The following is a 72,089-nucleotide window of genomic DNA, read 5'->3' on the forward strand; positions in this document are numbered from 1 at the left end:
GTTCTTTAGCTTGCTCCGGTTGATGTGGTGGATTACATTAATTGATTTGCATATATTGAACCAACTTTGCATCCCTGGGATGAATCCAGTTTGATCATGGTGTATGATTTTTTTTGATGAACTGTTGAAGTTGATAGGCTAGAATTTTGTTGAGAATTTTTGCATCAATGTTCATCAGAAAATCGGTCTGTAGTTCTCTTTCCTTTATGACTCCCTACCTGGTTTTGGGATGAGGGTTATACTGGATTCATAGAATGTGTTTGGTAGTGAATTTTCTCTTTCAATTTCATTGAAGAGTTTGTTGGTGAGAATGTAAACTGGTTCAGCCACTCTGGAAGGCGGTATGGAGATTCCTCAGAAGGCTAAACATAGAGCTCCCCTAAGACCCAGCAGCCCCACTTTGGGGGATCTACCCAAAAGACCACAAACAAGAACACACTAAAGCCACCAGCACAACAATGTTCATTGCAGTTCAATTTGTTATAGTTAAAATAGGGAACCAAACCAGATGCCCCTCAGTAGAAGAATGGATCAGGAAAATATGGTACATATACACAATGGAATTTTATGCCTCTATCAGAAAGAATGACATTGCCCCATTCGTAAGGAAATGGAATGACTTGGAAAAAATTATACTAAGTGAAGTGAGCCGGACCCAAAGAAACATGGATGTTACGGTCTCCCTCATAGGGAATAATTAGCAAAGGTTTAGGCTAGTCACAGCAGAGGATCACAAGAGCCTAATAGCTATGCCCCTATGAATTCATAAGATAATGGTAAATGAAATGAACTCCATATTATGGAAATGACTGTTATTTCACTGTTGTAATTACTTTCAACTGCCATGTGAAACCGTAGCTTCTATTGTTGATGATCCTCTGTATGCCCTTCCTGTGATTGTACCCGCACTATCACTGTGTTTCATCTGAGTACACTGGATACTGTACATACTGGTATTAGAACGAGGGAAGTGAAAGGGAAATATCAAAATTGAGAGACAAAGGATAAAAAGACAAATGATTCCAAAAGCATTACTTACAAAACAATTTGGTGTAAACCAACTGAACAACTCATGGGGCAGGGAGGGAAAGAGGGAAGGGAGAGGGGAAAATGAAGGAGGAAGTAACAAACAGTACAAGAAATGTATCCAAGGCCTAACGTGTGAAACTGTAACCTGTCTGTACATCACTTTGACAATAAATAAGAAAAAAAAAAGAAATGCATGAAAAAAAAGACTTTTCCTCAGTGGACTTGTCAGCTCAGCACCTATCTTCTCGTAACTCTTTCCCCATCCTTACTTCTGCTCTAGCCCCACATGCCATGCTTTGTCCATACAAAGCCTCTCCCTTCATTTTCTGAATATTTTTATACTTATCTTTGTGAACATCTTTGAATTGTCTTACTTTTTGACATACCCACCCAAGCCCCAAGTGGAACATCCCTTTTAGTATTAAGGGGTATTTTGCTATTTTTGTTGGTGTTCCTGTTTGTTACCTAACCACTTATTATGTAAAAAGCAATCTCTGAACACGTATTGGTTAGATAACCACATGAGTGAATATTTATACTGGCTTTCTGTGATTTCCATTACCTTGTGGTGTGACATTAATTTACTGTGGACCACAAGGTGGCACCCACAGACACATGTATTACCTCACATGCTGTGTTGAGAAAATGCACTGGAAATTACTGCTGATAATGTGTGTGTGTGTGTTTGCATGTGTGTAACTCACAACTTTGTAGTACACAACTCATCCTAAAATATGGAACGTAAGAGGAATTATATCAATAACATATTTAAAAAAATAATGGTAATCAAATCAAATTCCAGATGCAAACAATTGCTGAATAACCATTCCAAAGTTTGAATTTTTACATATTTCACTTTTTGATAGTTAAGTGACACTTGGAATATATATTATTTTATAAATCACTTTATTGTCTGTTTTACTATAGGAAATTTAACTTTTAAAATGTTAACACATCTATTTTCATTCCCTATTTTCTCAAAGAATATACATACCTCTTAATGTGAGTATTCCTAACCAATAATCCTTGATTCTTTATTAATGCAACATGGAATAGGTAAGTTATTTTGAAACCCATCACTATAACTCTGACATTCTTACATTTGATGTAATGTCTTCAGGTGAAGGCTTAATGTAAATATGCTAAATGTATATACATACATATATATATATGTTCATTTATATGTGAATTAAGGAATTCCTTGGAAAAAAGAGAGCATATTGAGTTGCTTTACAAAGGTAATGCCGTTGAGACTCAGAATTCTCAGAGGGACTACGGCCATGTTTAACATAGTTAATCCTTCTAAGCATTCTACCTTTCAGGAAAGCAATTAGGGGTCATAATGGAATAGGGTAATTAACTTAATGCTCTCCACTGTATGAAAATCGTGACTGTGATTACGAAGGGGAAACCAGGGGCTGGAAGCTGCCGCAGGGAGTCATATACATGCCACAGAAAGTAGAACTGAGGTTTTAGAATTGTGCAGTGTGTGGCAAAGCAACAGACAGCACAGGCTAGACAACTCTGCCCCCAGGCAGAGTACTTAAGAGTTCAAATCCCAAAGTTACTCCAGCTTTGTGCAGTCTAGTTTGTTTTTTTTCTAGAAATGAGAGCATTATGAAGGAGGCGATGATTTACAAGTGCAGAAGTCTTCTGTACCTGAAATGTTTGCTAATCTATGAGGATTCATTCACTGAGGCCTAAGCCATTACTCTCTGTGCTAGTGTGTGTGTGTGTGTGTGTGTGTGTGTGTGTATAATTTATTAATTCATGATTATCAATGTGAGAAACAAAAGAAAACCCACTGGAAATGATCAGAAATGTAGTATACTAATGTAGTATACAGTTCTCTCTGGGTTGATACTACTTCAATTACGTATTCAATGATGTTCTCTTTCTCAAAGGTGGCAACGATAATGTTAGTCTTGGCACAAAATGCAGAATGTGCCATATCCTTCCATCAAAGCAAAAATGAGTAGAATACACCCCCTGCTGGGGCCTCTATGATGAATGCATTTTCTATTTATCTGTGTTTTGCCAGATCCTGACTAAATTGTAATTCAGTATTAGAAAAAATGCATTTTAATTTCTGAGGTAGAATTAAATAAATGATTTAATAGCAAGGGTTCCCATGGTGTAAGCTTTTCTTCAAAAATATCAACAAGAACAAGTTCTATCTGGCTTTGCACCACATCCAGAGGTGGAGGGAGTGGAGATCAGTGACTCAACCTTACTTACAGCTTTGGAGATGTGTCCACGTATTCTACAATCTGCTTATGCTCTCTTATTTTTTCTGATTTCAGGTTTAATATTTCTGAAGTTCACATGACATTTTTATTTCATCACTTTGTTATAAATAAGTAGCTGTACTAATGCTACCAATGACCAAAGCAGTTTATGAATTCCATGTGTCTTGAACAATGTCACCCCTTTGACTCAACTGAGTGAGGAAATATTTTTAAATGTAAAATTTTAAGCAAAAACAAGTCTGCACATATTGCTTTATGTTGTCCACATTAAAAATCAACACTGTCATTGAATACATATTCTGGATAGTGGAAATAAAATCAATCATAACTCTGATATACATAATAAAGAAAGAACCTCACTGTTTCTCTCTATTGAACTCATTTATTTGACTCCCACTTCAGTAATTTCAGTAACTCAGTCCCTGCTGTGTAAAATATAGGCTCACATTGTCTTCATCTTGTTCTTTTGCCTCTAACTATAACCATTGGTTATAGAATAGCCAGAGTAGCAAGAAAATATCATTGCATTTATCTCCATTCACTCAGTTTAAAGGTGAGTGCATGAATGAGTCCCTTATCTGGTCTGGATATTGGTCAGAACATGTTTGTTTACTCACAAAATAATTGGCTATTAATCAGGGTTGCACAGCGGTACCAAGAGAACACATATCTACATCTGCAGATTCATTTGCCTAGATTGCCAGCTAGGAAATCAGGAAATCTAGAGTTGGGATTCAGTGAGTCTTAAGAACTGACAATAGGATGTGGTGGGTGGAAAGGGGCCCTGGAATAAATCCTAGGTTCTGAAGCCCAGAGAACCAGGACCCCTAAGAGCTCAAGTAGGGAACAGTGCATAATAGCTTAGAGAAAGAATTCATCTTTGACCACCTTGTTGCTCTACCCCGCCCTCAGTGTACTGGATTGATGAAGGTGGATTGCATGACACGGACCCATGGTTTGCGTAGCCCACCCCACAAATATCTAAAACCAACATCATTTTACCAATGATGTGGGGATCCCTTAACCCAGTTAAGTTGTCAGACCCCCCCCCCCCCCGGCCAACACGACCATGTGCATTATGGTTCCCTTATTTAATATGGTCGAGTCCAAGAAGTTTCACAATATTGGGAGTTCAAGGGGAGCTGGGAAGGCAACTCAGTCACCTTTACTCCAATTATTTGCATTATGTTTTCACACTCTGGGACCCCACAACAATGTGCCATTTGGCTGGGATACTCTCCAATTCCCAGTTCCCTTTCCTCAATATTTTTCTTACTCTATTTGTCTTAACTACACATAATCTTTATCACAAAGGACAACAGGGAAATTTGGCATGAACTTCTGTACTTTTGCCTGAATTTCTTTGTTCTTTAGCACATAAAACATTTAAACTGTGTATCTGAAACTTCTTTGAAGATTAGCTTCTTGGGAATGGCCTAATTATGGCAACATATTACATTATTACATTTCAGTATTCACCCAGCATTTACAAAGTACAGAAAATACATAAGAAATTTAAGCTGATGTTTTATATTTATGCATGGTATTTTATTTCTATCCATAATCTTCAAAAAAAGTCCAAAAATTCTGTTTTGGTAAGCCAGTTCTTTATTTATATTCATAATACGGCAATTCATATTTCCTTTTGTCGTTCTTTGTATTAGTCAATACTCTCTAATCAATGATTGTGATGTTCACATATATCAGGCAATATAGAAAAAATTACAACTTTATATTTCTGTTTTGAATATTTTATTATTTTAAGTAGTTGTACAAAGGAGTTTCCATTCACCAAATCAGTTTATGGCCACAGTCAATTTCACTATGTCCAACACTCTCATCCACCCATGCCAAACCGTTCTTTCTCTTACTTATGTTGATTTTAGGTTATGTACTTACTTATTTACCATTTAACAATACAGTTTTCATGTACAATACATCTTGATCAGTGTCATCATGTCAACATGTTCACACCCCCACATACGTCAATCCATCCTTTCTCTTGTATCTTTTTTTTTTTTTTTTTGCCAGTCCTGGGGCTTGGACTCAGGGCCTGAGCACTGTCCCTGGCTTCTTTTTGCTCAAGGCTAGCACTCTGCCACTTGAGCCACAGTGCCACTTCTGGCCATTTTCTGTATATGTGGTGCTGGGGAATCGAACCCAGGGCCTCATGTATATGAGGCAGGCACTCTTGCCACTAGGCCATATCCCCAGCCCACTTTCTCTTGTATCTTGAAGTTCTATGATGTATACAATGAATTCTTGTTTGCATTCACCCACTTGACCCCACTTCTTTTTCTTCCCCTCTTTCCTTGGCCTGACCCCCTCCTCTTGCAAGTACTCATTCACTGGTATTTTTTTTGTTGGGCTTTGAGTTAGTATTTTTTTAACTATACACTTATGTTTGCCATGGAGTCTATTACACTCCAGTTAATTCACTTGTAATCCCTTGATTATCATCCAGTGTGTTTACTTATAGATTTATGGGCACATTCTAACTAACACAAATAAGAGAGACCATACAACTTATGTTTCTCTGTATCTGGCTTGTTTTTCTTAATATATTTTTCCAGGACATTGCATTTTCTTTTGAATGGTACCATATCTTTCTTTCTGATTGGTGAGTTGAATTACATAATATTATGTATATACATCTATCTATCTATGTATGTATCTATATTTATCACATTTTCTCAATCCATTCATCCATTGAGCTGTTTCCATATCTCAGCTATGGAAAATAATGCTGCAATGAACATGGTTGAGAGAGCAGCTTTAGTAGGGATTTGTTTGTGATCTATTAGATAGATGCTCAGGAGTGGAATTGCTGGGCCATAGGGGAGTTTGAGCTTTAGGTTTTTGAGGAATCTCTACACTGCTTTCCAGAGTGGTTAAACAAGTTTAAATTCCCACCAGAATACTTTTATATTTCAAAGCATACAAAGTTCACTTAATGTAATGTGCAAATGCTGAAACTCAATTAAAATTTCACAAATAACTTTTAAAATTGTGTTAGCAATACATTTCAATACATATTATTTGATATCATCCATCTGAATACAGCATTACTCATTTTTACATATTGTGGTAAGTATGTGAATCTTTTTCTCTCATCTTCTCTTTTACCCCGGGTGAAGGAAACATGTTTCTGTGAAACCACTAGATTTCACCTGGCTCTCAATTGTAATGGTGGCTATGATTTTGAAATTTGGAGTCCTCAGTGTGAGCTACTGTGTGTTTATACATCAAGAAGTGATGTGCTTCCTATGGTAGAAAATCAGGAGTCCAGTTGCCAGATTGGCACACTTCAGGATATATATTGGACATATTACCAGGGTGTCTATTGAAAATATTATCTGCCTTATGTTATAGGGCACAAATTAATATCAAATAACTCAAGAAATTAGGTCTTTGTGTAAGTCTGCACAGTTAACATAAGTAACATGTGTTACTAAACTTCATGCGAATAGGTTATTTATATTTTGCCTCTTGGAACTCAGTCCTGGGTCTCTGAGTCCCAAAGATCATTGCTTAACAAAAACAGCTTCTTATTTCTAGGTGAGGGTTGACAAGGTCAGGGAAAGAGGAGTCAGTAAACAGTAGAGGCTGGATTCACATGTGGGAGTTAGTGGGTTTGTTCTATACTTTTGCCTTAACTTTCTTTCTCATGATATTCATGATTCAAAAAAATTCAAAAACAAGACAGAATTATTTTTTCTGTGTTCCCTTTGTCAAAGTATTATCACATTGCAAAAGAAACAAAAATTCAATGTAATTGTAAAATAAATATACTGAGTTTGTGTGTTATTGCACAATACCACAGTTAATACTTGTGTGGTGATATTTATTTAAAAATCACTAGTAGATCTTCATTATGACTTGTAAAGCTATGCCACTAGCATAAGATGTTGAGCTTTATCATTTGCTTAATACTTAGAATGAGTAAAACCAAGTCTCAAAATAGCAAGTATTTCATAATTCACATGTGTTCCTTGGAATATTCTGGTTATTGTGTAGAAAAAAGTAAATCTGATAAATATGGAAAGATTAAACTGTGCAACAGGATAACAGTGCATATTATTTTAATTGTGTGTCGCAATGATAAATCATTATGAATAAATGAATATCCCCCAAATTAATATCACTTCCTGACAAACTTTGAAACATTTTCAAATAAGTAGGTCAAATTCTCTCAATGTAAATTTTATATTTCAAATACTGCTATGTGGAAATTTTCAGGAGATATAAAAGTAGATAATTAGCCTTGCAAAGGAAGTTTCTAGACTAACACAGAGGTCACATGGGATAAGATTGTTCCAAAAAGTCAAGTGTTGTTTGAGCTGGACAATTGCCTGGAATGTACTGGAGTCAAAGACAGGCTCAGATTTGAAGAAGATACGTAATGAAAATATAATTTTAGAGAAACATATGGCAATGTCGCCTCAAACAAATATGATGGGGAAAATAGGAAAAAGATAAGGAAGTAGCTTTTCTTTTTGTTTTCTCAGAGATTCTAGGAATACCCTGCTTTATATTTGAATGTTTATGTTTTATATAAAATTAGAACTGGGGCTGTTACATACTAGATATTAATATATTTGAAAATGTTTCTTGGGGGGTTATTATTAGGTCTTATTTTGAAAATCTCTACTATTTACCTCTAACATAAGGTAGAAACAGTTTTTACTTTCTCCTATTGTTGAACTATGAGCAAAACTGACTGTACTTATGAATGTCTTTTAAAATGTATATGTCTCTAAAGCATTACTACAAAAATTGATTATTACTTAATTTCATGAGGAAGTTTCTTTAAACAAATGCCATAGAATTTAGACTTTCCAACAGAATATTTTATACTTCATACATAACTTGAACAAATATTTTTTTTCCTCTGATAAGAACAGAAAATTAACCTGGGAGGGTCAAGGTTTGAAGAAAATAAGTAAAAACACTCTAATTGGTCCCTCAAAAGAATTCACTATTGTTTATCTTCTTACTCAGTTTAATTCTAATACTTGAATTCCTAGAGGAGTCTATAAACTTTCCCACATAAAATCAATACTATAATTCTTTATTTCAGTGCCAATAATAGGTAAAAATGTCAGATATTTGTTAAACAATATATATATGTAGGTATATAATGATTTCAATTCATTTTATGATGGTTATGACTACTATGCTATTATCCTATCCTAATATTCATAATATCCACAGTGAACTTTTCAAGGTGTCAAGAGAAAAGACTTTAAATGACTTGCCAAATGTTATGCAGTAAAATCTGCTGACAACTAAAAAATAATTAAAAATAAGCTTTATAATCCACCTATACTCTTTAGTATACAGATTCGGTAACATTATGGAAATGTTCAACATTACTACGTGTGAATATTGTACTCCATGTCTACTTTCTTTTAAACAATAAAACATTCCATTCATTTGTACCATTATACAGCCATGTAAACATTTTTTTCAGATCCACCCTTACTGACAGATAAGTTAAATAAATCAGCACTATGGAAAACAATAAAATATGTCATATTTTTATTTCAAAAATAATAAGCACAAATAAATGTGTGTAAACTGTTCTATGCTTTGAGAATACTTTATTAAAATTTCATAATTTATAATTGTGTTTATTTTGTTCAATGCTTTTTTGGTAACCTAGAATTGTAAATTATTATTAGAACTCTATGGAATATAAATTCATTTGCAATCAGTGTCTAGTTTATTATTGGTTCCAATTTGAAGGAATACTCCTGAACATGTTGACTTTTAAAAAGTTTTTCATTCTTATTTTTATTGATTTTTTGATGCAATTTAGAAACATTGGTCCAAGACAATCTCCACATATTCTCGTTATTTTCACCTATTAATACACACAATCCTGTTGTCATTTTTAGCTAAGGTTTTGACCAGCCTGGCTCTGGTGGACCATGCTTGTAAACTCAGCTCTTCAATGAGCTGAGCTCTGAGGTTCCACATTCGAAGCCAACCAGGACAGGATAGTCTACCAGACTCTGATCTCCACGGAACTGCTCACATCGCCAGATGTGACCCTATGATGAAAATGGAAGAGGGCTAGCCTGGAGCACAAATGCTGAGGGACAAGGCACAGGCCAGGCAAAAGACAGAAACAAAACAACAGCAATTTTTCCCTTTCCACGCTATGTAGGTCTATATCCACTGCCATAGTGGCTTCTGATTCTTTGAGGAGGGAAGGCAGCAAGCAAGGAGAGAAGGGAACCAGTAGAGGCCCCAGGTCAATTGACATTCCAAAGCCACTGTCCTCAGTGGGCGTGGCTCCTTTGCATGGCTTTCTATCCTCAGAGCACACCATGCCTGCAATGGCGTATCAGGAACACTTGGCAAGGCTTGCAGTCTCAGCTGCTCTTTGGCTGTGGGATATATTCTTGGGATGTCTGATGTGACCTTCCTCTCAGCTTTTTCCCTCCCTGCAACATTTCGACAGCAGCCATCTGTTAGCCATGAGAAAGACACAGCTTTGACTGGACAAAGGCCAGGAACTGCATTTCCCCAGCCATGGCCCTCCTCTTCCTTCTTCCTCCAGAGGAAACCATCCACCCATCCATCCACTAAGAACTGTACATCTAAAATAAATAGCAAGGATTCTCATAAAACCCAAGGTTAAACCTATGACTGAGATATTGAAGCCTCTCCTTTCCCAAGGAAATACAATTTTGAAAGATGAAGGGATAGACTGCTCTTTTTAAAATTTCATAAAAGGCTACAAAGTGCTTTTCTCCCTTCATCTCCCTAGACCTCTTTCCTCCCAGATTTGCTTCTTCATACTGCTGTATAGGATATACAAGAAGCTGGTGGTTTTAGGTTGCAGCTTTTTTTTTTTTAATCAGATTTGTGTGCTTTACATTGCATTTGTTACTAAATTTTCCTTTTCAGTGTGAAAGGTATTACTGATTATATTTTCAAATTTCTCACACTTCATTGTAACTTATTCATGAGATTTCCTACAGTGAGCATTCAACTTTTGTTTTGACTGAATAACATAACTTTACCTCTACTCACTCAGGTATATTAGCAATGAGTCCAAATAAGCTAACATGTCACATTCCTATAATTCCTAGATGAATCATGAAAAAGAAATTCTTTACCAAATAACTACCTTGTATTAATCTATTTTCAAATACATTAATTCCACATTATTATTCCCTGTTAATATGCAGTGAAAATCAAAAAGTCATCTCTACTTGTCCAAATTAAATAGATTTGGGCTCATTATCATAGTCAAGTCAGAATTATTAATTTTTATGTAAATGACTTGAGTCCTATATAATGGAACAAGATTAATGACCACATGAGATTTACATTATAAGAGAAACATAACAAGGGATACATGTTATGCTAGTTTTATTACATTGAGTATATTGCATTATGTATGGTATCCCAAGAGATTAAGGGGAGTAAGACATAAATCAAGGACAGGAGTGTGATGAGTGGCAGGAGAAGTCTTTGTTAGAAAAGAAGTTTCAGGCCCTAACAGCTGAAAACAGTGAGAGAATAAATATAGGAGGGTTAGAGAGGAGATTGTTTCAGAATAATAACATGGAGAATTATGTATGCCATATACAACTTACGTTATATATTTTACATACCTTATTGATTACTCTCCGCAGCAATAAGGCAAAACAGTAACACCAGACCTCATCTTATTTAATTAATTAGCTAATTGCTTTATTTATCTTATTTATTTTAGTATTAGATCAAATCCCCAGTCATGTGCATGCTAGGCAAATACTTCATCATTGAGCGACCGCCCTAGCATCTGGACTTCATGGTCCAGGTTACAAAGGGAGGATATTTATGCAGAGCATTTATACTTTATTTTATATTCAAATTATACAGTTTTCACTGGCGTATACTCAAGCTTTTTCTCAAGAGATCAAATAAGATTAAGATATGTGTTAGCGCTTTACATCCAAACAGTCAAGGGTTTTACTTCCTTTATCATGTAATGAGAAAAGTAACTGTTGTACCTAATTTAATATTCAATAGTTATGAAGACATTGAAGATCACTCATCTTCTATGCTCTTATAAAGAAAAAAACACATTTTGAGATTCCTACCAATATTTATTGATATGAATATCAAATCCGTGTACTTGAACACGATATTTAAGATAAATTATAATTCCAGCTTTAACCCAGACTCTTGTCATTTATCACTGTGAGTAGAAATAGAAATGTCCACCACATGTTCACGCTTCCTACCCTTCAAAGATCGACTATTTGGGTGAGAAAATGTGGTCACGGGCTTTGCGACTTTATGTCGATTTGAAAAACCTATTTGGGGCTGCATACGAAAATAACCCCCCCCCCCCAAAAAAAACAAGCTAAGCACATTGGACTCCCTTTTCTTGCATAGAACAGTAATACGCAAAACAGCACAAAGTTATAATATAGCTCTTTTATTCTTAGATAGTCATTACTTGTACAAATTCGTTGGTTTGAAAGAGGGGCCTTTGGTACGGATTTTTGAATATCCAGTAGAATGAATGGGACCTGCTTGTTTATTCATAGTAAAATGTATTTAGATATAGATAGATTAGATATAGATATAGATATAGATAGATAGATACTTAGATATATCTATATAGATACTTATCTATCTATATAGATATCTGTATCTATCTATATATCTAATATCTATCTATATATAGATAGATATCTATCTATATATATATCTCATCTATCTATATCTATAGATCGATAGATAGATAGATAGATAGATAGATAGATAGATAGATAGATAGATAGATAGATCAAGTACCCTTCAGAGGGCCGAGCTCAGTGCCTTTCCCCGTGATCGATGCCCACCCTCGGGGAGGTGTCCTGGGTGCTGATCGCGGGAGTCCGCGGGGGTGGTGGGGTGGGGTGGTGGGGGAGTCAGGACCTTGGAGAGGGCCCGGCGGTGGGGGGTGGGGGGCGGTGCGCACCCCGCACGAGGCGCCTCCCTCGGGGCGGGGCGGCGGGCGTGGCAGCCCTAGGTGCGGGGCGGGGCGGCGGGGGCGAACATGCAGGCTAACCTTTGAAAGCGCGGCCCCAGCTGGTTCAGGTAGTCAAAGCTCTGCTCCTCCTCCTCCTCCTCCTCCTGCTCCGGATCCCGCGCGGCGGCGGAGCCCAGGGAGCTGAGCGAGCCGGCCGGGGAGCCCGTGCCCTCGAAGGCGAAGGTCTGCAGCGCGTCGAAGGGCGGCGCGCAGGGGTCGGCGTCGGCCTCGCGCAGCTTGTCCCGCATGAAGGTCCGGAAGAGCTCGCTGTCGGGGCCCACCTGCAGCGACGCCCGGCACGCGCTCCTCCGCAGCGGCGCCGCCGCCCGCGCCCCGCGCCGGGCCCGGCGCTCCGGCGGCCGCGCGCTGCGCCGCAGCTCCGCCAGGTCGAAGGCCTCCGTGTCCTCCTCGCCGCCCCCCTCGTCGTCGTACTGGAAGATGGTCTCCCCGAAATCGTGCTCTTTCTCGGGAAACGGGTCCTGCTTCCTGCGCTGTCTCAGCGCCAACAGCAACGGAATCACCCCTAGGGGAGAGGGCGCCTGTGAGGATGGCAAGAACTGGGGAGAGGCCGCTTCCCAGCCTGGCACGGGGTGCCACACGCCCGGGACACGCGCCCGGGCCCCAGGACACACGCCCGGGACACACGCCCGGGACAGTCCCTTAACTCCAGGAGGACACCATGACAAGCGTAGAAGGGTGCAGGGAAATCTCAGGATCCTCGGTCAAACAATGTTGGGGCGAAACCACCCACTGTACACACAGAGTGCGGCTGATCACCTTTAAATCCAAGATCTGATTAATTCTTTTTCATCCTCAGATCCTGGAAGGGAACTAGGTAGAATAATGGAATGTTTTCCCCCTTTGGTTACATGTGGCAATCGTGGTGCTCAGTGATCCATAGGAACGCAAGTTCAGAAAGAAATCATATAATGTTCCTCGTTGAAGCCCAAGCCTTTGGTGTAAATATTTTCGAGGTTTGTGTATCGTTGTCTGTAAATCTAATAGGAAAATTTCAAACAAAAAACTTTACATGTATTCGTTGATTTGACGCTTGTGACACCCGTGCGTCGTCCTTTCCTATTAGAGGTGTGAAAAATGGGGCACGAAGAGGTTTTAATCACAGCCTCAAAAAGACACGGGTGGGGAAGTGAAAGCTCTTATTCAACCTCACAAAATTAATTCAGAGTTGGTCTTCTGTGATATCACATCAATTTCAGAAATGTCAAGGTGTCAGCTACTTGAATCGTAATACTGATTTGTGTAGAATCAATATTTATTACTTCAGACAATTTTTAGAACATGTACAGATGGAACAATTTCAGCACATTTTAATTAAGAAAATAATTGTGTGTGTGTGTGAGTGAGAGAGAGAGAGAGAGAGTGTTCCATGTGCATAATAGATAGCCCACTCCTTACTCAACCTTAGATCTTATGGAGCTGTTAAGTATTTTACAATAAGATATGAAACAAATGTGAAGTAATAATAAGATTAAAAAAAGAACCATGGAGGAAAATGTTTCCTTAAAACTACAGAAGGTGCAAGCAAACGCAAGTAGATAAATTGGGGTGTCATTACAACTGGAAGCACAGAAAGAAAAACTCATAGGAAGGTAATATCAACAATTTCAAGCGAGAGATTGGACACACTAGGCAAACTTGGCTAACTACGAATACATATACTACTCTAAGGAGAAATTAGAATTAAGAACAGGCAAACAGTAGGTAAAGAAATTGTGTCAATAGGAAGAAAAATACAGTGAATATCACTGGTGGACATAGATGAAAACTTCTGTTCAGATGGACAGTGGTGTGACTAGACACAGTGAGGAGGAGGATCAATGGTGAGGAACAAATTCTGGATTCTTTCTGCACAGCAAGGTGACTGTAGTCAAGAATAATGTATTCTATATGGAGAAATGGCTAAAAGAACTTCACATAACTTCATCTCAAAGAAATGATAAGTAATCAAAGGAATACATGTTTAGGCTTCTGACTTGATCAGCCCACATGAGTCTTTCATATTTTTTTCACAATGCAACTGGTCAACAGTGTTCATAAGCAGTCTAAGAGATACAATTCAAAGATCATTGATTTCAGTTTGAAAGAATTATGTATCAATTCAGTTTCTTTCTCTGATCCACTTGGCTAAATATTATACTACGTTTAGAAGAACAAACAACTCTAGACAACCAAGATCATTGCTAGAATAGGATTATCTCTTTTACGTATTCAGTATCTTAGTTTCCAGATTCAGCATTACTTACCAAACATTACCACAGCACAGAGCAAAATAGCTATGATTACTTCCGTCCTGAATCCCAGGGCAAATGGAAGTCCCTTCTCAGCACAGTCCTGGGCACTTCCACTGGCATGACAGTCGCAGACAGTGATGGTCAGGGTATTTGTACTTGTAAGTGATGGAATTCCATTGTCCGCAATTAAGATCGGCAAATAGAAAACTGGGTCTTCTTGAAGGCCAAATCCAGGTCTATTCGTCAAAATTACAGCTGTATTATCTAAAACAAAAAATACATATTCCTAATGTTTTCAGCAATGTAAAATATTTTTATATCCTAGGCACTAAATGTAATAATGAAGAGAAATGAACATCTAAGTTTAAACAAAGTATTTCTTACTAAAATCAAATAAAAATAAAAATATAACATCTACCTCCAAATCGTTCTTGCTTTGGCATGATACAAATCCTTTTTTTTTTTTTTTTTTTTTTTTGCTTAGAGGAATTATTTGAATCAGTTCCAACTTGTCTTTGATAAATATAGGCATTGCATTTGTAGCACACATGAAATAAGTTTTGTCATAAATATTACTATTTACAAGAAATACTAATACTGAACTTATGTTTTCAGTTTTACCTGGATAATAGCACCTAGTGATGCTTTTTTTCTAATACCTAAAAATCATTATTTCCACAGACACTGGAAATACAAATGATTTTAATTATGAATATAATAAAACACAATCTCAAATACTGCTAATTTAAAATATGTAATTTTAATAGTAGAAATGATGCTACCAGGATATTTCAGTGGACTTTAGCTATTCATTTTCTTTCATTATTACGTATTCATTTTATGTTTAAAATGTGGAAAATTTTTAAAGATTTGTCTTTCTCTTTCATTCATGTAGAGATCTACCCAGAATATTGAGAGAATGTACATACTCCAAGGCATGTGAAATGATTCTTCTCTAAATCACAAAAATAATAAAAAATGACCTAGTTTGTGTAAGTTTTATGTGTCCCAGAATTGAATTTCATCTTGGTTTTTATCAGATTAACCATAATTACCCTCCACTTCAAATGTTATGAAGCCATCAGACAAATTTCAAAAGATAGTAACACTAACATGCTAAGAAACTCAAGCTTTTGAAACACAGATGTGCTTATAAGTTTCCTAAAAGCATCTTTCAAAAAACCAATGATATTGAAGTCCATAAAGTCCAACTAAATATAATAACTAGGTAGATTTAAGAGAAATAAGAAGCAACTCAAATTGATCATCTGTTTCATTAAATTATTCTTACTCAAACACTAATTCAAACTTATTTTTCTTTACATTTCAGTGTAACTACTTTGTCCTCATAATTTAGTCAATATTGATGTAAAATAGATAATCCATAACACAAAGTTTATAAATATATATATATAGTATTGATTTTTAAAATTTTTATCATATGAACAGATATTACCTTCACAGGTGAGATTAGAATTAAATGAAGAGAAATATGTGTCCATACACTGTCACAAATGATCTTGAGATCAGAGCTTAATATCAATTGTAAAGAATATGATCAGGAGTTAGGTAACTTATATTTGAGTAATTAATAGAGTATTGATTACAAAGAAAATTAAAATCATATTATATCCAAAAATATCTTCCTGAAACAAATCAGAGTGGCTTTTTATAGTGAAGCCACTGCTGTAAGAGATAATAGAAATTATAACTCAGCACACAACATTTGTCCAATGTTACATTCTTCAACTGATAAAACTAGTTTGGGTTTTTTTGCAAAATAAAAAGATTAGACAAACTAATTTCATATATTTATGGAAACTAATGAAGACTCCAAATATATACAAAACAATTAAACAAATCTTATTATAAGACACAGATTTAAGAAGAACTTAGAGGAGATGCTAAAGGAGCTAAGGAGACAGAGCTACCAAAGCTAGTCAGTCGGTAAAACAGCTAAGAGCCACTGAATACGTCAAAAATGTCTTCTAATTCATGGAAATGAAGGAATGGAGCTGATTTCTCTGGCAATTTGGAATACATTTTCCATTGTAGTCAATCTTTTCATGCACTCAATGATATCATGTTGCATAAATAATATAGAACACAATATCACAAATTAACTAGAAATCAAACTCAATTTACAAAGAATACATTGAGAAAAACAGGAGTGAATGACATTACCTTGATTATCTATAAGTGTAAAACTTGAGTTATTTGTGTCTTCTGTAGATAGATTAAAGTAAAAATGGTGATCTTCTAGAGATTCATCTCTATCCACTGCACTGAGTGTCTGAATAATCTAGAAAAATAAAACAGTTATAAATTTATTAAATAAGTTAATATAAATTAAATGAACAGGTTTGTTTATTGTTTTTCACTTTGATTAAAATCTTGGATTAAAATTTAACAAAAATCATTGAGGACATTGTGGAGGATGTCAAATTAATAGAAACATTAAAATATTTTCTAAGGACAAAGTTATGTATATCTATTCTGTCAATAGAGAGTTATAAGACTACATACCAAAAGGGCTCTTGTACATTAATCACAAAGAAAAGTTTATTATGCACTCTCAAAACACTGTTATTATATATCAAAACTTGCTCCAACCCTTCCATCCTTAATTTTTCTTCCTCATCTGAATTTCAGTCATTTTGATTTGCTGAACTTACATATTTCTCCCATGTGCTTAGAGAAAATCTGTGCCAGAGTTATTGGCTTTCTAAAGTATTTCCTAAAGTAATGAGTTTTTTAATTGATTTTTTTCAGAAATAATGCATTAAAAGCTTTAGTGGGCAATGTGTATGATTTCCTTTGACTCATAAAGATTATAGGAAAACTCTTGCACATCAAATCTGTTTTATTAGGCATTTCAGATCACAAAAAGCAAAGCAATGCATTCAATGCAGATATGAATGAATTAGTTTTCAATTAGTTATTTTATTTTAAGACATGAATGTGTCAGTCAAATAGTTCGGCACTGTCAGAAGAGGAAGATATACTTGTCAAGATCACATAGTGAGATTGTAATTAATTCTGGAAATTAAGAAAAATTGACTGTGGAAATTGGTGTTTTGAGTTTGCTAGAATTAAAGTGCCTTTAACAATGGGGTGCAGTAAGATTCTCCTTAGTTTCAAGATGACAGATCCAATTTGATAAAAGTTACAGTTCACAGAACATACATCTCTCCGCATGCACGAAGAACACTATGAAATTATCTCAATCTGTAATTTATTTCTGTGCATTTTATACATTTCCTCGTAGCACATTTCTAATTAAGTCATAATCATTCTGTTCGCTAAGTAATATGGGGAAAATGTAGTTTCCTTTCACTTATGCTTAAAATAATAAATGTAGACATAATGATGTATCAGGGTAGAGCTTTTAGATTAGATCACCATGTGGTTTTATATAGACTTAGTTGGGGGGTGGGGCTTAGAAGACTGATAGCTTGAATTCTAACTTTGCCAATTTACAAATTCTTTAATGTCAAAAGTTGGAGACTTAACTTTTAGGATGCATTTTTAGAATGACATCACTGAACTTGTCAAAGAGCATCATGTGTAATTAGTACATATGCACTAGGAGAGTTCTATGACAACAACCTTCTGTGGAGATTTGCATAGGATAAGGTCACATATTTATGGGAATTGAATCAATTGGATCCGTATTTGATGAGATACTATTAAACATATATATATATATATATATATATATATATATATATATATATATATATATATGTTGTAGCTTTTCAGACAAAGAGGCTCTTTATAAAACAAAAGAGGCCCTCTATCCAAATGCATGAAGACTTGAGAAAACTACACAGACATTAAATGTGTGTGTGTGTGTGTATTCACATAAATTAAGATTGTTGTCAGCATCATCTAAGCAAATCAGTCACACAGGGCTTCATCAACTCCTCCTCAGAGAAAACGAAAATTACAACCCCTTATATTTGCTTCATCAACTGATTTCCCACTAAGGCAAACCTTGCTGATTTCCACAGCTTCCAGAAATAGAAAAACACAGGCGTAAAAGAACTGGTCAGTCCAACCATCACATGTCTGCCTGTCACATGTCCGTCCATCCATCACATTGTCCCCCTGTCCGTCTGTGAAATGTCCATCCGTCACATGTGCCCCCATCATATGTCCATCCGTCTGTCACATATCCATCTGTTCGGCACATGTCTGTCCGTCACATGTCGGTCAAATTCTGGTACCTGGAGGTCACATTTCCATCACACATCCATGTCTCTCACATGCCCGTTGATTGTCAAACACGTGAGTCACATGTCAGTCACATGTCGGGCGTAGGTTGGTCACAGGCCTGTCACATGCCTGTCACATGCTAGTCATGTGTCAGTCACATGTCAATCGCATGTCTGAAGCATGTCAACCGGATGTCAGTGACATGGCAATCACATGTCTATCTCATGTCAGTCACATGTCTGTCTCATGCCAGTCACATGTTGGTCACATATGAATCCCTTCTCGATCACATGACGGTCACATGTCAATCACCTGTCAGTCGCTTCTCAATCAAATGTCAGTCGCATGTCAGTCACATGACAAACACATGTCCTTTGCATGTTGGTCGCATGTTGGTTGCATGTGGGTCACTTGTCTTTCACATGGCAGTCACATGTCTCACCTGTCAGTCACATGTTAGTCACATGACAATCTCATGTCGGTCACACATGTGTCTCATGTCTGTCACATGTTGGTCACATGTCAGTCGCATGCCAGCCACATGTCAATCACATGTTGGTCACATGGCCTTTCCATTTTGGTCACATGCATGTTGTGTGTCAGTCACATGTCCATCGCATGTCAGTCACATGTTGTTCGCATGTCGGTCATGTGTCCATCGCATGTTGGTTATGTGTTGGTCACATGTCAGTCACATGTTGGTCGCATGTCAATAGCATGTTGGTTGCATGTCAGTCACATGTTGGTCACATGTCAGTCACATGTCTCTTGAATATCTGTCCCCTGTATGTCGCATGTCCGTTTCTCCTCCCATCACATGTTCATGTGACGGGCAGAAGGAGCGACAGATTCCCAGCCCCCCCATGGTGGGGGGGTGGAATTCCAGTCCCAAATTGGATTCTTCTTTTGACTGAATGGCCGAAACTCTTGGGTCCCTCATTTGAATAAGGGGCGGTGTCTTGGATCCTTCATTTGAATAAAAGGGAGTGTCTTGGGTCCTCACTTGAATAAAGGGGAGTGTCTTGGGTCTCTCATTTGAATAAAGGGCAGTGTCTTGGGTCCCTCATATGAATAAAGGGAGTGTCTTGGGTCCCTCTTTTGAGTAAAGGGCAGTGTCATGACTGGTGCAGAAAGAAAATATAAAAAGCAAACATATACAGAGACATATGCATGATACACAAACCCAGTGACCAGGGTATGGTATCCACAGGGGAGTAGTACAATGTGAAACTCCTTTGAACAACTAACTTACAGCTTAAGAAAATGCAGACCAGGAAGCCGAAACATGTTTTGTAGGAGGGAGCTGTGACTCAAGAAAGGGCAGGGGAATGGAGAGAAAAAAAGATGGATGAATACGGTCATTATAGCCAGTGACTACGTGTCGACATGGAATCTTTCAAAAGTAACTAGCTGAACGAGTAGATAAGGTGGAAGGGATAACATTGATCAAGACACATATTTATTAATTGATATTTTGAATTGAAACCACTTTGTACAACTGCTTAAATAAAAAAAAAACAAGAAAAGTTAATTCTATGCAAATACTGGTTATACTGTATTGCTTATGGAATAACAACTTGGAAGATAAAACCTCTACATGATTTTTTTAAAAAAGTAAAAAAAAAAACAAAAACCCAATTAGTCAGATGAGCTTATTGAAACAGTTTTAAGTTAAATCCAAACATGCACACTTTATCTCTGTGATAACAAAAGTCATTTGGGCACCATTGATTAAGGACCTTCAGCTTTTCTCAGAATGTAAAAACGAGAATGATTTTGTCTGTGTTGTCAAATACAATTACAAGTGAATCTGTTTGTTGATTTGGTTATATTTCAGTGGTATTTATGCATAGTTACTTAACTAAACATACTGATGTCCTAAATTTGTGGGAGAAAAAGTTAGCTATTTATTTTTAGGCTAATATTGCAGAGAGTTCTGAAGGAAAATCAAATTAATATGCAATGCACGATTCACAGCATGGCATAATAAAATAAATAGACGTACATACAATCAATGTTTCGTAAGTAAAATATGACCAAATATTGGCAGTTTCAGAAGTTTCCCATTTTATAGAGCTATCAACAATATTCAATTATGAAGGTAACAGTGGGAAGAAATGTGATCATTTTCAAGTATTAATCATTTTGTAGTCTATATTTTGATAATTAAAAGGGGGCACAAATAGGCTCACTTTTTTTTTTTCTAGTACTAGGAGTTAAACTCAGAGCCAGAGCACTGTCCTGAGCTTCTTCTCAATGTTAGCTTTCGACCACAGCACAACTTCTGTTTTTTTCTATTTCCGAGGTACTGGGGAATCGAATCCAGGGCTCCTTGCAGGCTATGCAAGTGCTAAGCCACATTCCCAGTCCTTGGGACTGCCTATAAAATGTCATGGTTTTTAAGGGCTATTGTCTCAAGTAAATTACATTGAGTGAAGTTGTCTTCTCATTACCTCACATAGTTTTATCCAGATGAAATTTTTAGAAGGTGGGAAAGAAAGGAAAAATAGAAGTGTTACTGTTGATTTATACACGAAGGATTCATGTTCTGTACTTTCAGGTTATTGTATAACTTGAAAAGACTGATGAGTGATAAACATTTCCTGTTATTGCAACAATCTTTTCAGAAATTTTGTTTGGCATTGTTTCTTATGTTATATTCCCATATTGCATATACTTGAATTAAATTTATGGACACTTACCCTTGTGGTTTTCAGAATACTAACCCATCCCTACAATGTTCTAAAATTAACATTAGAAAACAGATGTTAACTATTATCTTCTCTGAAAAACAAGTTGCCTCTTAAGATATGTGGGTTAGTGCAACAAAATAAAAAGAAACAGGAGAAAACATTTAATGAATAAATTAAATGAATAAAATAATTTGAATACTCTATTCAATGTACTCATAGGATGAAGAAAGCCAAACCATCAAATGTACAAGGATATACTGAACTCTCACTGGAAATCTATGAATATGCTTTCAAGCATATTCAGTAATTCAATATGACCCACAAAATAATAGAAAAAAACCCTTTATATTTTTGTCAACATGATGATCACTTGGGCTATGAAGACAATATTTACTTGGAAATTGAAAGATTTGTCTTCTTACTTACAAAATAAGCTATCACAGTTAAGCAACCCCCAACATCTCAAAATAAATCCAGCATTATAGTTTACCAACTATTTTTGCTGCCAATAATTGTTGGTAAACTACAGATTATACTGACTATATCTTTCATAAAATATTTTGTGCAGTGTCACATGATTGTAAGACTTACCTACCTCTGTTGAAATGCATAGAACACCTGATAGGATATCCAAAATATTGTTTCTCGTTCTTTTCAATTATTTTAAAATCTTACAGTTGGTCCTCAAGTATGCAGAAATTTATATTAAGAAAATTAAAAAGTGGCTCATCAACAATCCTCACAACAAAATTCAAAGAAGTCTAACCAGTTAAAATTATTTTATTTTAAGCATTTGTCAAATCAAGTTATAAAATCTGGGTGTTTTTGATTTGATGTGAATGTTAGAGAGAATCGATAAATGTTGCTTTTCCAGGATGATTTATTGAATGTTATAGAATCTAATTACCTCAAATTGTGTTACTTCAAGACTCATTAAGTTGGTTGCTCTATTAAATTAGAAGCCAATTTGAAAAGCTACTTCTATTTTCCTGTCTTTAAGATGCTCTATTGGGTAAATGGCATTCAAAAACACCATTTGATTGGGTTATTATTCCTAAATTAAATAAAATCTATCAATCTAAATTGTATTTTATGCACATTTTACCTATTTGTTAAAATCTATATACACAAAGTGTCAAATATGCTTTCTATAATACACTAAAAGCACATTAAAAGTGTCTGTCTCCTGTGAATACTAGTAATAAGTATTCTAATATACAGTAATATGTTCCTAATTGTTTATGACAAGGGTATGTTCTGAGTAATGCATCATTAGGTGACTTTGCCTTTGTGGGAGCATGGTAGAATTCATTCATGTACAGCTAGATTCTAAAACATTTAGTTCTTAAAGACACCAGGTCATGATTCTTAAATGTAGTGACTTGATTATTGAAATGAGTCCACTCAGTATAACAAGTAAATTGTGCAATATAAATACTCTTGCATGAAACATGTACAATCAGCATTATATACTGTTGTGTATTATAATTCATAATATATGTTACCATAAGGTATTGCTTAGACCTTGGTGAATTGATTTCTTACCTGTCCAGAGTCTGCATTTTTACACACATAAGTCTCGTAGTACTGAGAAAATTCAGGAGCGTGATCATTAATATTGAGAACTTGTATATACACAGGGATTGAAGAAATCTGTTGTTCATTTTCTGCAAAAAATAAATATACAGAATGAAGAAAATAGTTAATTCTCTAGTAAAGATTTTGCATAAGTTACATTAGAGGCTACTGGAAATATCATGAGACAGCTTTTGCTGTTCAGTTCTAATTTTACTCCATTGTGGTCAGAGAGGATATAGTATGCTTTCCAGTTTTCTTAAATCTACTGTCACTGGCTTCATACCATGCAGTGTGTTCTAATTTGGAGAATGTTCCATGCAGTGCCAAGAAGAATGTACTTGCTACTTGATGTAAATGTAACACCCGCCATAGATCACCTTGACAATGAAATTAAATTTTAAAAAGTAACTACATTAATAGTCACACAATGTATCAAGTTTCAGCGTGAGATAAACAAAACCTCTTCAGAGAAGAAACACAGAAGCATGGATCATGCTTGTCAACATTATTGGTTGGTTGGAAGAAAGCCTTACAACATCAGCTGATTTAATTCCTACATTAAGAACACTAGTTGAAATATCTTTGCTTTAAAATTTAAGGATAACCGTGGAAAGAAGTGAAGACTGAAGTGTGGTTAATTCAGAAAACGATTTGTCAAAACAGATACCATTGTTATTCATAATTATCGAGAGAGAAAACATAGTACAAGACAAAGACAGTATTTTGTTTCTCATTAATTATATTAGTTTATTAAACTTATTGGTTTTGAAATCATTCTTCATTGTTGATTCCTCCTATCTTCATGTAGAGGTTTGGAGAGAAGGTTGCAGAGGCTTCAAACTTACCTTATACAAAATAGAAGCCACAACTTCCTCAAATTTTAATGTCAGCTTTAAAATCTGTCCTTATTAGAATTATGAAAAAATACACTGAGATGTAAATAGAAGATACTCAATGAAATAAACTCATCAAGAGTAATTTCTCAAAACTCATTCTAAGTCTCCAGTTACCTTACAAACTAGATATTTTATAAGTGATAAGTGAAATCGTAATTGAGGATATTGGCTATTTTTACTAGTGAATTTCAAGGAATCATAGTTTTTTTTTGTCATTGTTTGGCTTTTTTCTTTAGTCTGCACGCCATTATAATATAGCAAGTCTCTAGTGAGCGTCCATGGAATCCTTCAATACACTGATACAGTTCTGGTGTCCGAATGGTTCATGGACACAGTTGTAGAGAATAAGTGGTGTCATTTTCTTTTCCTTCTTACACTGGATGCTACTAATCAGTTGGAGGCTGTGAGCATAGTTTTTGAGAAGATAGCTTCTTGGTTTGTGTTATGGTATGCTAGAGATTAAGTACTTGACTATCACGTTTAAAGAGAAAATATAAACACACAATTATGTTATCCAAAGATTATGCAGTTAGATGTAAGCATACACAGTTATTTGATCCATCATTTCTGTGGATGGTAGGTATATGACAACTTAATAATAGTATTCTTCGGATTAAGAGCTACATATAATTAGTGGGATAAGTTATAATTATACTGCCTGCCTAAACTCAGTGGCATTCATTCATTCAACTATGTTCCAATTTCACTAAAAAAAAAAAAAGATTATTTGGATCTAATTGTAAAACTGCACATTTTAAAAACTCTAATAACTAGTAATTCACATTTTTTGGTTTGTCTAATTTAAGAAAGAAAATGCTACATTCTTACTTTTAATATATGAGCTTGATGTGTAGTCATTTCTATAAACTCAATAAATTTTAATATTTCAATACCTAAAATTTCAATAGCTGGAATACATATCTTGCAGAAAATCAATGAGGGCCAGTCTTTGCTTAACCTAACATGAATTCTTTCTCACAGTAGCTTTGTAAAGATGGGCATCGCAAACTACTTCATCTCAGAAATATTCAGTGATGAAGACTGCCTCTTAGAGTAAACATCTTTGTGTTTTCTAACTCTAATACACGGGACATTTCTTTGTTTCCAAGAAGCCTTTTCTCCATTGTCACATTTCTCTTTACTTTTTGCTGTCTAGCCAGAAAAATTGGCACTCCTCCTATTATGTTTCCACAGAGCTATTCATTACACTGCAAACGCATGTGAGCTGCCTTCCACTCCATGGTGCGACCCGCAAACTGGCCAGTAAAGTGAGGGAGAGCACAGATACCGGAAGAAAGCCCCAGGAAAACCCAGAACAAGCAAGCCTGTTGGAATTCCATGCAGACGTCATTACAAGAATGGGTTACTGAAATTTTTCATATTCAGTTTTAATACTTCACGGTGACATGTTAAATCCCAGAAGAAAACAATAGGAATCATTGTGCACAGGTTTTATTTTGTGTTGTATCTATTAATTTTATTATAATTAATATGATTGATTGGATAACTGACTCATAATTGTAAGTGCAATATCCAAATGAAAAATTTGTTTGTTTGTTTTTTAATGGTATTTCACCGCTTCAAAATAAAAGTATATGCCTATGAAAGAAAAAAAAGGTCCTCTTTAAAATTCAGCTTTTAAAACAGATTAATTTGAATATGAATTGCCCTTATATTGATATCTACAGCCAGTTTATATACCAATCATATACTTAATATTCTATAGAATAATAACTTCAAAATATAGCTTTTTAAATTTTTTAAAAGTCAATTTGGCCCATCGTCTTTTTTTTTTTTTTTTTTTTTTTGGCCAGTCCTGGGCCTTGAACTCAGGGCCTGAGCACTGTCCCTGGCTTCTTTTTGCTCAAGGCTAGCACTCTGCCACTTGAGCCACAGCGCCACTTCTGGCCATTTTTTTCTGTATATGTGGTGCTGGGGAATCGAACCCAGGGCCTCATGTATACAAGGCAAGCACTCTTGCCACTAGGCCATATCCCCAGCTTCCCATCGTCTTTGCTTTCACAAGCTGAAACTATTTCATTTGTGGACATCTAAAGAGGATTGCAAAAGAGGGTCAAAGCAAACAAGGAATTAACGGGAAGAGAGAACGTTCTTACCAGAATGGCTATTGCACAAACAGAAACATGTCACCTACATAGCTCATGGCTATTTAAAGTAACATTTCTTCAAAATCCTTGGTTATCTGTCTACAAAACGGTACATTCTCTGGGCCCTCCGACTGATTCTGTACTAAACCTTAGTGATGAGTTGGCCTTTAAGTTCTGGCACAGTTCTTACTATGTTATTTTTCAAGATAGGTCAAAATGGTAGTACAGGTTTTCCCTGATTGCCTGGGTCCTGCGTTAGACCCTTTAGCTACTGTGGAAGAAGTTACTGCCCTGAGCCCACCATTCTTCCAGGATGCACGGGAAATCTGTGTAGAGAGAGACCACAGGGAGAGAATCTCAATGGAGAGAGATGCCAAGCTATTCCAAGCTCTCCCAGTTTGCTCTTCTGTATCCCGCTGCTATCTGATTATAATTACAGGAGAGATCCTAAGCCAGAGCACCTCTTGGAGCTCTAAAAGATTACAAAATGATTGGCTGGTTTTTCCTATGAAGAACTTGTCTTGGTTTAGACAGTAATACTAGCTACTGCATCATTCTTTCCTCTTCTCCATTTTCTCTTCATAACCTCGGGAATGCTGTTAGGAATGACTTATTTGCTATTAAGCTACAAAAACATGTTGTCATATGGCCATACCTTCCCATATCTTTTCTAATGGTTGATTTCTTCCTCCTCCTCCTCCTCCTCCTCATTCTTCTTCTTCCTCCTCCTCCCCCTCCTCTCCCTCCCCCTCCTCTTCCCCCTCCCCTTCCCCCTCCCTCTCTTCCTCCTCCCTCCTCTTCTTGAGCCAGTCAATCCTGGAGCTTGAACTCAGGGCTTGTGTTCAGACACTGAATTTTTTTTGTGGTCCAGGCTAGAACTGTACCAACTGACCAACAGCTCCATTCAGGCTTTTTGGTGATTAAGTGGAGAAAAGAGTCTCACAAATTTTCCTGTAGAGGTGACTTCTAATTACAATCCTCAATAACTCATTTCATCTTTACTGTTTAAATTTAATTATAATTTTATCCACCAAATAGATTAAGGCATGGACATTCCAAGTCTGACTTCTAGAACAACCACTTGTTAACTCTAGAATCTAATCTGAACATGATTCAGTCATGGATTTCATTTCTTATTTTATCCTTTAGCCATTAATTCCGAAGTAGTAATAAATCAACACATGAAATTATTTCAGGACTTTTCCTAGTTGTAAATCTGAGGAACAATGTATTTTAAATAATTATTGAAATTGGTTCCCATCTATAAGGTTCTTAGGTAATTTGTAACTCTTGGAAAGTTCACACGTCCTTGCTGCCCTTTTATTTTATTTTATTTTTTTCATTTATTTTTATTATTACTGTTTTTGCAGAGTTGCTATACAGAGGGGGTTATAGTTACATGAATCAGGTAATGAGCACAAATCTTTTTGAGCTATGTCTCCTTCGCTCCCTCCCAGGTTTCCTTCATTTTCTACTCACAAGATGTACATTTCTTTATTCATAATGTCTAGTGAATACCACGGTGGTATTTGTTCAGCCCTGTTCCACCATCTCTGTGCTCCCCTCCTGCTACCAGATACAAACTAACAAACAGTGCAGAAGGAATTGAAAACAAAAACAGTAACATGAGCAACTGAAAAATATCTCTTGTTCCTTTTCTTAGAGTTCATTACGTAAAACATTATAGAATCAACACAGAAGTCCCTCTGTGGACGAATAGATAAAATAATTATTCGCATCCACCAGAAAGAATGATATTGTATCTTACAGAAGGAGGCGGGAAAGATAGGAAAAATTATATTAAGGGAAGTAAGCCAGAGCCAAAGAAACACAGGCTGCAATGGTTTTATTCATCTGTGGTAACTAGAAAGTGCCTATAAATGTACACGGAAACACAGTGTCCATTTCCTGAACATGTACTTACCTGTTTCCATGGCTGTGACACTCAGGTTGAACCAAGCCACATCCTCTCTGTCCAGCGGCTCCGTGGTGATTATGGTGCCACCATCATCAGTAAGGAACATTTCACTTTCGGTAATAGAATATCTGTCCCCAAAGGAAAGGATTCTTTAGTGTTATCCTGTTTTCAATGTAACAGTAAAAGAATCCATATTATACATTTGTACTACATAGTTAAAAGAAACATTTCATGTGTATAAGATCTAACTTAATAGGGACAATAAAAATCAGTCTAGATTTTAAAGTGTCTACCATCCTCATGTCCGTGAAAAACATTAAGTTGATAAATTACTTGGTTAAAAATAAGTGGCAAAGACCATTTGCAAAGAGAAGTGTGAATAAGTCATGGGAAAAAAAGTAATTCTTAGTAAGCCAATTATATTTTAAATCAAAGAAACCTATCCTGCCCTTCCCTGCCTCTGCTCTTTTCTCCTAGACCTCACGCCTTGCTAGCTAAACAGTGAATTCTATCACATTTTCTTAATTGTTGATATACAGAAAATGTCTATTTTTCATTGTTTACACCAGACAACTTGATGATAAAAATAAATTCTCTACTTAGGAAATTAACCCTTAACTCTTTCAAGACTGATGTAATATTTTAGACACTAGAAATATTTCAGATCAACTCTCTTTTCCTTTGAAATTATACATATTGATTACATATATAATGCAGCAGGCCTGGCAGGAATTCAAGTCATGTAATTTAAGTAATGCATCAAGTCAGGAAAATGATCTCCAATCTACAATGAAAGAAGCCTTTGAAGTACTCAGCATGTTTCATCAGCTTGCAAAAAATTAATAATAAAAATTGAAGAAGACTAGTAACTAGGGTTCACTGATGACTTCTCATTTGCACACACACTCCTGAAAACTTTCATGAGACTTCAGTGGGATTTGCCCTAATTATATGGCAAAAATGAGAATATTATCATCTTAAATTGACAGGCTTCAAAATATTATACTAATTTCCAGCTTCATGTTCAAGAGAATATTAAACTAAAACTTAGAGACTGAAGTCTTAGAGGATTTTATTTTAAATAGATTCCATTTCAAACATTAAATAGTATTTTATTGAAATATTCACTACCAACTGTATATTCCACCGAATAATCTGGTTAGCAAATATAAAACTATTTTAACAGATGCTAATATGATATTAAACATCTAATCATTTCCCTATAAAACACCATTTTCCTAAAAAAAAATCAAAAAGCTTGGTAAGAACTTTTAGTGTCTCAGTGTAATAAGGATCTCTTAGGAATTAAGAAGACACATGGCTAAAATAAATATGTCCACTGGAAAATTAAAATGGAAATTAAAACAAGCATGGCCCTCTAGAAAAGATGGATAAGCTACCAATTATATGTGATATATATTATTTATTTTTATTCCTCATTGAAAAGCAATATTTGATTATTTACAGTTTTATTTCATTTATTTATATGATCAACTTTTTCTGACCGTGGTATAAATTATGAATATCTAGTATGTATATGCATACATAAATATAATATCTATAAGTAACCGGATGGAATTACATACAATTTTTACATGTATCAATATGTGTATGTACATGGATTAACATATACATTATATGTATACATGTTCACACATACATGCCTACATACATGTACAAGAGAAAATATTAATATTTCAAAAATTTTTAATAGAATGTAGACATCAGAATTGGTTAGTAGTAAGAAATTATTTTAAAGTTTTATAATATAATCGTCCAATTCAAACTAGTCATTGTTGCTTTTTTCACTCGTTCAGTTAAGCACACAGTTAGGGAAGGCTGAAGGTGTCACTCAACAGGAAGAACCCTTTGTGTGAGGGAGCCAGTCAAATCAGAACGCAAGGCAAGGAAGGAGCTCCATCCCTGGCGATGGCAAATAGAACAAAGCAAAACAAAGACTAAGAAGTGTACTCACGGCCTCATGTATGAAACTGTAACCCTCTCTACATCACTCTGACAACAAATTAATTAATTAAAACGAGAGCAACTGATACCGGAATCAATTTAGTCTTACAAAACTGCCATGAAAATCCTAAAGGATTACCTTAAGCCTCAAATCTGGGTTTTTCTACTAAAATGTTATATACAAACATAGCTTTATTGCTCTTCTAAAAATAAATCATTGGTTTGTCCAATTCTATGAGCTCAGCTATAACGGTAATTGCATTTTGCCAGTTTTCCCTCTTACATTCCCTCTCCTTCCCATGACCCGCTGTGGGACTGCAAATGGCGCTTTGCTCCCATGTCTGATGGGTCCCCTTCATACATTCTTTCTATCTTTCTCTTTCATGTCTCAGATGCAACAGAAAAGCTTTGGAGCATCATGTTATAAAATGTTTCTTAAATAAGTGAAGATTCTGTGTTACTGGCAAGACTAACCCAGCAGTGTATGGCCTTTGACTTTGAATTGATTGACAAGGAAGAAATAGAGGGGTGCAATTCTTTTATAACCCAACTTTATCTTTCATTTTTAGTGCAAAAGAGGCACCACGGCTACACCACATATTTAGTCCTTTTGCTTTACATTTATTTTCCATCCAGTCATCCTTTCAATGTTCTTTGTCAATAGAATTCCAAGGAATAGTTTTTCTGCATAGTTACATGGAGCTTTTGGGTCATATGGACTTTGTTAACTCACGTTCACGGATTTACCTAATAGGAGATTTCCTTTGATCTGGGTCTGTGGCTGATACTTCTCCAACAAATGATCCCTGTGGGTTTTCTTCCAGAACTTCAAACACATAGTACGGGAGAGGGAACACAGGTGGCTCATCTTCGTCTTCCACTTGGATTGCGATGAACGTGGTGGAGGCTTCAGTATGGAGGTGGAGGAGATGATCATCAACGTGAGGGTTTCGAACCCGGACTCTGATTCCATAATGGTTCTGCCGTTCAAAATCCACCTTCTACAAAGAAATTGTGCACAGGAGAAATGGCTTAAGGGACTAGAAGGATTAGTGACAATTGTCGTTTATCTTTCAGCTAGAAAATATAAAAAAGAAAGAAAAGAAAAACAGCTCTTGGTATAATTCAAAAAGCTTTAAAGGAACAAACTCCTTTATCTCTAATCTAATTTTCTCCCTATGGCACAAATCATGTCCTAATTTCAATTACTTAATTGAAGCATAAAAAATTCTAACAAACTACACAAAATTTTTGCAAGGTATTTATGATATGATTTTGTATTGTTCTGCGAAGCAAATACATTTAATATGCTTACTTTTTTCAATATCACTACTCCTTCCTGGGTCTCATTATTGGTGATGATGTCGAATGTTTGTGAATTATCGTCCTCGATGCTGTAATGCATTTGTGCATTCTCTCCTATGTCATCATCATAGGCAATAATTTTTCCAATGGAAGTCCCAGTGGGTGCATTTTCAGAGACAGTGAGTCGGTACAAACCTTCAAAAACAAAATGGCTTTTGTCCATAGTCAAGATAAACAACTCCCAATTACAGCATTATTATTTATGAGCTGCAAGAAGATTAACATCCATTCTTCTAGTCCCTTGCTCTGAATGTGATGTGCTTTTTTTCTTTTCTTTTAGAAAGCATGTTCATGTTTTTGTCTTCTGTGTACTTGCACTCAAAGGTGTGTGCATACTTTCTCCTTTTACTTTGGAGTCTAAACATTTCCCTCACACACTTCCTGAACACCTACTGTTCTTTCTCCAGCGTGTCTTAAGAATGGTAGGTATTCAGGAAGTATGTGAGAACAGGGGAAAATGGGTTGGGCTGGCTTTTCTTAGGAGGAGGACAGCGTAGATGAAGATGAAGTCCTGGGTAGGAGTGATTCTGGATGGCTTGGGAACACTGGTTCAATTAGTTTACACTTAAGGTCTCACCTTTCGTGTAAGATTGGAAGGTATGAGATGAAAAGATCTGACCGGGGGTTGGGAATATGGCCTAGTGGCAAGAGCACTTGCCTCCTACTCATGAAGCTCTGGGTTCGATTCCCCAGCACCACATATATGGAAAACGGCCTGAAGGGGCGCTGTGGCTCAGGTGGCAGAGTGCTAGCCTTGAGTGGGAAGAAGCCAGGGACAGTGCTCAGGCCCTGAGTCCAAGGCCCAGGGCTGGCCAAAAAAAAAAGAGAAAAGATCTGACAGGTATTATAACAAGGTCACTAACTGTGAGCTGATACATAAATATTAAGATGACAGTGATAGGCAAGATGGTAGAAATAGAGGCCAGACAAAGCAGCCAGACCTTCTGAGGGTTGAGTTTTTAGTATATATAAGGAATGAAAAAAACAAACAAACAAAAAAAGAATGCTCACATTGTTTTTACAAAATTATTTTTTCCATGATCATCACATGATGAGTGTGTATGGGTGTTTATGCAAAGGAATCTTTTTTCCTGTAAGAATGGAGGTAAAATTACTATCTTAAAATCATCATTTGGGGTATACAGAATGTTCCCACGAAGACATCCCCATCATTATCCACCAAATTGCAGGATGAAATTTTCCTTGATGAGAGGAAGAAATAAAACTGTGGATAGAATTCAAGCTGCTAGGCTATTCATTCAGAGATGAAGCATTTATCAAGTTCCAATATAAAAGAATGATTCCTTAAAAAAGATATATCAACATCAGAAGATAGCTTTGGCTGCTTCGGGAATGTGGGGTAGGCAAGAACCAGCCTGCAAATACCAAAAGGTGTGGATGTGCGAGCTATTAGCCAAAGAGGCTGTTCTTTCCTTTCTTTACAGAACAACTGAAATCTACCAAGCGTAAAAGAACATGAACATTGAATCACTCCTACAAGTTACAGAAGGAATACAGTCCTAAAGAGAAATGGGGAGAAACCAATAACAAGCATTTTAAGCTATGATAAAGCAATCCATTACCATAGGAATAGTAGTAGCAGTAGTATAGTAGTAGTATTATTGTTCCTTCATTTTGAATTTACTTTTCATGTGGATGAAAATTATTACCCCTTACAATTACCCCTTATCTTATTCTATTTATTCTAATTCTTGTACTGAAGCAGTGCCTTATTAATGTTATCATTAAAAATGTGAGCGTATTCAAACTACTTCTATTCACATTATAATGGGACTACAGATTGCCTGTACTTACTTTCTTTAAATATTGGTTTATTGTCATTAATATCTGAAAGTTTTATTAATACACTTGTAGTTGCTGACAGGGCTCCAGGCTGACCAAGCATGTCTTTGGCTTGAATAATCACCCAGTACTCATCTTGTAGTTCTCTATCCATTTTAGAGGATATTCTTATAACTCCTGTAAATATGCAGTAAAATTCCAATCATTTCACCATTAACCACAGAGTTCTCCTAGTTAACTCTTAAGCATAATTTTACATAAGCATTCCTTTGTTATACCCTGCAATGTGTCACACATGCCTGGAAGTTAACAACAACAACAACAATAACATTAATGTGAAGCTCAGCTTTGCACAGAGTGGTCTAGGGTGGTCTTTATAGTAAGAATACTGATGGACCCTAAAGAAAATATAATTTAAACTTGCACCCAGTTAGTCTATGAGCTTTACTTCTTTCCCATTTTAAGAATTTCTCTACTTTCCCTATAACTTGGACGATGATCAACACAGTCCCCCCTCAACACTGGATTCTGGCTTTAATGTTGTCTTCTTGAATGAGCAATCTAAATTGGCCCTCACTTATTTCTCATATTTAAACAACATTGCTCTGCTGTAAAATCACTCATGTGTTTATTGATATCTATGGGTTTAAAGTTTTCCTTTAACTACCAACATCTAAAAGCCCATGTTTATGGATTGTTTTATTGTTTGTATTTTAAATGTTGCAATGATGTGCCTCTAAAAATTCAGTAAGTTCAATATTACCTGGCATTTAGTCTGTCATTCTCAACTAGGACTGTGTAAAGGAATTAAAACACAATGTTTCAAGACACTACTGCATGTAATCAAAACAGTGTTTCCTCAATCATAAATATATACATTGTCATTGAGGGAAGTAGGAAAATAACCACTCAAGTTATATTCATCAGAATTTGCTTCTATCATGAATTCTTGATTTAAAAGAGCTGAAGTACTTCATATTTTATTGAATAATGAATAAATAATTATTGGTGATCCGACAAAGATGCTTTAATTCTTTATGTGCCTTAAATTAAGTAGTACAGAAATGATACTTTCTTCTCAATAACAACCAGAATATTTTATTTAATTGGCCCTTCCGATATTCTTTATGAATTAATATAAATTGTTGTTTAACTTCTAAAGATTATAACTTCCTTAGAAAAAGACATATAGGCTTAATCTACATTTTGAACACAAAAAATTAAAAAATCACATACACACATATATAACCTACATATATACATAATATATAGTGCACTATATATGTAAAATAATATATGTATGTATATATAGTTGAGGACATATTCAAATAGTCAGTGTGAATTGTTGAATCCATGGCTAAAGGCTATAAAGAATCAAACTGATATGAATAAAAATAGTAAAATACTGGACTTTCTATAAGAGATTGTCTCCTACATATGCATAATTCAGTCTTACATCTAATTGATTATTTTGCAGGTTATCTCCCTGTTGGTTTTTCTTCCTAGATGAAAGTTGACACCAAGGGCTTTTCCTATGCTTAAAGTTCTTTTGTATGTAATATTTTGCCATTTTCTCCATACTTTTAAATTCACTTGTCAGACTTTTAGTCAAACACATTAGTAAGAATTCTGACATCTGTTTTATACCACCCACATGCCCTTCGTGATTTGAACGTGGAAAATCCAATGTCCTAATTTTAGAAAAGCTGTTTAAAGACTACAGGTAATTAAATATTTAGGAATAACTTCTCATTTATTTGTTGAAGCACCACATGTTGGATTTCACTTTGTTTTATTCAAAGATACCTGTGGTTGGCTCAGTGGAAAAGTAGGCTTGCCCCTGAAGCAGGCTATACAAGAGGCGCGCGTTGTTGCCAGAGGCTGGATCGTCGGCATCGCTTGCGGTCACTCGGATGATGAACGTTCCTGAGTAGCAAATACACATTTCAGGAAATTAAAACTTTGACTTATCCAAAAACGATTTCAGCTCACAAAGCACTCCTTACTGGACACAATGACCTGTCGCAGTCACTGAGATTACTTCTGTTTGTGAAATACGAAAGTGTGGATAACATTTGACGATATTATCTTGAGAGACATTTATACAAGTGGAGATTTAAATTATTAATTATACATTTCTAGTTAGCTCCTTAGTCTTTAAAGCTCTCTGCTACACAGATTTTGCAAAGTAAGTTTAATACCAACAGCATACAAAAGCCTCATTAAAGAGACACAGACAGGATCTGTACACTTGTGTCAAGTTATTTATTGCAAGACATCGTTTAGTTTCTTTCTATATTGCCATTATGATAAGATTTTTTTCTTATGATGTAGATGAAAAATTACAATGAAACATAAATGGTGAATGGACTGATGTTTTAGAGAAGGCTGAATGATTCTCATTCGTGTGCTAAATTCAACAATGGTAACAAAACTTTTTTTGTCTCACCTCTTATGAAATATTTTATTCCCTCTGATCATGGAAAGCATCCAAACATATGACCTTAAGAAATGATAGGTTTAAAAATATCTACTTATTTAGATACCAGACCAGTGAGATGGCAGTCAGCTGCAGTGTGGACATTGTATAATTAAAGTTTGCATTTAGCACTGAGCACTGAAATATACCACTATATACTCCCGTTTATTGTTTGAGTGGTGAAAGTCAAGGTGGCTCATTTCTTTTAGAATGTAATATTTTCGTGATTTTAAATTCATTAGTGTGACAGATCATGAGATTTCCTGAGAGTGAAGTTGAAAATTGTCTAATAAGAAGGCTACCTAAACCTGCAGTTTTACTCTCTCTAAATAAATTTGTTGAGATGTTGATTTGTACACATTTAAACACAATAGGTTAAATAATATTATACACACCCTAAATCTGTGATGTTGGCAAAGTACAAGATATGTATAAATTGTGTTAGATGACTATGTGATTGTACTTCTAGTGGAAATAAGTCGCATGAGTTCCTCAAAGCTTCAACGTGAAACTGGATTTTATTAGCATTAAGACTGCTGCTCAGGTGGGAAGTACTGAATTAACCCATGGTTACTGCATTTACATTTGAAATAAAATTACCATACAACTAGACTCTCCAAGTAAATCTCAGGAAACAGACATTTTCTAACTTGGCATCTTAATTCTGAAAGCTATTTTCTCAATTTCTTGCTGATTACAACCACCTGACAACTAGGCCAATGGTATTTTTTTTTTATGTTGTCATTTACACATCTCCTTTTAAAAATATGTGATGGTACAATTTAAGTTAAACCAATTTTACCTCATATATGAGAACAACCAATACATTCAGAAAACCTAAGAAGAGAAATTTATTCAAGGTTCTTCATCTTCCATTCATATGTCCAAGATATAAGAATATTAGAAACTAATTTCTATGTTACCTTACTTTTTATACTACCTCATTCGTTTTAAGTAGTTGTTCAAATGGGTTGCCATTAAACAAAGCAAACTGTCTTGATCAGTGTCTCACCTTTGAGCCTTCTCCTCTGAGTGGTTAAGGTGAATGTCTAGCAACAATTTAAAAAAAAAAAAGAATTTCAAGAAAAACCTTTTCAATTTCCTGAGAAATAATTGAAGCTATTTAAATATGTGTACATTTAATGCCTTTGCTCATTCTACTCTGACACTTGGGTATTAAATTGGTGACAAATGTTATTAAAGCACAACTTCTGTCTTTTTCAATAACAGTGAAATAAGAGCTCTGAATGTTTCCCTCATAGTTATAAAATTCAATATATTCGACTTCATTTGTATTCAAATATGAAATATCTCCTTAAATTACTAATAAAAAAGTCTCACTCAGCAAAATCACATTTAAAACATTCTCAGGTTGATGCTAAGTAAAATGGTTAACATAAACCCTAAGAAAATGTTAGGCACTTGTGAATGTTGAAATGAGGTGTGTTTGCTAATGTGGGAAAGTTTATGAATCGAGTGAAGGGAGATAATCACAATCTTCTCTCCTTATTTTCCGTAGGCAGAAAAATCCAAAACTAGATTTGAAAAGCCAGGTTTAAAATTTTTACCTTATGTCCATAATAAATAAGTGATGTCAACACCAATTATTACCCACAAGTTAATTATACATAGTTACTTAATATTGTTGTTTCACACACAAATTGGCCTGAATTGTTAAAGTACAACTCAATTTTACCAGGGAATTGTCTGAGCTGTAGAAAACACATTGTCTGTGTCTGAATTTCAGGATTACTTGGAGATAAGTGAGCAGCGCTCATGCCAACTGATTCCCTGCAGAACTGTGGCTTTTTTTTTTTACTGACAGAACCAAATGAAAGAGGTTGAATTAATTTTTAGACAATGAATTCATTTTATTTTAAACGTCCTCTGGGTTATTCTAGCAGGATAATATAACAGGTAATACATATGGGTAATAATATAGCTAATATAATAGGCAAAATTATTATTAGGAAAGAGAGGATTATCTCATTGATGGAGTATTATATTACTAAAATGCATAAGATGACTGCAGATTTTAATTGAGAAAAATTGAGAATTACAAGAGCGTATTCAGCAAAGCACTGCAGTCCCTTCGATTCAGGAGTAACTCAGCCCACACATCACTAGCAACTCTTTCCCAACCTGTCTAATCCCTTCTGCAATGATTTCAACTCTTTGCTCCCTGATTTGTTCAGGCTCTTTCCAAGCACTCTGTGTCTCCTGGCCTAATGCCTCATGGAGTTTTGCGTGAGGGACGTAAAATAACTTTGATACCAGAGAAGCAAACAGGAACACAATATTTTATCCGCATTTCACTTGAGAGTTCACGTTTGGAAGCAAACACACTTCAAACATAAAGGCAGTCAGCAATCCGTAAATTATATGTAAACTGATAATACAAAATTGTATACAGGGACTAAATTATCACATTGAGACTCATAAATAATCATAAATAGTGTATCAAAAGTAATTAAGTAAAGACCCTCTAAAATGAAGCTGGTTGCTGTAGGCTACTTGCTTTGCACTTTACCTCTCTAAATGAGCCCTGTTTCCTTAAGCAATTAATGACCATCACAACCACTTAGACTTATCATTGTATTCCATATCTTATCCATTATTATCATATTTTACAGGTAGCTATTTCTCCTTCATTCATTTAATTTAACACTAAATACTAGAATGTGATTGTCATTTGTCTTTTACAACTACATTCTGATATTCAATGAAAAAACACTTAGTACATACTATGACTAAAGTATGTTTGCTGCTACAGGGAAGAAATTGAGAAGAGTAGAGATGAAAATGGAGGAACACAGAATATCCAGAAGGAAGGGGGAAGTATGAAGTGTTAGGCTAGGAGATTAGCAGGAAGAGGAATAGTACAGAACTATTTCCTAGCACAGCTAATGAAACTTGACATTTTAAAACATTTTCATATCTAATGACGATCAGGTTGCATAGCTAAATTTGTTTACTGTCTAGATAAAATGTAAACTTCTAAACAACAGTGGCATCTTAAAATTCCTACCTTAATGTTAGAAAGTGAAAAAAAAACAGGCAAACACAGAATTCCATATGAATTTTTAGAAATTATTGGATAACAAGTCAAATATCAAGTTAACATAGTCTTAAAGTGTGTTGGCATAATTTGAGATGATATTGGTATGTAATATTCTAAGATTAAGCATTCTGTAACTAAAGTTTCCTATCCATTGTACTGTCTTTTTTTAAAAAAAAAAAAAAAGAAAACGGGAGGAGGACTTTTGCAAAACTATGTCTCTTACTGCAAATACATTTCTGATTTTCAGGCTAGTCAATTCTTACATAATACAAAATGACTCTCATTTATATGTATGACATTTAAATGATTAATGACAACAACATGGGTGTCAAAAAGAAACTTGAAATAAATGCAGCTATACAAAAGTTTTAATGCTTGTTTGGTTTGGGAGTTTTATCTTCCTTCCTTCCTTCTTTTCTTCCTCTCATTCCTTCCTTCCTCATCCCTCTTTCCCTCCCTCCCTCCCCTCCTCTCTCTTTTCTTTCTTATGTAGGTAATGAACCTTGACCTCAGGGCCTTTTGCTCTTGCTCATATTTTTAACTCATGCCTGGTTATCAATTACTTGAGCCACCCCTTCAATCCAACATTTTTTTTTCTCATTAATTGGAGATAGAATCCTGCGAACTCATCTGGCCTGAGCTGACTTCTAACCTGGATCTTTCGATCTCAGCTTCATGAACAGCAAGGATTACAAGTGTGAGCCCCTGTACCCAGTCTATTCTGTGGTTTTGATGCACACAACAGCTCTGAAATTATGGACTGCATTCCTCCGTTTTTATCTGAAGATTTTGTAGAATTGTATCAGTTGTCCAAATGAAAAAACTGAAGCTTTGATTTGCTTCCAAGTCTGAGATAACATTTAATTCATCTGATTTTATTACATCATCCAGTTTTGCAAATGCTTTACTTAAACAGATTTGCAAGTGTTCCTGTAGAAACATCTTAACCACTGTAATATGCTCTCAACATTTCAAAGAAGTTGTGAAAGCTAAGATATCTGTGACGTAAATTAATATGCAATACCTTCTGGAGACATCTCAGGTACACTGGCCTCATAAGGTTCATCTAGGAATTTTGGTTCATTGTCATTGATATCCAACACTCTGATGACAAATTCAGACTCGGGTTCCGCAGCCCTTCCAGTAGTGGTGTCTATTACCTGGGCTCTCAGCGTGTAGAGGGACTGTTCCTCCCTATCAAGCTTCTGCTTGGCATATATGTCACCTGTTCTTTCATCAATGACAAAAATACTTCCAGCTCCAGCCCCCGAAAGCTTGTACTGGAAAGAGTTATTTCCATTGTCTAAGTCAGACCTTAGCTGCAAATGCAAAGAGAGATGATTGAGTTTCCAGATTTGTCGAAAAGGCAAGAGAAGTAGTAATTATTTTTGTTTTCATGTGCCTTCACCATTCCCCTTGTTCATAAGCTCAGTACATGGTTGTTTTAATTGAAGTAAAATGTTTATTTCAGAATTAACATTATCATCAAGTGGGATACAGTGTTAAATTTCAATAGGAAAAAATTGCATAAGTTTTATTATTCTGTACCGAACCGGTAATTCTAATGAAATCATAGAATAATTGAAAAAGGAACTATCATTCCTTTGTGATACATAGTTGTAATCATGTACAATGTATTTCATTGGAATGTGTTTGATGACTACACACTTAAAAACTGTAACCACATTCTCCAATAATTGTATTAGTTTGGGTCCTAGATTAAAACAGAAACAAAAAGCTATTTGTGAGCCCCACTAAAAAATCTCTTTATAAACCTTAAAAAAACTTCATATATTTAAACAGTGGTGTTATGTATCTTGGCTGAAAATACACAGGAAACACATACATTTAGGAAGAAAGTCAAGGAACATGATGAGCAAATAATTATCTCAAAAACCATTAGATTTTTATTCTACGCCTGTAATGTGTAAATTGCATTATTTACATTTTAAAATTAATCACCATATTAGGAGATATGGCTTATTATATATAAAATGAAAGAATAAAAAAATAACAATGTTCCCCAAAGTACATATTTCTGTACAGATTTTTGGCTTGATCACAGGCCTATCTAATCCAATATTATGTCTATTTTATTATCAATACCAAGGTTTGCTTTTTAGCTAGAACATGCATACTTTTTAGTTCTAATCCACTCCACTTAATTCTCAATTATATATGGGTTCATTTTATTCAGTATTCATATGATTCAGGAATTATTTAAAAAGTTAAATTTGTACGTAAAATTGCCAGTGTTGTTTCAAATTTGATTTCACATGAAGTAATGCTGTCTCTATACTTAGCTACGATTTATTTGAGTTAGTGTCTGATTTTTGATTCTGGTTCATTTGTCCTTCAAATTCAGAGCTTCTCTGAAAATTCAAAGTTAATTGTGAAGTACGGTCTCAAACTACATCTTACCATTTCTGATGACACAATGTGTGTCATTATTCTAGATTAAGTAACAATTTTCTCTGTGACTGTGGAGGAAATCTGAACATTCCTGAAACTACTAAGAATATTTCCAATGGGAAATTGAATGTTAAGGCTATATTATGAAAGAAACTGAGAAAACTAATATTTACAATTACTTTATCCATATATCCATATACATAATTTAAATTTATTGTAAATGTGATGTACAAGGTTACAGTTATATAAGCCAGAAAATGTGTGCATTTCTTTTTGAACAATGTTCCCGCTCCCTCATTTTCTCCCAGATTTTTTTTCCCTCCAGATCTTTCTCCCCCTGAGGTGGAAAGTTCATTTCTGACATAATATCTAGTGAATATCACTGTTGAATTGGCTCAATTTGATAAGCCTTAATTATTATGTGAAGGCATTTTCTATGTATGATGCTATGAAACTGATTAATTTAAATCTGCATCCTAGTCACTACGGCAGGTGAACAATGAATGATTCACAGGTTCAAGTAATATCACCCAGGTAATATTTGAAAATGTATTCAATAATAGAATGAAATGTTAAATTTAGTAATAATTTAGTCTATTTATGATACAATTTCAAAAGACCGATGAGCTGGATATTTTAATAGCAGAATAATGTGAGAAAAGAAAAACAAAATGTTTACTTTTACTTCTGCTTCAGAATTGTTAAAGTTTAACAACTTTTGATCTCCTACCCTCTGGTATATATTGTGAAATTTACCATACGTATATTCAAAAATATTTTCACCACACAGCAGCATATCCATCTGTCATTCAGTGACAATGTGATATTTACTTTATTGTACATATCAGTTTTATTCATTTTTGACAAAGACCATATGATAGTTATCTGGGTTCTATCAGCTAAGCTTTTATCCTTTATAGTTAATTATAAGCATGTAAACATCCTTTACATGTGTTTTTAAGCAGTTATTTGAATATCATATAAGTCACATGAGCTGGTTTATAGGGTAAATATCTCGAAGCCATTTTTTCAATGTTTTGTATAATAGTAGAGCAGACACTCATTTATGTCACCATGCTTTTGATTTGCCTCCACACAAGGTAGATACTAAAAGTAGTGATATTACTTATAGGAGAAAATTACAGACACACACACACACACACACACACACACACACACACACTTTTTAAAATCTGTTTGCCTAAGATGCTAAGATAATCTTCAGGTAAATGGGCTTGTGCATTTAGGGGCTGGTGGATTTGGTGAATGTCTAAATTAACGGAAACTCTCCAGAATCAAGAAGAAAACTAATGTACTCTCATATTGCTTTACTCTTTGGGCCCAATTAAATTTTAACACCAGCTAAATCTATTTCAGTACATTCATCTAAACAAAAACTTCACAGAAAAGTACCTGGTATTGTAATTACCTATGTCTGGCAAATCCACAAGCCAGAAATAGGAGATGTTTGGTCTGATTAAGAAAAATGATAGAATTAAACAATGAAATTATTTATTTCTTGTACTTCAACTTCACTTATCAGCACATGTATATCGAAAAGAATTGCAAGATATGGAAACAAGAGACCTCTGTCTCTATTTTAATTTTTTGAGGATTCTCTCCTTTTCTTTATGTATGCTGTAGTCAAGTGTTTGTTCTCAGGAAGCTTGGGAGAAGTGTACAGAATTCAAAGGAAACGGTAAAAAAAGTTCAGCTCTGGACATTGATGAAAGTGAACTGTACAACTGGAGGGGATTAGAGGGAGGGATTGAGAGAGAATAAAGGAATGGGAGACATGGTGGAAGGAAATGTATTCATTACATGACTCAGGTAATTTTAATCCCTCTTTAGATCACCTATGAAACTGTAACCTCTCTGTACATCACTTTGACAATAAATAAGAAAAAATACAATAAATATAAAAAAGAGAGAAACATACTTAAAACAGGAAACAAACCCTACTGAAAAAAAGGAGTGAGTAGGGTTGTAAAAAGACAGAGTATTAATTGGATGAGGATTAACTATTTGCTAATTAGCATAACAATATAAAATTAGGCTCCTTTGAACTTTCACCTTAATAGCATGATCAATATATAAATGAGGACAAGGAAAGTCACTATTTCCATACAGGAGTCTATAATAATTTTGAAACACAAAAATTTTTAAGTTGTTTTCAAAATCACAAATAGTTGGAGGCTATTTCACTAATAAGTACAGAACTATCAAACTCTTCTACTAACAGATTTAGGTGACAACATTATAACTATATAACCTTCGGGGAGAATAAATACCCGTCCAATGTGAAGAGTTGTGTTCATTTCTTCTGGTACAAAAAATTGACTCCACATCCAGCCCCGCTTCACTCTCAAATGAGATTCCATTCCTTCCACCTTCTCAGTCCTCGTGGTCTCCCATGCTGTAAGACAAGAGCACAGGAGAGAAAACCCCAGCATGGAAGGCGGCCATGCAGAGCTCTTCATCCTCTCGTTTCTGGATGTCAGCTGGTCCTCTTCAAGGAGAGGGGGTGTTGAACCAATAAATCTATGTTCCCTTAGGCTCTTGTAAGTGCTCTTGATAATCCTAAAGCACAGGAAACAAAAGAAAAATGAATTATGCAATAACTTTTTCTCACATCATTGCCAAAGACAAGTTACAACTTTTGCAACTGCAATAAATGGAATCGAATATGCATTTAATTTATGTTCCAATTAAGTTAGTTGATTACATTTTGTAGCTCCACAATAATTTCATGGGAATAATTGTAAATATCTACTTTGACACCATTTGCCTTAAACCACAATCATAAATTTTTCTGAAGTTTTCCAAGTTACTCAGTGTCCTAGATTGACAGCTGACATTGAAGGAGGTTTTTTTTTTTTAGTGTTTTAAATTATTTTTTAATGTGCTTATATTCTCTCACCAATTCCTTGCAAACTCAAACCAACTGTTTAAAATACTCATCAGAAGAGGTAAAACAATCATTATTTCCCTTCTTCACTGCAACAGAAATAAGCTTGCAATGGCAATTTCTCAATTTATGCTATCTTGTATAGTTAATTACATACACAATTTAAAAAAAAAAGAATCAGCTTAAAACCTGAGAGACTTAGTAATTCACTTGATTGGTGCTATAAAATACTCTGATTACATGCCTGTGCAAGATATTTACGCTTTCATAGTTTGCAAAGATGAGACAGCAGTACCTCTTGTCTCAGCCAACCAACAGGGATGTTTGTGCCTGAAAAATACAAAGCAATAGTACCAGGTCAAATGCTCGTCCTCTGTAAGGTTGGTCTGAAGAATACCCATTGGTGTTAATAGTATTCAAACTAAAATCTCAGCCTCCAGACATTAAAGTGGAGACGCTTGTACTGCGCCAAGGAATGGAAATGACTACTTAAAATGGGTGAGGGTGGGGGCCGAGGGGAGGGTCATAAATGGATGAAGAGACAAAGGCGGAGGAGGGGAAGAATGCTGTCCAAAATTCAATGTGTGCCCTACAAAATGGTGAACAGCAAGGGAAGCGGTGAGGTGGGAAGGAGAGATGAGAAGGCTACACAGGTGGCATTGATCAGGATGCACTGTACTCATAAATTGTTTTACTGCAGAGCAACAACTCCTTTATACAAGTACTTGAAGATAATTAATATATTTTACAAAAAAAGAGAGAGAGAGAGAATAGAAGAAACTGCGAACCTCCCTTTAACTCAGACTCATCTCAACCACTTGGTCCATCGCACCTGGAAACACCCTCCGCCCCCTGGCGTGGAGCAGCACAAGTTATCTCCTACCACATCGGCTTAGTTTCCATAAGACCAAAATTGGGTTCATTTCTTTGTCTCACAGGATGCAAAGCAAATTGCTGAGACCTAAAAGAATGTTTAATATAACACAGTCATCAGGAAGACATTAGCTGCCCAGAGGGTTTTTTTTTTCTTTTTTCCACAAGATCTTGTTTTGAATATTCTCCACGTCTTTGGATAATTCCTGGGAGGATTTTTGCAGGCTTTCGCCCTTGTTAAGAAAGGTTGTTAAAAACACCTAATTAAGAAAGAACACAGAGTTTCTGGTTGGCCTCTTTAGTCTCCTCAAGCCGAGGTATTTTTGATTACTAGTTACCTTAAGGAAGGTCAAGAAGAATTCAGCCTGAGGTGATAATTCAGGAAGATACTCAGAATTAGGTCGAATATTTGAAGTTCATAAAATGGCAAGTGTTTAGATATCATTAAAAACATGTATTTTCATAGCTAGCAAATATTCTGCCTTGCTACATGTACAATTTGCTGTAAAATTACAAAAAAAAACCCACCTTATCAACCAGAGAGGGAATGAAAATATATTTTGATAGTTCAGTGAATACTTTTATTTCTGCTAACCTCTGTAATTAGTGAGGTATTTGTGTGTTTGATGTTTTTAAGGCACTGTTTTGCTGCATATTCCATGATGATTCAGAACTCACTTGATTGAAATGGCCAGACAATCTCAGGACACTAAAATGACATTTTCTATGTTTAAGAAATGAGAAAAGTATTGAACAAACAAGCATAGACATTTGTAAAAAACAGATTGAAACTATTTAAACCAGACTTCTAGAGAAGTGCAGGTGTTTGTGGATAGAAATGAATTGTGTTTGCTTAAAACATGATTCACTGTCTAGAGAAAAACCTAATAAAATGTGAGACACAAAATTTTTAAAAATACTTAAAGCATAAGCGAGGGATGGAAACATTTTAAAATGTTGTAAAAAGTATACTTCATTAGTAAGCTTCATCTAGCTTCAAAAGTAAGCTTCAATGAGTTGTGTCATAACTTCAGAGATCCATAGGTAGCTAGATAGCTAGATGGATAGATAGATAGATGGATAGAGAATTATCTATCTATATCTCAGATTTTAGAAGTGGAAAAAATTAGAAAACCACAAAGCCAAACATTTCCAGCCCATAAGTGAAAAATAAAATCAAGGGACATCAGGGCCAGTTTAGTGAAAAAACATCAAAGAGGAAGTCTTAAATACACTCAAAGAATTGAGAGGTTTCAGAGAATAACAGGGGAAAGAAGGGATCAGGTTGCTTCTCACACATAATGGAAACTACAAGTCCTTATAGCTTTACTTTCTCAAGTAGCAAAAGTGAGAGAAAAATACAAAGGAACAATGCTAATCAGTATTTTTTTCAACTGATTAGGATAACTTTTGTAAAGAATTGAGTTGGGATTGGCAAGAATTGAGCTGAATTGGCAAGTATTGGAAAAGCTACACTAAAGGAGGTCTGAAATGCAAGAATTTGGTCTGCTCTAACACCCACACAAATCTCACTGACACATCTGGGTTGCTTTGGTCCAATGAGTAGCACAGTATTCAAGAAAAAGGGAATCATGTCATTGTGGGAGTACTCCGACATTTCTATGAATTGTGTGTGTGTGTGTGTGTGTGTGTACAGGGTGTGAAGGGCTTGTTCAAATGGAGAATGTACAGTTTTCCATTTCTCTCATAATGAGGAGGCTTCAGAAGAAGGACTTACAAAATACAACTGTCAAGAATCCCAACAGAGATCTGTCCATCAGTGTCCTGAATCTAAGAATGTAATTTTGGGAGCATGGTCAGATAGAAGGACCTGTGTCCTCTCTTGCAATTCCCTTCAGAGATAGTTTGCACAGAACTTTGCACCAACTCTGGTGTAGACGGGGCAACATTTCTCAGTTCTGCCAGATAAAGTGTTCAGAATTGCTTACAGCAGCCGCAGAGCCAGAGGAAGGCAGAAGAAGCCATGCTGTGGCCTTGCACAGAGGCAGGTGAACTCTCTGAATGAGAGCTATTCTCTACAAGATCTTAACAGCAGCAAACCTAGTTGGAAGGATTCATAAGATCCAGCAAGAACAGGGGTACAGCATGGAGATCTGAATGAATATAATTACCCATGTGTAAGTGTTTTAAAAAAAAGATTAAGGGAAAATTGTGTAATCAAAACAAGCAAGCTGGACGCCAGTGGCTCTCGCTTTAACCCTTGCTACTCAGGAGGCTGAGATCTGAGGATCCAAGTTGGAAGTCAGCCTGGGGAGGAAAGTCTGTGAGAGGCTTATCTTTATTTAACCAACAAAAAGCCAGGAGTGCAAATAACCTTCAAGTGGTAAAACACACACTCTGGGTGAAAAATGCTCAAGGAGACTACTCGGATCCTGAGTTCAAGTCCTAAGATTGGCACACACACGCACACACACACACATATATACACACTGACCTATATATTGGTTTTACATGCCAAGATTGGTGAATAATTCAATGAAAAAGAATAGTGCATGTACAGACGTATGCAGAAGAATTTAGTTGATATTGGAGGTACTGAGAATTAAACTCCTTGTGCTATCCTTTGTCTCTAGGACAATGTGCTAATAATTATGATAGCCCATTAATTTGATATTTCTTAAAGATTTCTTTTTACTAAATCATTATTTAAAAACAAACTTTGGGTCATGCGTACTGAAGCATATAGAAAATAATATGATGGGTGAGCTATGTTTTAAAATATTTCACAAAACCATGGGAACATAGACAAAAAACATTGTGACAAAATTTGATAACAATTGTTGAAGTTGAATCAAAATTATCTGGGAAGATTTGTTATTTCTCTTTTAAATTTTAAAATGTTTAATAAAATAATAAAAGTTAAATACTATCACCATATAATTCTACGTTGTATCAAGACAGACATGAATGCTCTCCTATTTTAAACTTCAAGTATACAAACATATCTACAAGGAAAATGAACAAAGGGATGGTATTATTTATAACTACCATGAATTATGACAGCTTTGTTTACTGTTTTATACTAAAAAAAATAATTCTATTGTGGCCATGTGTCTTAGGGGATGTAAAAGCTTCAAATACTGATCGAACTCTGGTTGAGGACTGGTGGCAGCTGTCAGCAATATTGGCTGTGACACACTTCAGGCAAGACCAAGCCACTAAGGAAAGATGCTGACACTTATGGGAGACGGTTTCATTGTAACTTGCAGTGGTATTATCTGCCCTGCATTTGCTATCCTGAGTATAGTTTCCCAGTCAAGTGGAATTTAGTTATCAAAACCTGAAGAATATTTTAATATGGACATCAAATATGCTAATTCTCTATCTCCGTGTGGTTCTACTCATTGCAGTGTGGCTAATTTGTATGCACACTAGTGTTCACGGATTAAGTTGTAGAGTATTGTGCATTACAAAGTACCTAGTGAACAAAAAATAAAAAAGTAGTAAAATTGTGGTTAATATAACAAATATATTCATACTTACATAACTGTTATCAAAAGAAGCAGCAATTGTTCTATGTTCCCGATCATATGGATTTAGTAATGGGGAAAATTTTTCATTTCAATCACTATACCATACACTAAAGGATTGCACTCAGCAATTTGGAGCTACTTATCCAATACCAATATTTAGTTTGAGTAAAAATAGGACTATAGCCCCATTCCTGGCTTTACTGAATGAGAAAAGAAATGCATAGATTTCAGCCATCGTGACATCTGCGAATGACATTGCGCCCATTTTATTTCCATCGGATAAAGATCTATAAAGAGCTTTATTCGTTTTAACTTATGAGCCATCTTGAAAGCAGACGTAGTAAAATGTTTTGCATTATCTTCTTTCAGGACATCTTTCCCCCTGGTTCTTAAGCCTCGAGTCAGGTGAAAAGAAAGAATCAGTCAGAATGATGTATTCGCTGACTCTATGGGGGAAGATAAAAGTTAAAGCTGAGAAAAGTGGATGGGCTAAATATAGAAACTTAATCCTATTTGTGATCTCTTAGAAATCAAGAGAAACTCGGCAGCCTTACGGTGACATAGTACACAAAGGCACGACGGTGGCTTTCTCACACACACAGGGAGTAAGTCCAGATAGAAATGTGTGTGCAAAGAGCTGCATCTGTAAGTGAGAAAGATGTAATATTTCTGGACCAGAAACAGGGTTAGAACTGGTCTCCAAAGCATTCATTTCAGAGTATGAGGAAGTGACTGACCTTTCTGTCCTTCTTTTGAACTCTCCTGCACCATATTTTACATAATGACTTTCACAGAAGAGCCCTGTTCTACCGCTGTGGTAACACAGGTCCTGATGCCATTCTTAGAGCTGTGACCTCGTTGACATTGTACAGACTTCCGGTTGGCTATTTTCTGCCCAACCATCAAATGAGCAAGACAAGTGGCTTCATTGCTAGGCTGGATATCTGAGCTGCATTCCTGGGAAGTGGGGGAGAATGTGGACTAAAAGGCACTGTGTTTGGAGTGTGGAATATTACCAACAGAGAGCATGAGTAGACATAAAATGATTGATTATGAAAATTTATGTGGAATAAAATGATTGATTACGGTTTAGGAACTACAGGTTAATAAAAATCTTAGCCCCTTAAATTCTCTAAGCCCACTTTGCCATCCCATCCACCAGCTCTCAAAATGCATTTTTCTCGGTCCCTTGAATCTATGTGGTAAAGATAGAAAAATATTTAGACTCGAAGTTGAAAAGGAATCAAGAAAATGAAACACTTGAAGACTGTATTAACATTCTATCATTCAGCCACTAAATTTGGTGATGTAAGGTCACCTTGTTAGATGAAGGGATGGAATTAAAATTTCAAAATGATTCTTTTAAGAAAAAAATGTTGTAAACAAGTGTGTAGAAGATTGAGGGGACACAGCTGAAAAAAAATGAAGGTAGAATTTACCTTTGATATTAGGGACTACAGATTAAATTCCCTGGCATGTCTATTTATATATATATATATATATACATATAAAATATATTTATAATTAATATACACATGCACATAATTTATATGAAATATTGAATATTTTCATATTTTCTCTATATTGCCTCCCTGGGGTTGTTCTCTGACTGCCTTGAGTTAAAAATGTTCTTCCAAAGGCAGCTCAGTAGAGTTGAGAAGGCCATCGTGGTATAAAGATGATTGAGAAATGAAATTTCCTCTTCATCTTCCTAATTGTCTGCCCTCGGGTAAAAAGTTCCATGTCTGACACAGTAAGTCATCTCATTTAAAATTTGGGAATATTAGTATGCATCCAGAAATCTGTGAACTTAATCCCAGAATTTGATGCACTCAGATTTTGCCGGGAACAAATTATATGTTATGTTTAATAAATTATATAAAAATAATTTGTGTTAGGTGAGTGTAGAGGCCTCAATTTCTGTTGCTGAAATATGAAACATTCAGCCAATTTGGAAAACAGTACACATGTGTACAGAATCTTCACAAATGTTTTCTGCAGATTTAGTTTAATACATATGCATACCACTTTTTTTCTCAGCATGAAAAAAATGACTATTACCGAAAACCTCATCATACTTGGACGAGTACATAAACAACCCCAAAACAATCTCAGGGTGTCTCAGTACCATTTCAGTTCCAAAGGAAACCAATGATGACTTTGGGAATGAAAAAATTATTTCAATCTCTACACTTACACAATTTCAAACTAAATCTAATTAGAAATTATCTTCCTACAACCTCTTCTTGGTTGCATAATGATAATTATTCCATCTGTGAAAACTTATAAAATATATAATGGATTTTTTGAAGGCTGTTGTAAAGCTGAAATACTGATCGCCACTAAGCCTGAATTCTCTTGGAGCAGAGCAGATGGCAATTAATGAAATGGTCCCCTCTTTGGAAAACCATTGAGAAGGCTTGGCCAAAATGATATATATTAAAATCTGTATTTTCTAATGCTTTAAGAAGTTCCCAAGCTTTAATAAAATTTCCAAAAAGTCTCTTAAAGTATAGGTTTCTAAAAAACTTCTCTATTGAGGTGAAAAGATTTGCTCTGTCAACTTCTAAACACAGGGTTTGAATGTTTGTGGGAAACGATCGCTCCAAAGGCTCATGGGTATGCAAGAAGCTGTGGGATGGATAGATTGTGATATTTACATGGGAATGTAATTACATACGGTTCCCCTTTTTCTCTTGATGGATTTTCTATAGAGAAAAGACTGGAAAAGACAACAGAGAGATTCTAATCACAACTACCCTTGATTTCAGAAACAACATAGAATACCCTTCTAGCAATGTGGATGACTGGCTAAGGTCTTCTGACTGTAACTCAAAGTCTATATCGTTTGAATATTGCCACATATTTGCTTCAGAAAAGTTCTCCATATTTGTGTGAATGCATATAAATTCTTATCTAAGTACTTTATCATCAAAGAGAACATAGGAAGTGTTTGGAAATGGAAAAGTAGAAACAAGTTGTTCAAATGTTCTATGTAAAATATCTTTAAGAATCAATATTACTTCTTGTCTCATCTTTCATTTCAACATTTACTTTAATATTTAATTTACAACATCTATTTTTGGTTTCAAATGTAGTTGTATTGCAATTTAATTTTCAATAAAGTAATGTTCATCTTCTCACCGATGTTTTATGAAAGAATCTTCAGCTCAAAGACTTTAAAAACCTTGTTCTCGTTGACCATGGATGAATCCAAGGGTATTTATCTATTGTATTGAATTATTGAATTATATGATCATATGATCCAACCATAGCTCTACATCTTCTTGGCATAAAGGGCCCACAAGTCAGTCAGTGGAGATATTGTGATGCTAGTATGGGCGAATATATCACAGTACTATTCATTTCATAATGTATCTTTCATATTATTCTTTTTTATAGTGACATAACACATTGTTTTATATTTATATTCCTGTTCTCTCTTTAACCAGTGCTTGTACCACGTGACAGTTGTGCTGCCATGTCAGTGTTTGACTTCGTTTATTGGATAATAATAAATAAGAACCTGTTTATGCATATGCACTGGTTTATACATTGGTTCATTAATAGGTACTCCCAAATACAGTTGTATATTTATTGGACAATTTTACTGACTACAATTTTTATTAAAACATCATATTATTTTATAAACTATGTAATTGCAAAGTTACTAACATTAAATTATCCAAGTATGGAATTGCCAAATGATGGAATCTCCTTGGGTGTTCCTTGGTGATGAGCAATGAATATGTCAAAAGTGGTATGTCTACTAAGAGACTTTGATTCAGCCATGAAGAATATCATGGTAGCATTTTCAGGCACCAGGATAGAACTGGATCACATCCTGTTTTGTGAGACAAGCTAGAATCAGGGCATCAGCTATTCTCTTTTCTCACATGTGGAGTACAGAGGGTAGACTAAAAGGAGATGAAAGTAAAAGGTGTGTCATTAGGAATTAGGAAGAGAAAAATAGGATGGGGAATGACATTTGAAAATCAGTCAATTATATGGCTATATTAAGACATTACAGCCAAAGACGGTACTAGGTACAATTAATATGGATTAATAAAATACCACCCAGTCTCATAAAAGTTATATCATGAGTTTGGTGCTGTTCTTAAACATTTCTCTGAAATATTTGTAGATCAAGTTATTTACAAATATGCACATGCACACACAAATAATATAGCTTTAAACACTTAAGTATAACTGAGATTAAATTTAATATTAGTAACTTTATCAAGTACATTTTGCATAAAGCGATCAACATTTTAATAAAAATGCAATCAGTAAATTATCCAATGAATATACAGCTATGTTTAGAATTACCTATCAATGAACAAATATATAAACTAGCATAAGTGCATGTACACATGTATAAACAGATTCTTATTTATTATATCAATAAACTTGAAGTCAAACACTGACATGACAACACAATTGTCACACTGTACAAGCACTGGTTAAAGAGAGAAAAGAAATAAAGATGTGAAACAATGTGTTATGAAGTTACAAGAAGAGTACTATTTATGAGAGATACATTCATATCCTACTGAAAAATGCCATTGTAGTCTATTTCTTTTCTATCTGTCTCCATTGAGAAGGGATTACACTCTGCTTTACCCCATCAAGAATGATTTCAAGTACTGTCTGGAAGAATTTGCTTCCAGACAAATATCATCACTGAGTTCAATATTCACACAGATGAATCTATATCTTTTTCTCTTTATTTTTTATAATGTCCTAGTTAAGGTTTATGTTTGCCTGCATATTCCATAACACTTGTTTATCAAATAAGGCCATTAGCTTTTCACAAAAGATTTTTAAGTAAACAATAAGTGGCAAACATTGGAAAATGTAGCTATAATTTGATTTTAAGGTACAAAATGGTGATATTTTTCTCTTCTGTGATTTAGGCATAGTTTGTCCATTTCCTACAGAAATGACATATCTAAATTTTTCACATAAAGGAAAATAACAGGCTTCTTGCTAGGCATGCGTGGCACATGGAGATGATTCCCATTTTACTCTGTCTCGCAAATGTACCAATTCTGTTCATCAGATAACTTAGAAGGAAAGACAGAGCGAATGTTTATTGTTGATCCTCTTTGTTAAGTTACTGTGCTCTATTTCAAAATTAGTTACTGTATCAAAGTGGAGTTTCTGAAAATGGAAAGTTTTATTTCAATCTTAACACACCCTGTGATGCCTCTGACTGTTCTCCCATGTGAGAAATTCTGATAGAAAAACATTCATGCTTCACTAATTCTAGGTCACTCTGCAAAGTGAGAACCTGGTAGAAGCCATCAGCCTTTTCAAGAGGGCATAGAACCTTTGAAAAATAAGTTAATCTGCTGCACGTTTTGGATGACAGCTCTTAGTGTGATGAACTGGAGCCCCTGGGGGAGGGGTTGGTAGCTGAGGGCGCCTTCAGAAGATGTGTGTTGTTTTGTTTGTCATTGAAAGAGTCAAACATTCTTCTGGCCATTTTGGCTAGGTCATCCATTTACCCAATCTGTATTTACCCAAACTGGAAACTATCTTGGCAAAGCAGAAATTCTTTTGTTTTTAATGGGTTTATTTCAATTGCACATGTGTAGGGGTGAAATTTCATTGTTACATTCCCATACATCTTACTCCTGTATTCGTATCAATTACAGCTCTCTTACACAGCTGTACACTTCCCTTTAAAAAATGATATCACCAGGGAACGGGGGAGGAGAGTGGGGGGTATGAGGGACAAGGTAACAAATAGTACAAGAAATGTATCCAATGCCTAACGTATGAAACTGTAACCTCTCTGTACATCAGTTTGATAATAAAAATTTGAAAAAAAATGATATCACCGCAGAGTTCCAGCAGAGTTGCTTACTGAGCTTTGAGTAGGGGCAGGCTTCTCTGTATTTGTGTGTCTATTATATCAGAGTGAAGATATATGTGTGGGAAGACAATATAATATAGGTATGTATATACATACATATACACTTATAAATATCAATATTATGCAGTATTCATTGCATAAACCTTGCTTCACATTGTAGACACACCCTATTTACATATATATGCAACCTTATTGAATCAGCAGTTGTTTAATCTAAATACGGTCTTCCTTGCAGATATACAAGTACAAAATGAGTAAATTTCTAGAGCAAAAGTATAAATTTTTGAAAAGAAAATATTCCCAGTTCTCTATGACTTTATAGCTGAGCAGTTCCAGTGATTTTTATCCCCTATCTAAATGCACTGAGTATTTTAGCAAACTTAGTTTGAAACATGTTATTACAAATCATAAATCATTTAATTAAACAAGCCAAATGAGGAATGGAACAGCATTGGATATATTTCATATTTTGATTTTAAAAAATTTATTCTTTCAACTTTTTTATCTTTGGTGAGTTCTCTTTTTTCTTGCATATAGTTCAGACACCAGTAACTATTTATCAATTTTAATTTATTTCAATTATGTAAACATTTTAAGAATTTTAATGAAAATAGAAAGTTTGATAGGCAACAATCATCTTATGAGAAAAATAAGATAATTACATGCTAATATAGAATAGATTATTTTAAATAAGAACTATAGTGTTAAGTATGTTAAAATACCACTATGAAAAATATTTATTAAGAAATAAGTAATTGTTTTGTAAGTAACTTTAATCATAATCCTAAATGCCACAATTGCAAAGGGCCTGAGAAAACAGAACATAAAATAAAATTCTGGAGGAAGAAAACATTATAACAGCTATCCATTCATCCAACAAATATAAATTTTAGATGTCTTAACATATGACCATAAAACATATGTTTTCCTCCATGGGTATTCTGGCGATAAAAACTAGTCCTCATGAACACTTTTCTCAGAGAAAGTTCAATTCACAGTTTCCAGTTGCATTTATTTTTTAAAGAATGTATTCCCTATGAAATATAAGCTAACCGTGATCTCACAACATCTTTGGGGCCCTACCTTGTCAACAAGAAATTATTTACATAGCACAAAATAGGATCAGTCTTACCTCGCTTAGCTGCAGGCTCCTGGGTTTGTGAAGAAAGGGAACTTCCAATTTGAGGCGAGTCACAAGAAAGCGTAGGGAAGTCAGTTCTGCAGTGAGCTTTGGGGAATTCTGAACAAGCCACGGATGGGCCGCATTGCTCTGAGTGCAGACATTGTGTTTTGAGTACAACACGATCAGTTTGTCACTGCTTACTGAATGCTATTTTCACTTCTCTGAGTGGAGTCCTGAACACTGAGCCTTTGTGCAAAAATATCATAAGGGCACTCTGAGGTTCGCTCATAGTCTAGGATTGAAATCCAGACCGTAAAGCCAGTAGTATGAGCTAATTATCTCGTATTTTTGTTCTTGTCTTTCTTTCTTTTTCTAAACAACAAGCCATGATAAAACAAAAGTACTTATTAGCTTGAAGTAACAAGGAGGAAAGTTATATAAGAAAAGTCTGCCACTGGAAAGAACATACTCACAGAGTCCCTGCAAATTACCAGCTCACACAAGCACAAAAGTCTTTAAAGAGACAAACTATCTCCAGGCCTACGTCTTCCATGTGTTTTTAAGTCAGTTATTTATGCTCTAGATCAAGTGAAGTAACAAGTGATAAATTATAATAACCTATATTTTCTTCAGCTCATAAAATATACAAGTATATTTACTTTATTCAGGTTCATATATACATGTAGTTACAAAACTGTTATTACTTACTATGAAACAAAATGTTTCAGTGTTTTCTCAAAGCTGTTTCTAGGGAATTTTTTAAAATCAAATCAGATAGGTTAAAGGATAGGAAATGTCTTCAACCATAAAAAATACATTTAAGGCAGTGTTTTAAACCTTAAATATGCATCCAATGTGTTAGAAGAAAATCTGTAATTTCACCAATATAACTGGAACTATATGCAAGTCAAGGATTTTTTTATCTCAAGTGAAAAAGAATAGAGAAGAGAATATATTTCAGCTAATATTTGCTGTGGAAATAGAAATATTATATGACTGACTTACTTATTTCACATTTAATTGAATAGTAAACGAATTTTATTAGTTACTATTTGGCTAAAATTAGCATATGCCACTGTATCAGGAAGCAAAACCAATGGATATACTCTGTCCACTGGCATCTTTCATTAAAAATATCACTAAATATACTTATTGATCTAGTCATTCATTATACTATCTTCTTGGCTTGAGTATAATTTGTTTACTTTGGGAATATTATTAAACTATTCACAACTAATCCATGTGTACTTTATTACTATATATAGTTTAACTGGGTACAATTTTCACAGCTGCAATATAATACATCTATCTCTGTACTTCAGTCAGTTTCTCTGATTATGGATAGATAAGTAAGATATCAATATAATGGTGTGTGTGTGTGCGTGTGTGTGCGTGTGTGTGTGTGTTTAGCACACACAATGTAAACCTGAAGCCTCTCGTCCTCCTTTCCCACTAAAGGTTTTACAAAGTCCAATGACAATTTAAATATTGCCTGGTATTAATAGAAGAGTTTGTTTTTCAGCCCCTGACACTGGTAAGAAATCTTCTGCAAGTGAGTCCAGTTCTGCACACCTATTGGAACAGTCCCCATCCACATGGGCAGTGCACACACTCCGCTAGTACCCACTCCTGTTCTGACAGAGGAGTCCTCTTCCTCATCTATGCTATCCATGTTCTTTTTAAGCACTTGTGGAAAACGCTAGAGTTCTTTTTTGTGTTTTATTTTGTTTTGTTTGCAGGGGAGGGTGTCGGTCATTGGGCTTAAAACTCAGGGCCTGGGAACTGACCCTGAGCTTTTTTGCTCAAGGCTAGTGCTCTACCACTTTGAGCCACAGCTCCATTTCTGGTTTTTAGGTGGTTGATTGGAGATAAGCATCTCATGGATTTTCATAGCAGGGCTGGCTTTAAACTGCAATCTTCAGATCTCACCCTCTTGAGTAACTAGGATTCTAAATATGAGTCACCAGCATGAGACAGGGAAAATATTTTAAACAGATCCTTTCATAACATGCGTTGGCTAATGAATCTACTCAGCAAGGTCCTTAAATCAACCTTGCTTCTCATTTTGGTAACTTTGCTATGAATCTCGGTATATCAACATGCTTTCAGAAACCAAGCAAAAATTCCAGCATTTCAAAGGCCCCATCCTTACCGCTGAGACACTGCCAATATAAATGTAATGAGGAACTACATACAAGTCCAGCTAAGAGTTTTCAGATATATCTTGACAAGCAGAAGTAGAAAGCCAAACATCTTGCAAATTCTGTCCTTTCTTTTGAAAATTGGCCTTTAATCAAGATGTTCATATCTACTATTTTATGTATACTGTCCAGTGACTGTAACTAGGCATGTTACCTTAGTCCAGTTATATTTGTTGTGAATGATATGATATAATCTACATCTTTAACACATAAATTTGACACTATTTCTGAAATGGAAGTGATATGCATATATAGTCTTTGAAAGCTTATGATACACTAAGAGAAGAAATTTTAATGATTTAACTGAAATGAACTCTGCATATCAAAGTTTTTTTCTACAATCAGATAAAGATGTCAAAAACAAAATTAAAAGCAACTGAATAATTAAGAAATGTGATGCATATATAGAGAGCGACAAAATAGCATATAACTTTTCTTCTGTTATATGTCCTTGTGCTATCAATATTTTTTTGTAATTACCACTTACTATTTGCAATTACCACTTACTATTATAAGTATCACGATCCATTAGGTCAAGTCCTCTGCTCTTTTATGGATCTTCTAAGAGTAAGCACTTTTTCCTGAAAGCCTCCAGATAGTTCCTTCTTTGTCTTATTAAATAATATTTGTCTATATAATAACAAGATAAATACACATATATACAATTTTGATATATATTGCTTCTACATAAATTTTATTTATATAAATTCTCTCTATATGTATGTCTGTATGTGTTCTACTTCTATTATAATTGAGAGAATATATAAAGATATAAATAACTGATATGGGTATTCTCTGTATCTAGATACCTATATTCAATTTGTCTACATCTATATTACCTCATGTTAAGGTTAAAAAGGCTTCTACTTACTAAGCAATGTTCCTCAAATTTGCATGCACAGGGTTTACTAGAATCAGAATCAAAATTTAACTATGAAGCTACTAACATGGAAGGTTGTATAGAATAGTATTAAGTAGTTAGAAGTAAGAAGTGGATAGGATATGAGTATGTGGTTTTTCCCCACACCATTTTCTTTACTAATTATGTAATGGAAGATCTATGTCCAATTTACAGAATAGCAACAAGATACTGAGATAAGTGACAATTAAGTCTGTACTTGGATCCGAAAGTAATGGAAACACTCCCCATATAACACATAACATATAACACTCCCCATGCGCTTCCACTGCAGTGAGGACCATGTGCAGTCTCTCGATTCTGTTGTAGGGCACGTACGCTCTGTGATTGGAGCATCTGGGGTGTGCATTGTGGTTCTTCTATATAGTTCTATGCTTCCAAGTGACAAGCCCAAACCTGTGCTTGATGTATCACAGCATAACTAAAGATTAACACCTCCCTCTACATAAAACCACCTACAATTCGTTTTACGTCAATGTTCTACAAAAACGAAAGAACTGAGAGGACCTTGAAGAAGTTGCCTCAGTTTCCCCTTAAAAGTTCCGATTGGTCTTACTTGTCCATCATCATCATCAGCAGCAGCAGCAGCATTAAGTATTATTATTTGGGGGTAGGGAGTAGTACGAATGTTTTCATTCAGGGCTACTAAAGCAGGTACTGGAGCAGGGTAGAAAAGCACCCTACAGCTGGACTCACACTTGACTCATACCTTTGTGCTTTAGTTGTTCATGCATCATGATTTTTGCCTAGGCCACTCTCTTGTTAACAATCTTACCCGGGCTGGTCGCAAACCATGATCTTTCTATCTGTGTGTCCAGAGTAGCTCAGATTATAGGCGTCTTTATAATTTCTTAATTCGGTAATATTAATTATAAGCATCAGATTTCTTTGTTCCATTTCCACACATGTACACTCTACTTAATTCAATCTCCCCTCCTTGATCACACTCCCTGCCTTCCCACTTACTTTTTTTTTTTTTAAGACTTTCCTTGTGCTTGATTTTAAGACACTGGCAATTTTCTTTCTTAAGGTGGGAGCACTCATCCTAGTATTACATGCATTTTTTTTAGTAAATTTTCTTCTCACCTAAGTATAGACTTGTTCGGACTTAACAATATAAAATCTAGCTCTATCCCATCTGATGGCTATTTGGCTTAAGACATATCCCTAAGTAGCTGGAATTGGTTTGCATTGTCTCTGCCTTATTTGGGGAGACTTCCTTAGAAGGCATATTTTTTTTAATACTCCTGTAGGCTTTTCTGCATAGCACTAGCAAGCACTGATATTTATTATGATTTCCTCTGCCCAAATCAAGCTTTCTCTGGATAGAATTGTTCACTTGATGATGTGTGTGTTCAATCTTATACTAATTTCCATGATAGAGAGAGGACATAGGAAGGAACTGTGTTTATTTAACCTGAGTTAGATTTTTAACTGGTTGTATTACTGATGCAATACAATTTGGAAGAACTGAAACAAAATTAAATAAAATAATTTTTTGTAAATCATGCAGAAAACACTAATATATCCTTACTGAGATTATAACACAATTTTGATCTATAAAACCAAAACACTAGTATTCATCATCATCATCATCATCATCATCATCATCATTATTATTATTATTATATCATCACCATACTGGGTCAAAACCCAGGACCAATCGCAGTTCCTTGAGCTTGTTAAACTCGTGTTCTCCAGCCCTCTTATTTGCTTGTTATTTTCAAGACAATGGACACTCAGAGCAGGCTGGCTTCCAATCTCCATCCTTCCATTCTCTGTCTCCCAAGAAGCGAGGATTACAGAGATGAGCCCCAAGTACCTGGCCAGACATTTACTTATAAGATTCCCCACGACATTACACTGACTCTTCTCACCAATTCTGGTCTGGTGACAAGTGCTCTAGATATCTCAGTTTGCTACTCTCAGCTCCTGCTGAGCCACTCAGCGCTCATGATGACCACAATGGACTGCAGCTGTCAGTCAACCACAACCACATAGTATATTCCAACATAGAAATATAAAAATAAAAACAAAGCTTCCATTTCATACCAGAAGCATATTTCTCTTACTCTCATACTAAAACCGTCATGTGTGTTCATTGTGTGCAGAGGTTTCTGGTGTCTTCTTTCTAACTTCCTGTAATGCTTGTTATCTTAATAAAGACTTTTCCAAAATGTGTTCTCATCTGGTGGTACTGAGGGGTTGGTCATAAGTGTGCGAATTTTGAAATAACTGAACTATGAATGTCTAGTATTCCTGGCCTAGGACAGCTTAGCTGCTGTTGTTAATATAAAACGATTATTTTATCATAATATGGTTCTACACTATTATATTTGTAGTAATTAAAAATGAATGTTTTCGGCTGGGGATATAGCTTAGTGGCAAGAGTGCCTGCCTCGGATACACGAGGCCCTAGGTTCGATTCCCCAGCACCACATATACAGAAAAAACGGCCAGAAGCGGCGCTGTGGCTCAAGTGGCAGAGTGCTAGCCTTGAGCGGGAAGAAGCCAGGGACAGTGCTCAGGCCCTGAGTCCAAGGCCCAGGACTGGCCAAAAAAAAAAAAAAAAAAAAAAAGAATGTTTCTCAGCTTTGTATAAGTCACAATTAAAAATACTAAACAAAATCAAACACAAAGAACAAAACAAAAGAATCAACAACAGGAAAAGCAGCAGAATACTTCCCTAATTTGTGAGAATCAGTTTAGTATTCTGGGTCAAAAAATAAAACCTAAGAAAAATGAAAGAAAACACAGTTTGGGCTTACTTTGTTTTTCAAATGCCTAATTAGAACATTACATAATGAATATTTTTCTTTTTTATTGCTAAATTATTTTTTATTGTCAAACTGAGCGGTTACAGTTTCATACTTTAGACATTGGATACATTTCTTGTACTGAATATTTTTCCTTACACATAAAAGATTTGAGTCCTAAGTTTCAAAAGGTAAATCTATACCTAATAATTTTTGTTTACCTAGAAAAATTATAATCAAGTCTCCTGATTATAATCTAGGGAATTTATGTATTAAGTAATATTAAGATTTCAGAGTGATAGAAGCAGAGATTTTAAGTATATATTTTCCTCTTGATAATAATTAACTTTTGCCTCTAGAAGGTTAGAGAATGGTATTTTATCAGAGCTAAAAAATTGACAAGAATAATTACCTGCATACCTTAAATCAAACAAAAAGTAGCAATTTAAAAGACACAACATTAATACACCACCTTTTATAGCAAAAAAAAAAAAAATCATGTAGAATCAGTGGAAAATGTATTGCCTGGGCAGGAAACCACTCAAAGCATAGTGTGGATTTTTTTTTATACTTTTCTGAAGTTCAAATATTTAAAAAAGAGAAGAATAAAACAGCACGAAGAATTCAATGCATTAAAAGTAAACAAGTGAAAGGAAAAGGACAGGCCATTCTGACTTACAAGTAAAAAGAGGAAGGTTCCCAGAGAACTCACCAGGGTTTCAGTCAATGTCGGGGCAGCCATTCAAACTTCCAGGTCAATTAACTTGAGGGATGCTGGCAGCAATTTTTATTGGCTCATTCTGTTGTGAGAATTCAAGGAGACCATTCCCCATAATTACTCCAAACCGAAATAACCACTGAAAATTATTAAAATTAAAGATTCTATTCCATAAAGTAGACAATCAATATAAAATTGACTTTATGTTAATAAACAATGGAAATAGCATACAACACTTTGAATGCTATCATGTTATATTCATGATTCTTTTCAGGCTAATATATTGTTCATTCCTTTGTAGAACTCTCTCTCTGAAAGAGTGGCCTTGATTTATTTTAAAAATAAAACTATTTTGCTTGTGAGAATAATGATGGACACATGTATTTAATTTTTCATTGTTCAAGGGCAATGCAAAATTATCTAATATCAAATTTCCCCTTACAAAACATGCATTTCATGTGGGAAAAAATAATCTGGAGAAGCTATTATTATCAATAATCCAGAGTCTTCAACTACTTTAACACTTACTAATTTGATCGTCTACCCTCAGAATTCTATAACTAAGAGCCTAATTTTGACAGTCAATTTTAGTTTTCACACATGATTATTATAAGTAATTATCCTTCATATAAAGGACTTTTTTCTAATTACAGAGGTTATTAGATTCATAGTCATATGATTAGCAAATGATTATTTACTTATTTAATTCATTTCTTTTACTTAGAGATGTTATGATGCAAATTATCAATGTGGAAGGTGTTAAACGCCAGCCACAAGATTTCATATGCAAATTGCTTCATGCTGAAACCATGCTCCTGTGAATTCTAGATCCAGGCGTTTTCCTCTTTCCAACTGTGGGTCCCTGGGACAAGTCTGTGTAAATCTACATACACTTTGGTCAAAGCATGTTCTGAATTTAGTTCCTTGGAAAACCCTTACACCTTTGATATCTTCACTCACTATGAGACCAGATAGGAAGAGCTCCTCTGAATTCTTCCCATCACTTCATGAATTTGAACTCCGCATTAAATTCCTATACTCTTATTTTCACTCGACTCCCTTTGCGCCTGCAAAGTATGATTCATTATTAGCACCTTCAGTTCTACCCTCGTCGAATTCCCTTTCCACACTCATGTGCTCACTTCACAATCTTTCCTGGTGAGGTGGAGGAGGGTGCATCTTTAAAGTAAACTATCACATCTTTTCCAAGATTAGGCAAAGCTACAACAAGATCTCTGCTTCCCGGAAGTGTCAAATTTCCTTCCCATCCCTGAGATGTTCCTCCAAAGGGTGGCTGCATGATGAGTGAATTCCTTCAGCAGGATCCTGGCCGAGTCAACTTTCATTTATCTTCTTTTGTAAATATTGACCATTCAGCCTCTCATTGTTCTGTACAGGTGCAAATCCAAAGACCAGGTGCTCATCTCATTCATATAGCTTGAACATTCTTTGGGCAACTGTCATCTGCAATATCATCAGTATTCCCTGCAATATCATCAGTATTCCCAGTTCACCTATTTGCTTTTCTACTTGGTCAATAAATAGTTTATTTATTTATTTATTTATTTATTTATTTATTTATTTATTTTTGGCCAGTCCTGGGCCTTGGACTCAGGGCCTGAGCACTGTCCCTGGCTTCTTCCTGCTCAAGGCTAGCACTCTGCCACCTGAGCCACAGCGCCACTTCTGGTCATTTTCCATATATGTAGTGCTGGGGAATCAAAGTGAGAGCTTCATGTGTAGGAGGCAAGCGCTCTTGCCACTAGGCCATATTCCCAGCCCTCAATAAATAGTTTAATGTGTCATCCACAGAGCAAAAAACAAACCTCTAGAATTTTTCACACACGAGTTATCCAAATATATTCACTTATTTCTGCCTGTTTTTAACCTATTGTTGAATGATTGAAAGGGGCTTTGTTTGTTTGGTTGGTTTTACATTTTTAGATTATTTTACTCAATTTTTTTTCAAAAATTGTCACTATTAATATTGAAATGGATTCCAACTAATGTCTAGTTTTGCTAAAAATAATTGTAATTCTTCCCTTTAAAAAAAAACAGACTCTTCTTTCACTTCTTATTAGATCAGTTTTCTTCACTCAATAAATATTGGTTTAAAAGAGAATTTCATGCATGCTTGCTTCATATTTCCCTTTTGAAATAGTAGTATGCATTTAATTTTACCTTTGTGGTGGTTACACAACTTCTCCAACTGAAGTTTTTTTTTATAAAATAGGAAGTATCCCTGCTTTTGATCTTTCTCAATAACACCTTCTCAATTCAAGTTCTCTTTGTGCAATTACTTCCCTTTTTCTAAAAAGTGAATTCATTTTAATTTTGTTTTTCTCATATCTTTTTAAATAGTAGACTCAATTATCTCTTGATATTTACAAACTGTATACAATTGTTATTGCAATTTAATTTGATCTTTGAAAATGTTTCCAGATCAATATCTTGGCATATGCTGTTATTTTTATAAGCTAAATTTATTTGATCAGGAGGCTTTCACTTGTTTTGATTCTTTTGTTCAGGCTAACTCTGACTCCTGTTACTTTGAGTGAGCAGTGTGATCTCCGTCCCATATTTCCTTATTCATTCTTCACTACTCATTATGTGGAGATCATGTTCACGTCTCAACTTGTCCATGTAGTTGCAATCTCTCATTTTCAACGTACATTTCTTTGTGCTTCACATACTGGGTCTTGAACTCGGGCCTCATGCTTGCTAGGTTTATTTGTTCAGCTGGACCTTACAGCCTGGGCCTTGCTTCAAGCCAGGCTTTCCTTTAAGTGAGTTCTTCCTTCTAGGCACAGAGTCTGTTCGGTTTTGGTTTGCTTTTGTGGTGGTGGTTGGTTTCATTGTTTGATATGATCTGGTTTGATTTGTTGTTCTAAGCCTGGTTTTGTGTTGCTTTTGTTCTGAGGTGGAATCTCAGGATTTCTCAGCTGTCTACAAAATGAGATCTTCTGGGCCACGGCCCCCTCAATAGCCAGTTTTATAGGCATAAACTTCCCAGCACCAGCTGTGAATTCATCTTAATCTGAAATTTGTTATAATGACATGCATATACATATAGATACACATACATACTCATACACACATAAATTACTATTTCTGTATGTATGCATATATGCATATATATGACAAGATTCTCTATAGAGGATACATGACATATGATATATCTTCTATTGTTTGGTACGATGGAATTCTGCATAAGATATTAATCCTGAGTTGCATTTTTGTCTTAATTATTTCTATGCAATACACTTTTGTAATATCACTCATCTATCCATTTCAGTTTTTTTGCTGTCTCTTTTGGTGCATCTTATTTTTTTTTTCCCCTTGATAAACTTCATGTGTTCTCTGTATTGACTTCTTATTAAGTCAAATGCATGAGCGGGGAGCCGATTCTGTCTGCTCCCCTTTATCCCTCGCTGCTCTAGGGGTCAAACTGAAATGACAGAAGCAGGGGTTTTGTTATTTATTTTGGGAGCTGTTCCCTGGTTACCCTGTTGTTCTTTTGCCTACTGTCCTACAATACGTACTTATACACATTCACTCCACTTACTCAGAAGCACTGACTGTGCCAATTACTAGCTTCTCAGGTAACTTCACATTGTATAGTAAAAAACATGTTGCTTTCGTTTACTAATCAGGATGTTTAGATTAAATTCAGCCTGCAATGTTAGATATATCACTCCTCTCAGGGAGAATTGTTACTTGTTTTTGTTGTTGTTGTTCAATTTGCTATCACTCTCATCAACTGACATCCTCAAATTGTGTCTTATTCAAGACAAAAATATATATAATATTATAATATATATTAGGCATATAGTATATTATTTATAGGTACATATACATTATATATTACATATTGTATATAAAATAGACAATATATACTATATGTTGTATAACATATAGTATATTATACATAATCACATACAAATGCTCTCTGGAAGCAATTGTTTTATGAACATACTTTTTGAAGTTACGTGAACATTTTTAATATATTAAATGTTCCCAAGGATCTTATTTATGGTCTTCTATTACCTTTATACTTAAATAATTACAACTGAAGTGTTTCCTTTTGTGGAGAAAACATTTATAACTGCCATATATTTGAAGAGAAAAATCACTATATATTTGACATACATCCACTGTCTTCCAAGCAGATATATCCTCCAGAATGAATGCATGCATTCTCTGATGACTTTATAATGAAACCAATGTTTTGTCTAGTAAAAGCAAACTTAATCAATAAAATGCAGCTGAAAATTTTACAGTGGCTGGGTGCTGGTTGCTCACATTTGTAAAGTTAGCTACACAGGTGGCTGAGATCTGAGGATTGTGGTTGGAAGCCAGCCTGGGCAAGAAGGTCCTTCACACTCTTATTTCCAATAAGTCACTCAGAAAAATCCAGAAGTGGTACTGTGGCTAAAGTGGTAGAATGCTAGGCTGTAGACGTAGAAGCTGCAACAAAGTGCCCAGGCCCTGGGTCTGATACCCAGGACACTAACAAAGAAACGAATACAAAGACAGGTTGAAATAGAGTGCAAAAGAATGGAAAGGCTGTGATATGAGTTATAACCACATTTCAAGTTCTGCTTTTCTATGTATAAAATCTCATTGTTTGTATAGTCTGTGAAATGGATAGGCTCTCCAAAAATGTTTAAGTATGTATGTACTATAAATATGATCATTGTTAGCATCATGTTAACCAAATGTCACTGCCCAGGCAAAAGCAAATCATTTACTGTCAGCATTATAAAATCTGGGACTGTGCTGAAAACTGACTTTAGAGAATTTGCTTGAAATTCTTGAGAAAGGATGAGATACCTCAGTCAGACCTCAACTGCTTCCGACTGGACTTCCAATAGCAATGAGGAAGAGGGAACCCCTAAACTCTGGAGAAAGGAGCCCTGTGTCTCCGCAGTGGTTTTAGTAGGTGTGGGGGAAAGCACCTCAGGCCCCCTGGACAGACATGAGTCCTCCCTTGTCTTCCCACAACTCTTATCTAGGTCAGTATGGAGCCATGGGCCCCTGGCCAATACTAGCTAGGGTCTGATGGTGATCACCCCAGAGCCCTGCCTTTCTGACAGCTTTTGTGGGCTCAGAGACAAACATCACCCAAATGCCCTTAAGTGTAGTCAATGACTACTTTTTCACATTTTCTTGTTTTACCTAGACTCAGTTCTCCATGAGAACCTCTACCTCAGCCACCTTTCAGTTTCATTTTCTTCATATACTACAAGATTTCTAGGGTGTGGTTCTCCCTTGTTCTCAAGGATCCATCTAAATTAATGACCCAAGATGGGCAGGCCCAAGGTTTACTCTTCTGAATGCAGTCAGCTGAAGCAATTAACTCTCTCTCTGTGTCTCTCTCTCTGTCTCTCTCTCGTGTGTGTGTGTGTGTGTATGTATGTGTGTACAAGCAAAAGTCAAAGTATTTATATACTACATATACTACTTCCAGTAATTGACAGGTCTTAGATACATCATTCCCAAATCAGGTAGAAATGCTTCAATTATGCATGCTAACATCTGAGCCCTCCAATGAAGATTCAGACAATGGTATTTAAAAAATCCTTTATGATCACCCCAGGAATGTATATTCCTCATTTGGATGTTTTGCACAACAAATAAATGCATCTGAAAATCGATTTCCACAGTGGCATTTTAAATAATATTTACTAAAAACACTCTAGTGCTTCACACTGTCCACAAGAAAGTACTTCATGGTAAATCAATCACAGGGTTTGCTCTGACCTGTACTAGCATTAGGTGGAATCAATAACAATTGTTCCCTCTTAGGGGTTAGCTGTCTATGCCTGTGCTGACTGGAGGCTTCCGTCCCCCAGGAGGAAGTAGATAAGTGATCCACTCATGGGAAGGATGGCTAGGAGAAGTGAGAAGCAGGCAAGCAGAAGGTTAGGAAGGGGAGCTATATCTTCACACACACTGGTCACATTCTCTTCAAACCCTGGGAGGTCTTTGAGGGAGAACAGACTAAACTGGAGCCTGTGTTCTCTACTAAAGTGATAGCAGTGACCACTTTGCCATGACTGGAAGAATCCTGGCAAATCACTGACCTGAAGGCAAACATGCGTGCGGATCATAGCTGAGAGGAATGTGAACTGGAAATGAGTAAAAGAGGCTCCGTGTACTAGTCGCTAAGTGGGGAGATTTTTATGACTACCACAATGACCAACTCTAAGGAGTTTGTACTCATTACCTGAATCATGTAACGGTACCCCTCTGTATATCACCTTTACAATAAACCAAAATAAAGAAATGAATACTATCTTTCGCTTATAATATTTAGTGATTTCAGATTAAATATCAAATATTACTTTGAGCAGACCTTGTGAATTCAAATAATTGTATTATCAACTACTTATCTAGTTTTCTACCTTATCCATCATTATTTATTTATTTATTTAGCCTCCATTTCTGGGGCTTGAACTCAGGGCCTCACACAATCTTATTTATCTTGTTCTCTAAAGACAGATGCTCTTCCACTTGGGCTGTATCTCCACTCCTGTCTTCTTCTCATTAAGTAGAGATAAGAGTGTCATCAATTTATTTGCCAAGGCTGGCTTCCAACCATGATCCTCAGACATCAGCCTCCCGATTTGTTTAGGACTGATCAACTACCATCCTTCTTTATTGTTCAATAATTATATGAACTCACGGTGTTAGCAAACAATAAATTAGAGTGTATTCTATTTTTGTCTCCCTCAAATGCAATGACTCCTTCATGCTCCATAGCAGTCTACTGACTCTTCTATGAGAAATACATTTGATACAGATTCAATTTACAACCAAATGTCCTTCTTGAGATTTTGGAGAGATGTACTGAAATGGGGGTGGCAAGTCCACTGAGTTTTCTCTCCGTGACTATTAGTGATCACTTTAATCCAGATTTCTAGCTAATCAGTCCACTGAATACTCCTTTTATGTCCAGTAACACAGAAATGGTGTAATAAAGGCTATTTTACCCTTGCTCTTACTTTAGGCTATTTTAAATGCATAAATAGGCTTTTACTTAAAGGCTTTAATAGTGAAATGAAAGTCAGGAAAGATGAAAATTAAGAATATGAAAATCCTGACATTATCCTTTAGAAAGTTTAAATACTTATCTTTCTAAACGTCAATTCTATGCGTCTTTCATTTCTGAACAAGCTTTTAGATCTGCATTATTACCTACAGTGCAGTCATGTATTTATTGTAATTTTGTTTGATGGCCAAGATGTCAAAACCCCTTTCCCTCCAGACAATGGTTCTTTATCAACTTAACCTGCACTCATGATTAAAACAACTGCAGTGTTGCATTGGGATATACTAAAGTTTCTGCAGATGTGAATGAGTGTCTAAGTTCATTACACAGAATTTTTGCTCGTGACCTTTGTAACTGAACAAGAAGCATTTTACTTAGTTGGATGACACAGATGAGTAAAATTTTTTAGCAATGTCCTGCCTACTCAATGAAACATCAAAAATATGAATGGTTATAAGATGTGATGGGGCAATTCTGAATAAGAATCTATGACACCATGTGTATATGTTTGGTAAGGGAGCTAGAACCACCGCAGAATGGTGTGAGATCATGCAACACAGTAAACATTCTGTCATCTTGGACTTATTTCTCTGATCTCAGGCTAATATCCTCCTAATGTGACTGTTCAAGCTTATCAATAAATTTATACTTGGAGAAATCATTTCAAATATTTGAAAATCGTAGCACATTTTCATTAATGTTGACATAAATTGAAGTGAAATGCAAAATAAATGGAACATGGGACCCAATTGCATTCCCATAAATATAATTGTGTACCCTATGTAATCCCATTGTGACACACATGTCAAGAATTATAAGTAAATATTATATGAAAGGTCATTTGAAGCGTTTTTGATGTTAAGTATCTGCTCAAGTATCACTCAGCATATGGTTCTGTAGAGCAATACACAAAATTAGTTAAACTAAAATGCTTGGTATACTAAATTTCACCTCAGTGCTCAGAACTGTCTGACTTGTCTTAGTACGTTTTCCATTCACTATGTATCATTAATAATTAATCTGTTCTTAGGAAGCAACTTGCTTGTAAAGATTGATTTAGCTCCAAATTCTTGCTTCCTACCACCCCCATTTCAGTACATCTCTTTAAAATCTCAAAAAGGCCATTTTGTTGTAAAAAAAATCCATAGCAAAAGTATTTCTTATCTAACCCAATGAATGGTAGTTGTTCCCTTTACCAATAAAACTGATAGCTACAAAGCCAGCTGCATTTTGTTCTTGTTTTTTTTTTGTGCTCTCTTGGTAGGTATTTTATTTATTTTTTACAGCAAGATGACAATTGCTTCACTGATTGCTTCTCACTGGGAAACAGTCTTAGATGCAAAATGTGCTATGTAAGTAATTTCTGTCCCTAAGAACAAAATTATCATTGAGGAAAATACATGTAAAATTTATTACTTTGACATTTTTGTAAAATTCCACTGGTATAACCAAGGGGCTTATTTGCAAGAATTCACAATATGCTGTTTTTCTTGTTTTTATAACAAATTTTTCATTTACTATGGCTGTTTCTTCCTTAATATTGACTGCAAACTATAAGTCCTATGTTGACATTTCTTTCTGCATGCATTGATAATTATAGAGGTATAATTTGGGTATAGTTATGATCGGCCTTAGGACAATGAGAAAATTAGGTAATAGGAAATTTTAGCTCTGGGTCAACATACATTTCCCATAATTAAGTGAATAATTTATAGTGTATATGGTTGTATCTATGAGGAGAGACAAAGTTAGGCTTCATCTGAAAGAACACCAAAAGTTTTTGTTTCAATTTTTAGAAAACAAAGTAAATTCTCTTTCCCTTCCCAGAAAGTTACTGGAACCCTGTATTATGCAAACTTTCTCTGCAACTCAACCTAGTAGTGCAGACACTGTCATTAAGTGAATTAATGGTTGCAGAAGATTTCATCAAAACAAAGACTGAGAGTTTCTGCCCTGGCTCTTAATTTCCATCTACACCTGACAAATGGCACAGTACATTTTATGTACTTCAATAGAATGGGAGAATGAAATCATATCAGGCCAATATTAGGACTTTCTTATCGAATTACCCCAGCCACTCAGACTTGAATCCTCTTCTTAATCAATCAATTAAGTCTGGTCTGAAAGAGGAGAGGAAAAAAAGTTTTTAAAGAGAAAAAATTTAAGATATATTTAGAAACAATTAGACTACCACTGATTTGTAGCAATACTCCAGTGTTCACCCACAATGAATAGTAGTATTTGCTGCTTTTCAGCACTAGGCAAAAGAATCCATGCAGATTACCACTGCATCTGTATAAACTGGATTCCCCCCCCCCCCGCCCCCCTTGTCTTGCAACTTCTCCAACTAGAACATTTATTTCTCTGGTAGAGATTTATTTTAATTACTGGCTTTTATTTACTTAAGCTATTTTTAATGTTTTACAACTAAGAGTTTATTAACATCCAGCTTATCATGTTTCTCAGTGCAAAATGTCCAAGATAACATTTCTTGTTAATTTCAGGCAAATAGTCGTTACTTTAGTTATTTAGCATATGTCGAATAATGAGGAGCTGAGTCTTAATTTTCCTCAGACAAGTTTCTCAAGCCTGACAAGACTGACACTTGGAGCTAAAGAGTTCTTTTGGCCACAGGCTGTCCAGATACACAGATGCTGATTTCTGTTGGTGATCAGAGATGGGTTATTGTGTGGTTTAATCCAGTTTCTGAATAAATAGAAAATGTTTGTTAAGATAAATTTATATTGTATATACTCTACTCAGAGAGGTTACATTCTCAATTTAAATAGAGGTGAACAAGCAGATTTTATAAGAACACTATTAAAATCATGCAACATTCCAAGTATAAAACATATTTTTTCCTTTTTTTAGAATGATGAGTTTATTGGAGAAATTAAAACTTCTTTACTTTTAGTTTAAACTTTCAAAATATGTATCAAAATGCTTTAAGAGATATTTTTAGTAGAAATAGTGTCTACATGGGAGAATATATATAGAGATATATACCTGTATGCATGTATGCATGTATGTATGTATATAGACTTGTGGTTTGAACTTGGGCCTTGGACACTGTCCCAAGCCTGTTTGTGCTCAAGACTAACACACTACCACTTG

At 35.3% G+C, this 72,089-nt stretch overlaps 1 protein-coding gene across 1 annotated transcript; it reads right to left on the reverse strand.

Annotated features, from left to right (window-relative positions):
* Positions 1-12,296: 12,296 nt before the first annotated feature.
* Positions 12,297-43,555, reverse strand: Cdh19 (cadherin 19). The gene is made up of 11 exons (XM_048363283.1): positions 43,340-43,555; positions 39,661-39,955; positions 34,903-35,022; positions 33,109-33,273; positions 31,244-31,428; positions 30,676-30,929; positions 27,970-28,091; positions 23,009-23,130; positions 16,737-16,854; positions 14,565-14,816; positions 12,297-12,823 (listed from the first exon to the last, which is right to left on the reverse strand). The coding sequence occupies exons 1-11, from the start codon at positions 43,526-43,528 to the stop codon at positions 12,297-12,299; spliced, it is 2,349 nt and encodes a 782-aa protein (XP_048219240.1). The 5' UTR covers positions 43,529-43,555.
* Between the last annotated feature and the right edge of the window lie 28,534 nt (positions 43,556-72,089).

The sequence above is a fragment of the Perognathus longimembris genome, chromosome 15 (genome assembly GCF_023159225.1).
Source record: "Perognathus longimembris pacificus isolate PPM17 chromosome 15, ASM2315922v1, whole genome shotgun sequence".
Classification (NCBI taxonomy): Eukaryota; Metazoa; Chordata; class Mammalia; order Rodentia; family Heteromyidae; genus Perognathus; species Perognathus longimembris.

What these genes read in the sequence shown, in the direction of transcription:
- Cdh19 (XM_048363283.1), bottom strand. Translation starts at nt 43,528, where the DNA reads ATGAAGAGCTCTGCATGGCCGCCTTCCATGCTGGGGTTTTCTCTCCTG. An exon ending in ACCTGAGATGTCTCCAGAAG is followed by an intron (nt 35,023 to 39,660) that starts GTATTGCATATT and finishes TTTGCTACTCAG; the next exon opens with GAACGTTCATCATCCGAGTG. An exon ending in TGTCACAGCCATGGAAACAG is followed by an intron (nt 23,131 to 27,969) that starts GTAAGTACATGT and finishes TATTTTTTGCAG; the next exon opens with AAAATGAACAACAGATTTCT.